The sequence below is a fragment of the Hetaerina americana genome, unplaced genomic scaffold, assembly GCF_022747635.1.
Source record: "Hetaerina americana unplaced genomic scaffold, ioHetAmer1.1.p SCAF_221, whole genome shotgun sequence".
NCBI classification, from domain to species: domain Eukaryota; kingdom Metazoa; phylum Arthropoda; class Insecta; order Odonata; family Calopterygidae; genus Hetaerina; species Hetaerina americana.
Window position 1 is genome coordinate 80,806 of NW_027286788.1, and position 72,089 is coordinate 152,894.

Sequence of the window (72,089 nt, forward strand, 5' to 3'; positions counted from 1 at the left end):
TCAAATAAACAAAATAAAACCCAGAATGAATCCTGAAAGACAATAAATGATCATAAAAGATGCTTCAGCCCAGGTGTAAATGTTACTAAAAGAGCCCAAATTTCTAAAAATATTGCGAAAAACGACAATCTTCTGTTTTAGAGTGAATGTTTTCGGTGTTTAGAAGGCATTTATTTCATTTTTAGAAAATTTAATTTTTCACATTTTTCCATGAAAAGTGCCAATACCCCCCCCTTTGGGTTCTAGGTGAAAATCTCACTCTACACAAATCAAACAAAAATGTACCAAGGTGTGTATTGTTGTTCATTTTCATCAAATAAACAAAATAAAACCCAGAATGTATCCTGAAAGACAATAAATGATCATAAAAGATGCTTCAGCCGAGGTGTTAATGTTACTAAAAGAGCCCAAATTTCTAAAAATATTGCGAAAAACCACAATCTTTCTGTTTTAGAGTAAATGTTTGAGGTGTTTAGAAGGAATTTATTTCATTTTTAGAAAATTTAATTTTTCACATTTTTCCATGAAAAGTGCCAATACCCCCCCCTTTTGGCTTCTAGGTGAAAATCTCCCTTGACACAATTCAAACAAAAATGTTTCCATGGTGTGTATTGTTGTTCATTTTTATCAAATAAACAATGTAAAACCCAGAATTAATCCTGAAAGACAAGAAATGAGCATAACAGATGCTTTAGCCCAGGTGGTAATGTTACTAAAAGAGCCCAAATTTCTAAAAATATTGCGAAAAAACACAATCTTCTGTTTTAGAGTAAATGTTTGAGGTGTTTAGAAGGCATTTATTTCATTTTTAGAATATTTAATTTTTCACATTTTTCCATGAAAAGTGCCAATACCCCCCCCTTTGGGTTCTAGGTGAAAATCTCACTTGAACCAGTTCAAACAAAAATGTTTCCATGGTGTGTATTGTTGTTCATTTTCATCAAATAAACAAAATAAAACCCAGAATTAATCCTGAAAGACAAGAAATGAGCATAAAAGGTGCTTCAGCGCAAGTTATAAAGTTACTTAAAGAGCCCAAATTTCTAAAAATATTTCGAAAAACAACAATCTTCTGTTTTAGAGTGAATGTTTGAGGTGTTTAGAAGGCATTTATTTCATTTTTAGAAAATTTAATTTTTCACATTTTTCCATGAAAGTGCCAATACCCCCCCTTTGGGTTCTAGGTGAAAATCTCACTCGACACAAATCAAACAAAAATGTTTCCATGGTGTGTATTGTTGTTCATTTTCATCAAATAAACAAAATAAAACCCTGAATTAATCCTGAAAGACAAGAAATGAGCATAAAAGATGCTTCAGCCCAGGTGTTAATGATACTAAAAGAGCCCAAATTTCTAAAAATATTGCGAAAAACAACAATCTTCTGTTTTAGAGTGAATGTTTGAGGTGTTTGGAAGGCATTTATTTCATTTTTAGAAAATTTAATTTTTCACATTTTTCCATGAAAAGTGCCAATACCCCCCCCCTTTGGGTTCTAGGTGAAAATCTCACTCGACACAAATCAAACAAAAATGTACCAAGGTGTGTATTGTTGTTCATTTTCATCAAATAAACAAAATAAAACCCAGAATGAATCCTGAAAGACAAGAAATGATCATAAAAGATGCTTCAGCCCAGGTGTTAATGTTACTAAAAGAGCCCAAATTTCTAAAAATATTGCGAAAAACAACAATCTTCTGTTTTAGAGTGAATGTTTGAGGTGTTTAGAAGGCATTTATTTCATTTTTAGAAAATTTAATTTTTCACATTTTTCCATGAAAAGTGCCAATACCCCCCCATTGGCTTCTAGGTGAAAATCTCTCTTGACACAATACAAACAAAAATGTTTCCATGGTGTGTATTGTTGTTCATTTTTATCAAATAAACAATGTAAAACCCAGAATTAATCCTGAAAGACAAGAAATTAGCATAAAAGATGCTTCAGCCCAGGTGTTAATGTTACTAAAAGAGCCCAAATTTCTAAAAATATTGCGAAAAAAACACAATCTTCTGTTTTAGAGTAAATGTTTGAGGTGTTTAGAAGGCATTTATTTCATTTTTAGAAAATTTAATTTTTCACATTTTTCCATGAAAAGTGCCAATACCCCCCCCTTTGGGATCTAGGTGAAAATCTCACTTGACACAAATCAAACAAAAATGTTTCCATGGTGTGTATTGTTGTTCATTTTCATGAAATAAACAAAATAAAACCCAGAATTAATCCTGAAAGACAAGAAATGAGCATAAAAGTTGCTTCAGCGAAAGTGTTAATGTTACTAAAAGAGCCCAAAATTTCTAAAAATATTGCGAAAAACAACCATCTTCTGTTTTAGAGTGAATGTTTGAGGTGTTTAGAAGGCATTTATTTCATTTTTAGAAAATTTAATTTTTCACATTTTTCCATGAAAAGTGCCAATACCCCCCCCCTTGGGTTCTAGGTGAAAATCTCACTCGACACAAATCAATCAAAAATGTATCCAAGGTGTGTATTGTTGTTCATTTTCATCAAATAAACAAAATAAAACCCAGAATGAATCCTGAAAGACAATAAATGATCATAAAAGATGCTTCAGCCCAGGTGTTAATGTTACTAAAAGAGCCCACATTTCTAAAATAATTGCGAAAAACAACAATCTTCTGTATTAGAGTGAATGTTAGAGGTGTTTAGAAGGCGTTTATTTTATTTTTAGAAAATATAATTTTTAACATTTTTCCATGAAAAATGCCAATACCCCCCCCTTTGGGATCTAGGTGAATATCTCACTCGACACAAATCAAACAAAAATGTTTCCTTGGTGTGTATTGTTGTTCATATTCATCAAATAAACAAAATAAAACCCAGAATTAAACCTGAAAGACAAGAAATTAGCATAAAAGATGCTTTAGTGCAAGTGTTAATGTTACTAAAAGAGCCCAAATATCTAAAAATATTGCGAAAAACAAAAATCTTCTGTTTTAGAGTGAATGTTTGAGGTGTTTAGGTGGAATTTATTTCATTTTTAAAAAATTTAGTTTTTCACATTTTTCCATGAAAAGTGCATATACCCCCACTTTGGGTTCTAGGTGAAAATCTCACTCGACACAAATCAATCAAAAATGTTTCCATGGTGTGTATTGTTGTTCATTTTCATCAAAAAAACAAAATAAAACCCAGAATGAATCCTGAAAGACAATAAATGATCATAAAAGATGCTTCAGCCCAGGTGTAAATGTTACTAAAAGAGCCCAAATTTCTAAAAATATTGCGAAAAACGACAATCTTCTGTTTTAGAGTGAATGTTTTCGGTGTTTAGAAGGCATTTATTTCATTTTTAGAATATTTTATTTTTCACATTTTTCCATGAAAAGTGCCAATACCCCCCCCTTTGGGTTCTAGGTGAAAATCTCACTCGACACAAATCAAACAAAAATGTACCAAGGTGTGTATTGTTGTTCATTTTCATCAAATAAACAAAATAAAACCCAGAATGTATCCTGAAAGACAATAAATGATCATAAAAGATGCTTCAGCCGAGGTGTTAATGTTACAAAAAGAGCCCAAATTTCTAAAAATATTGCGAAAAACCACAATCTTCTGTTTTAGAGTGAATGTTTGAGGTGTTTAGAAGGCATTTATTTCATTTTTAGAAAATTTAATTTTTCACATTTTTCCATGAAAAGTGCCAATACCCCCCCCCCTTTGGCTTCTAGGTGAAAATCTCACTCGACACAAATCAAACAAAAATGTATCCAAGGTGTGTATTGTTGTTCATTTTCATCAAATAAACAAAATAAAACCCAGAATGTATCCTGAAAGACAATAAATGATCATAAAAGATGCATCAGCCCAGGTGTTAATGTTGCTAAAAGAGCCCAAATTTCTTAAAATATTGCGAAAAACAACAATCTTCTGTATTAGAGTGAATGTTTGAGGTGTTTATAAGGCATTTATTTCATTTTAAGAAAATTTAATTTTTCACATTTTTCCATGAAAAGTGCCAATACCCCCCCTTTGGCTTCTAGGTGAAAATCTCTCTTGACACAATACAAACAAAAATGTTTCCATGGTGTGTATTGTTGTTCATTTTTATCAAATAAACAATGTAAAACCCAGAATTAATCCTGAAAGACAAGAAATTAGCATAAAAGATGCTTCAGCCCAGGTGTTAATGTTACTAAAAGAGCCCAAATTTCTAAAAATATTGCGAAAAAACACAATCTTCTGTTTTAGAGTAAATGTTTGAGGTGTTTAGAAGGCATTTATTTCATTTTTAGAAAATTTAATTTTTCACATTTTTCCATGAAAAGTGCCAATACCCCCCCCTTTGGGATCTAGGTGAAAATCTCACTTGACACAAATCAAACAAAAATGTTTCCATGGTGTGTATTGTTGTTCATTTTCATGAAATAAACAAAATAAAACCCAGAATTAATCCTGAAAGACAAGAAATGAGCATAAAAGTTGCTTCAGCGAAAGTGTTAATGTTACTAAAAGAGCCCAAAATTTCTAAAAATATTGCGAAAAACAACCATCTTCTGTTTTAGAGTGAATGTTTGAGGTGTTTAGAAGGCATTTATTTCATTTTTAGAAAATTTAATTTTTCACATTTTTCCATGAAAAGTGCCAATACCCCCCCCCCTTGGGTTCTAGGTGAAAATCTCACTCGACACAAATCAATCAAAAATGTATCCAAGGTGTGTATTGTTGTTCATTTTCATCAAATAAACAAAATAAAACCCAGAATGAATCCTGAAAGACAATAAATGATCATAAAAGATGCTTCAGCCCAGGTGTTAATGTTACTAAAAGAGCCCACATTTCTAAAATAATTGCGAAAAACAACAATCTTCTGTATTAGAGTGAATGTTAGAGGTGTTTAGAAGGCGTTTATTTTATTTTTAGAAAATATAATTTTTAACATTTTTCCATGAAAAATGCCAATACCCCCCCCTTTGGGATCTAGGTGAAAATCTCACTCGACACAAATCAAACAAAAATGTTTCCTTGGTGTGTATTGTTGTTCATATTCATCAAATAAACAAAATAAAACCCAGAATTAAACCTGAAAGACAAGAAATTAGCATAAAAGATGCTTTAGTGCAAGTGTTAATGTTACTAAAAGAGCCCAAATATCTAAAAATATTGCGAAAAACAAAAATCTTCTGTTTTAGAGTGAATGTTTGAGGTGTTTAGAAGGAATTTATTTCATTTTTAAAAAATTTAGTTTTTCACATTTTTCCATGAAAAGTGCATATACCCCCACTTTGGGTTCTAGGTGAAAATCTCACTCGACACAAATCAATCAAAAATGTTTCCATGGTGTGTATTGTTGTTCATTTTCATCAAATAAACAAAATAAAACCCAGAATGAATCCTGAAAGACAATAAATGATCATAAAAGATGCTTCAGCCCAGGTGTAAATGTTACTAAAAGAGCCCAAATTTCTAAAAATATTGCGAAAAACGACAATCTTCTGTTTTAGAGTGAATGTTTTCGGTGTTTAGAAGGCATTTATTTCATTTTTAGAAAATTTAATTTTTCACATTTTTCCATGAAAAGTGCCAATACCCCCCCCTTTGGGTTCTAGGTGAAAATCTCACTCTACACAAATCAAACAAAAATGTACCAAGGTGTGTATTGTTGTTCATTTTCATCAAATAAACAAAATAAAACCCAGAATGTATCCTGAAAGACAATAAATGATCATAAAAGATGCTTCAGCCGAGGTGTTAATGTTACTAAAAGAGCCCAAATTTCTAAAAATATTGCGAAAAACCACAATCTTCTGTTTTAGAGTAAATGTTTGAGGTGTTTAGAAGGAATTTATTTCATTTTTAGAAAATTTAATTTTTCACATTTTTCCATGAAAAGTGCCAATACCCCCCCCTTTTGGCTTCTAGGTGAAAATCTCCCTTGACACAATTCAAACAAAAATGTTTCCATGGTGTGTATTGTTGTTCATTTTTATCAAATAAACAATGTAAAACCCAGAATTAATCCTGAAAGACAAGAAATGAGCATAACAGATGCTTTAGCCCAGGTGGTAATGTTACTAAAAGAGCCCAAATTTCTAAAAATATTGCGAAAAAACACAATCTTCTGTTTTAGAGTAAATGTTTGAGGTGTTTAGAAGGCATTTATTTCATTTTTAGAATATTTAATTTTTCACATTTTTCCATGAAAAGTGCCAATACCCCCCCCTTTGGGTTCTAGGTGAAAATCTCACTTGAACCAGTTCAAACAAAAATGTTTCCATGGTGTGTATTGTTGTTCATTTTCATCAAATAAACAAAATAAAACCCAGAATTAATCCTGAAAGACAAGAAATGAGCATAAAAGGTGCTTCAGCGCAAGTTATAAAGTTACTTAAAGAGCCCAAATTTCTAAAAATATTTCGAAAAACAACAATCTTCTGTTTTAGAGTGAATGTTTGAGGTGTTTAGAAGGCATTTATTTCATTTTTAGAAAATTTAATTTTTCACATTTTTCCATGAAAAGTGCCAATACCCCCCCTTTGGGTTCTAGGTGAAAATCTCACTCGACACAAATCAAACAAAAATGTTTCCATGGTGTGTATTGTTGTTCATTTTCATCAAATAAACAAAATAAAACCCTGAATTAATCCTGAAAGACAAGAAATGAGCATAAAAGATGCTTCAGCCCAGGTGTTAATGATACTAAAAGAGCCCAAATTTCTAAAAATATTGCGAAAAACAACAATCTTCTGTTTTAGAGTGAATGTTTGAGGTGTTTGGAAGGCATTTATTTCATTTTTAGAAAATTTAATTTTTCACATTTTTCCATGAAAAGTGACAATTACCCCCCTTTGGGTTTTAGGTGAAAACTCACTCGACACAAATCAAACAAAAATGTTTTCATGGTGTGTATTGTTGTTCATTTTCATCAAATAAACAAAATAAAACCCAGAATGAATCCTGAAAGACAAGAAATGATCATAAAAGATGCTTCAGCCCAGGTGTTAATGTTACTAAAAGAGCCCAAATTTCTAAAAATATTGCGAAAAACAACAATCTTCTGTTTTAGAGTGAATGTTTGAGGTGTTTAGAAGGCATTTATTTCATTTTTAGAAAATTTAATTTTTCACATTTTTCCATGAAAAGTGCCAATACCCCCCCATTGGCTTCTAGGTGAAAATCTCTCTTGACACAATACAAACAAAAATGTTTCCATGGTGTGTATTGTTGTTCATTTTTATCAAATAAACAATGTAAAACCCAGAATTAATCCTGAAAGACAAGAAATTAGCATAAAAGATGCTTCAGCCCAGGTGTTAATGTTACTAAAAGAGCCCAAATTTCTAAAAATATTGCGAAAAAACACAATCTTCTGTTTTAGAGTAAATGTTTGAGGTGTTTAGAAGGCATTTATTTCATTTTTAGAAAATTTAATTTTTCACATTTTTCCATGAAAAGTGCCAATACCCCCCCCTTTGGGATCTAGGTGAAAATCTCACTTGACACAAATCAAACAAAAATGTTTCCATGGTGTGTATTGTTGTTCATTTTCATGAAATAAACAAAATAAAACCCAGAATTAATCCTGAAAGACAAGAAATGAGCATAAAAGTTGCTTCAGCGAAAGTGTTAATGTTACTAAAAGAGCCCAAAATTTCTAAAAATATTGCGAAAAACAACCATCTTCTGTTTTAGAGTGAATGTTTGAGGTGTTTAGAAGGCATTTATTTCATTTTTAGAAAATTTAATTTTTCACATTTTTCCATGAAAAGTGCCAATACCCCCCCCCCTTGGGTTCTAGGTGAAAATCTCACTCGACACAAATCAATCAAAAATGTATCCAAGGTGTGTATTGTTGTTCATTTTCATCAAATAAACAAAATAAAACCCAGAATGAATCCTGAAAGACAATAAATGATCATAAAAGATGCTTCAGCCCAGGTGTTAATGTTACTAAAAGAGCCCACATTTCTAAAATAATTGCGAAAAACAACAATCTTCTGTATTAGAGTGAATGTTAGAGGTGTTTAGAAGGCGTTTATTTTATTTTTAGAAAATTTAATTTTTAACATTTTTCCATGAAAAATGCCAATACCCCCCCCTTTGGGATCTAGGTGAATATCTCACTCGACACAAATCAAACAAAAATGTTTCCTTGGTGTGTATTGTTGTTCATATTCATCAAATAAACAAAATAAAACCCAGAATTAAACCTGAAAGACAAGAAATTAGCATAAAAGATGCTTTAGTGCAAGTGTTAATGTTACTAAAAGAGCCCAAATATCTAAAAATATTGCGAAAAACAAAAATCTTCTGTTTTAGAGTGAATGTTTGAGGTGTTTAGAAGGAATTTATTTCATTTTTAAAAAATTTAGTTTTTCACATTTTTCCATGAAAAGTGCATATACCCCCACTTTGGGTTCTAGGTGAAAATCTCACTCGACACAAATCAATCAAAAATGTTTCCATGGTGTGTATTGTTGTTCATTTTCATCAAAAAAACAAAATAAAACCCAGAATGAATCCTGAAAGACAATAAATGATCATAAAAGATGCTTCAGCCCAGGTGTAAATGTTACTAAAAGAGCCCAAATTTCTAAAAATATTGCGAAAAACGACAATCTTCTGTTTTAGAGTGAATGTTTTCGGTGTTTAGAAGGCGTTTATTTTATTTTTAGAAAATTTAATTTTTAACATTTTTCCATGAAAAATGCCAATACCCCCCCTTTTGGGATCTAGGTGAAAATCTCACTCGACACAAATCAAACAAAAATGTTTCCTTGGTGTGTATTGTTGTTCATATTCATCAAATAAACAAAATAAAACCCAGAATTAAACCTGAAAGACAAGAAATTAGCATAAAAGATGCTTTAGTGCAAGTGTTAATGTTACTAAAAGAGCCCAAATATCTAAAAATATTGCGAAAAACAAAAATCTTCTGTTTTAGAGTGAATGTTTGAGGTGTTTAGAAGGAATTTATTTCATTTTTAAAAAATTTAGTTTTTCACATTTTTCCATGAAAAGTGCATATACCCCCCCTTTGGGTTCTAGGTGAAAATCTCACTCGACACAAATCAATCAAAAATGTTTCCATGGTGTGTATTGTTGTTCATTTTCATCAAATAAACAAAATAAAACCCAGAATGAATCCTGAAAGACAATAAATGATCATAAAAGATGCTTCAGCCCAGGTGTTAATGTTACTAAAAGAGCCCAAATTTCTAAAAATATTGCGAAAAACGACAATCTTCTGTTTTAGAGTGAATGTTTTTGGTGTTTAGAAGGCATTTATTTCATTTTTAGAAAATTTAATTTTTCACATTTTTCCATGAAAAGTGCCAATACCCCCCCCCCCCTTTGGGTTCAAGGTGAAAATCTCACCTGACATAAATCAAACAAAAATGTACCAAGGTGTGTATTGTTGTTCATTTTCATCAAATAAACAAAATAAAACCCAGAATGTATCCTGAAAGTCAATAAATGATCATAAAAGATGCTTCAGCCGAGGTGTTAATGTTTTTAAAAGAGCCCAAATTTCTAAAAATATTGCGAAAAACAACAATCTTCTGTTTTAGAGTAAATGTTTGAGGTGTTTAGAAGGCATTTATTTCATTTTTAGAAAATTTAATTTTTCACATTTTTCCATGAAAAGTGCCAATACCCCCCCCCTTTGGGATCTAGGTGAAAATCTCACTTGACACAAATCAAACAAAAATGTTTCCATGGTGTGTATTGTTGTTCATTTTCATGAAATAAACAAAATAAAACCCAGAATTAATCCTGAAAGACAAGAAATGAGCATAAAAGTTGCTTCAGATAAAGTGTTAATGTTACTAAAAGAGCCCAAAATTTCTAAAAATATTGCGAAAAACAACCATCCTTTGTTTTAGAGTAAATGTTTGAGGTGTTTAGAAGGCATTTATTTCATTTTTAGAAAATTTAATTTTTCACATTTTTCCATGAAAAGTGCCAATACCCCCCCCCTTGGGTTCTAGGTGAAAATCTCACTTGACACAAATCAATCAAAAATGTATCCAAGGTGTGTATTGTTGTTCATTTTCATCAAATAAACAAAATAAAACCCAGAATGAATCCTGAAAGACAATAAATGATCATAAAAGATGCTTCAGCCCAGGTGTTAATGTTACTAAAAGAGCCCACATTTCTAAAATAATTGCGAAAAACAACAATCTTCTGTATTAGAGTGAATGTTTGAGGTGTTTAGAAGGCGTTTATTTTATTTTTAGAAAATTTAATTTTTAACATTTTTCCATGAAAAATGCCAATACCCCCCCTTTGGGTTCTAGGTGAAAATCTCACTCGACACAAATCAAACAAAAATGTTTCCATGGTGTGTATTGTTGTTCATTTTCATCAAATAAACAAAATAAAACCCTGAATTAATCCTGAAAGACAAGAAATGAGCATAAAAGATGCTTCAGCCCAGGTGTTAATGATACTAAAAGAGCCCAAATTTCTAAAAATATTGCGAAAAACAACAATCTTCTGTTTTAGAGTGAATGTTTGAGGTGTTTAGAAGGAATTTATTTCATTTTTAAAAAATTTAGTTTTTCACATTTTTCCATGAAAAGTGCATATACCCCCACTTTGGGTTCTAGGTGAAAATCTCACTCGACACAAATCAATCAAAAATGTTTCCATGGTGTGTATTGTTGTTCATTTTCATCAAATAAACAAAATAAAACCCAGAATGAATCCTGAAAGACAATAAATGATCATAAAAGATGCTTCAGCCCAGGTGTAAATGTTACTAAAAGAGCCCAAATTTCTAAAAATATTGCGAAAAACGACAATCTTCTGTTTTAGAGTGAATGTTTTCGGTGTTTAGAAGGCATTTATTTCATTTTTAGAAAATTTAATTTTTTACATTTTTCCATGAAAAGTGCCAATACCCCCCCACTTTGGGTTCTAGGTGAAAATCTCACTCGACACAAATCAAACAAAAATGTACCAAGGTGTGTATTGTTGTTCATTTTCATCAAATAACAAAATAAAACCCAGAATGTATCCTGAAAGACAATAAATGATCATAAAAGATGCTTCAGCCGAGGTGTTAATGTTACTAAAAGAGCCCAAATTTCTAAAAATATTGCGAAAAACCACAATCTTCTGTTTTAGAGTGAATGTTTGAGGTGTTTAGAAGGAATTTATTTCATTTTTAGAAATTTAATTTTTCACATTTTTCCATGAAAAGTGCCAATACCCCCCCCTTTTGGCTTCTAGGTGAAAATCTCCCTTGACACAATTCAAACAAAAATGTTTCCATGGTGTGTATTGTTGTTCATTTTTATCAAATAAACAATGTAAAACCCAGAATTAATCCTGAAAGACAAGAAATGAGCATAACAGATGCTTCAGCCCCAGGTGGTAATGTTACTAAAAGAGCCCAAATTTCTAAAAATATTGCGAAAAAACACAATCTTCTGTTTTAGAGTAAATGTTTGAGGTGTTTAGAAGGCATTTATTTCATTTTTAGAATATTTAATTTTTCACATTTTTCCATGAAAAGTGCAATACCCCCCCTTTGGGTTCTAGGTGAAAATCTCACTTGAACCAGTTCAAACAAAAATGTTTCCATGGTGTGTATTGTTGTTCATTTTCATCAAATAAACAAAATAAAACCCAGAATTAATCCTGAAACACAAGAAATGAGCATAAAAGGTGCTTCAGCGCAAGTTATAAAGTTACTTAAAGAGCCCAAATTTCTAAAAATATTTCGAAAAACAACAATCTTCTGTTTTAGAGTGGAATGTTTGAGGTGTTTAGAAGGCATTTATTTCATTTTTAGAAAATTTAATTTTTCACATTTTTCCATGAAAAGTGCCAATACCCCTCCTTTGGGTTCTAGGTGAAAATCTCACTCGACACAAATCAAACAAAAATGTTTCCATGGTGTGTATTGTTGTTCATTTTCATCAAATAAACAAAATAAAAACCCCTGAATTAATCCTGAAAGACAAGAAATGAGCATAAAAGATGCTTCAGCCCAGGTGTTAATGATACTAAAAGAGCCCAAATTTCTAAAAATATTGCGAAAAACAACAATCTTCTGTTTTAGAGTGAATGTTTGAGGTGTTTGGAAGGCATTTATTTCATTTTTAGAAATTTTAATTTTTCACATTTTTCCATGAAAAGTGCCAATACCCCCCCCCCCTTTGGGTTCTAGGTGAAAATCTCACTCGAAACAATTCAAACAAAAATGTACCAAGGTGTGTATTGTTGTTCATTTTTCATCAAATAAACAAAATAAAACCCAGAATGAATCCTGAAAGACAATAAATGATCATAAAAGATGCTTCAGCCCAGGTGTTAATGTACTAAAAGAGCCCAAAATTCTAAAAATATTGCGAAAAACAACAATCTTCTGTTTTAGAGTAAATGTTTGAGGTGTTTAGAAGGCATTTATTTCATTTTTAGAAATTTAATTTTTCACATTTTTCCATGAAAAGTGCCAATACCCCCCCCCTTTGGGTTCTAGGTGAAAATCTCACTCGACACAAATCAAACAAAAATGTACCAAGGTGTGTATTGTTGTTCATTTTCATCAAATAAACAAAATAAAACCCAGAATGTATCCTGAAAGACAATAAATGATCATAAAGATGCTTCAGCCGAGGTGTTAATGTTTTTAAAAGAGCCCAAATTTCTAAAAATATTGCGAAAAACAACAATCTTCTGTTTTAGAGTAAATGTTTGAGGTGTTTAGAAGGCATTTATTTCATTTTTAGAAATTTAATTTTTCACATTTTTCCATGAAAAGTGCCAATACCCCCCCCTTTGGGATCTAGGTGAAAATCTCACTTGACACAAATCAAACAAAAATGTTTCCATGGTGTGTATTGTTGTTCATTTTCATGAAATAAACAAAATGAAACCCAGAATTAATCCTGAAAGACAAGAAATGAGCATAAAAGTTGCTTCAGCGAAAGTGTTAATGTTACTAAAAGAGCCCAAAATTTCTAAAAATATTGCGAAAAACAACCATCTTCTGTTTTAGAGTGAATGTTTGAGGTGTTTAGAAGACATTTATTTCATTTTTAGAAAATTTAATTTTTCACATTTTTCATGAAAAGTGCCAATACCCCCCCCCCCTTGGGTTCTAGGTGAAAATCTCACTCGACACAAATCAATCAAAAATGTATCCAAGGTGTGTATTGTTGTTCATTTTCATCAAATAAACAAAATAAAACCCAGAATGAATCCTGAAAGACAATAAATGATCATAAAAGATGCTTCAGCCCAGGTGTTAATGTTACTAAAAGAGCCCACATTTCTAAAATAATTGCGAAAAACAACAATCTTCTGTTATTAGAGTGAATGTTTGAGGTGTTTAGAAGGCGTTTATTTTATTTTTAGAAAATTTAATTTTTAACATTTTTCCATGAAAAATGCCAATACCCCCCCCTTTTGGGATCTAGGTGAAAAATCTCACTCGACACAAATCAAACAAAAATGTTTCCTTGGTGTGTATTGTTGTTCATATTCATCAAATAAACAAAATAAAACCCAGAATTAACCTGAAAGACAAGAAATTAGCATAAAAGATGCTTTAGTGCAAGTGTTAATGTTACTAAAAGAGCCCAAATATCTAAAAATATTGCGAAAAACAAAAATCTTCTGTTTTAGAGTGAATGTTTGAGGTGTTTAGAAGGAATTTATTTCATTTTTAAATTATTTAGTTTTTCACATTTTTCCATGAAAGTGCATATACCCCCCCTTTGGGGTTCTAGGTGAAAATCTCACTCGACACAAATCAATCAAAAATGTTTCCATGGTGTGTATTGTTGTTCATTTTCATCAAATAAACAAAATAAAACCCAGAATGAATCCTGAAAGACAATAAATGATCATAAAAGATGCTTCAGCCCAGGTGTTAATGTTTACTAAAAGAGCCCAAATTTCTAAAAATATTGCGAAAAAACGACAATCTTCTGTTTTAGAGTGAATGTTTTTGGTGTTTAGAAGGCATTTATTTCATTTTTAGAAAATTTATTTTTCACATTTTTCCATGAAAAGTGCCAATACCCCCCCCCCCTTTGGGTTCAAGGTGAAAATCTCACCTGACATAAATCAAACAAAAATGTACCAAGGTGTGTATTGTTGTTCATTTTCATCAAATAAACAAAATAAAACCCAGAATGTATCCTGAAAGTCAATAAATGATCATAAAAGATGCTTCAGCCGAGGTGTTAATGTTTTTAAAAGAGCCCAAATTTCTAAAAATATTGCGAAAAACAACAATCTTCTGTTTTAGAGTAATGTTTGAGGTGTTTAGAAGGCATTTATTTCATTTTTAGAAAATTTAATTTTTCACATTTTTCCATGAAAAGTGCCAATACCCCCCCCTTTGGGATCTAGGTGAAAATCTCACTTGACACAAATCAAACAAAAATGTTTCCATGGTGTGTATTGTTGTTCATTTTCATGAAATAAACAAAATAAAACCCCAGAATTAATCCTGAAAGACAAGAAATGAGCATAAAAGTTGCTTCAGATAAAGTGTTAATGTTACTAAAAGAGCCCAAAATTTCTAAAAATATTGCGAAAAACAACCATCCTTTGTTTTAGAGTAAATGTTTGAGGTGTTTAGAAGGCATTTATTTCATTTTTAGAAAATTTAATTTTTCACATTTTTCCATGAAAAGTGCCAATACCCCCCCCCTTGGGTTCTAGGTGAAAATCTCACTTGACACAATCAATCAAAAATGTATCCAAGGTGTGTATTGTTGTTCATTTTCATCAAATAAACAAAATAAAACCCAGAATGAATCCTGAAAGACAATAAATGATCATAAAAGATGCTTCAGCCCAGGTGTTAATGTTACTAAAAGAGCCCACATTTCTAAAATAATTGCGAAAAACAACAATCTTCTGTATTAGAGTGAATGTTTGAGGTGTTTAGAAGGCGTTTATTTTATTTTTAGAAAATTTAATTTTTAACATTTTTCCATGAAAAATGCCAATACCCCCCCCTTTGGGTTCTAGGTGAAAATCTCACTCGACACAAATCAAACAAAAATGTTTCCATGGTGTGTATTGTTGTTCATTTTCATCAAATAAACAAAATAAAACCCTGAATTAATCCTGAAAGACAAGAAATGAGCATAAAAGATGCTTCAGCCCAGGTGTTAATGATACTAAAAGAGCCCAAATTTCTAAAAATATTGCGAAAAACAACAATCTTCTGTTTTAGAGTGAATGTTTGAGTGTTTAGAAGGCATTTATTTCATTTTTAGAAAATTTAATTTTCACATTTTTCCATGAAAAGTGCCAATACCCCCCCTTTGGGTTCTAGGTGAAAATCTCACTCGACACAAATCAAGCAAAAATGTATCCAAGGTGTGTATTGTTGTTCATTTTCATCAAATAAACTAAATAAAACCCAGAATGAATCCTGAAAGACAATAAATGATCATAAAAGATGCTTCAGCCCAGGTGTTAATGTTACTAAAAGAGCCCAAATTTCTAAAAATATTGCGAAAAACAACAATCTTCTGTTTTAGAGTGAATGTTTGAGTGTTTAGAAGGCATTTATTTCATTTTTAGAAAATTTAATTTTTAACATTTTTCCATGAAAAGTGCCAATACCCCCCCCCTTTGGGTTCTAGGTGAAAATCACACTCGACACAAATCAAACAAAAATGTACCAAGGTGTGTATTGTTGTTCATTTTCAATAAATAAACAAAATAAAACCCAGAATGTATCCTGAAAGACAATAAATGATCATAAAAGATGCTTCAGCCGAGGTGTTAATGTTTTTAAAAGAGCCCAAATTTCTAAAAATATTGCGAAAAACAACAATCTTCTGTTTTAGAGTGAATGTTTGAGGTGTTTATAAGGCATTTATTTCATTTTTATAAAATTTAATTTTTCACATTTTTCCATGAAAAGTGCCAATACCCCCCCCCTTTGGGTTCAAGGTGAAAATATCACTTGACATATATCAAACAAAAAATGTTTCCATGGTGTGTATTGTTGTTCATTTTCATCAAATAAACAAAATAAAACCCAGGATGAATCCTGAAAGACAATAAATGATCATAAAAGATGCTTCAGCCCAGGTGTTAATGTTACTAAAAGAGCCCACATTTCTAAAATAATTGCGAAAAACATCAATCTTCTGTTTTAGAGTGAATGTTTAGGTGTTTAGAAGGCATTTATTTCATTTTTAGAAAATTTAATTTTTTCACATTTTTCCATGAAAAGTTCCAATACCCCCCCCTTTGGGTTCTAGGTGAAAATCTCACTCGACACAAATCAAACAAAAATGTTTCCATGGTGTGTATTGTTGTTCATTTTCATCAAATAAACAAAATAAAACCCTGAATTAATCCTGAAAGACAAGAAATGAGCATAAAAGATGCTTCAGCCCAGGTGTTAATGTTACTAAAAGAGCCCAAATTTCTAAAAATATTGCGAAAAACAACAATCTTCTGTTTTTGAGTGAATGTTTGAGGTGTTTAGAAGGCATTTATTTCATTTTTAGAAAATTTAATTTTTCACATTTTTCCATGAAAAGTGCCAATACCCCCCCCTTTGGGTTCTAGGTGAAATCTCACACGACACAAATCAAACAAAAATGTATCCAAGGTGTGTATTGTTGTTCATTTTCATCAAATAAACAAAATAAAACCCAGAATGAATCCTGAAAGACAATAAATGATCATAAAAGATGCTTCAGCCCAGGTGTTAATGTTACTAAAGAGCCCAAATTTCTAAAAATATTGCGAAAAACAACAATCTTCTGTTTTAGAGTGAATGTTTGAGGTGTTTAGAAGGCATTTATTTCAATTTTTAGAAAATTAATTTTTCACATTTTTCCATGAAAAGTGCCAATACCCCCCCCCTTTGGGTTCTAGGTGAAAATCTCACTCGACACAAATCAAACAAAAATGTACCAAGGTGTGTATTGTTGTTCATTTTTCATCAAATAAACAAAATAAAACCCAGAATGATCCTGAAAGACAATAAATGATCATAAAAGATGCTTCAGCCCAGGTGTTAATGTTACTAAAAGAGCCCAAATTTCTAAAAATATTGCGAAAAACAACAATCTTCTGTTTTAGAGTGAATGTTTGAGGTGTTTAGAAGGCATTTATTTCATTTTTAGAATATTTTATTTTTCACATTTTTCCATGAAAAGTGCCAATACCCCCCCCTTTGGGTTCTAGGTGAAAATCTCACTTGAACCAGTTCAAACAAAAATGTTTCCATGGTGTGTATTGTTGTTCATTTTCATCAAATAAAAAAAATAAAACCCAGAATTAATCCTGAAAGACAAGAAATGAGCATAAAAGTTGCTTCAGCGCAAGTTATAAAGTTACTAAAAGAGCCCAAATTTCTAAAAATATTGCGAAAAACAACAATCTTCTGTTTAAGAGTGAATGTTTGAGGTGTTTAGAAGGCATTTATTTCATTTTTAGAAAATTTAATTTTTCACATTTTTCCATGAAATGTGCCAATACCCCCGCCTTTGGGTTCTAGGTGAAAATCTCAATCGACACAAATCAAACAAAAATGTATCCAAGGTGTGTATTGTTGTTCATTTTCATCAAATAAACAAAATAAAACCCAGAATGAATCCTGAAAGACAATAAATGATCATAAAAGATGCTTCAGCCCAGGTGTTAATGTTACTAAAAGAGCCCAAATTTCTAAAAATATTGCGAAAAACAACAATCTTCTGTTTTAGAAAGAATGTTTGAGGTGTTTAGACGGCATTTATTTCATTTTTAGAAAATTTAATTTTTCACATTTTTCCATGAAAAGTGCCAATACCCCCCCGTTTGGGTTCTAGGTGAAAAACTCATTCGACACAAATCAATCAAGAATGTTTCCATGGTGTGTATTGTTGTTCATTTTCATCAAATAAACAAAATAAAACCCAGAATTAATCCTGAAAGACAAGAAATGAGCATAAAAGTTGCTTCAGCGCAAGTTATAAAGTTACTAAAAGAGCCCAAATTTCTAAAAATATTTCGAAAAACAACAATCTTCTGTTTAAGAGTGAATGTTTGAGGTGTTTAGAAGGCATTTATTTCATTTTCAGAAAATTTAATTTTTCACATTTTTCCATGAAAAGTGCCAATACCCCCCCCTTTGGGTTATAGGTAAAAATCTCACTCGACACAAATCAAACAAAAATGTATCCAAGGTGTGTATTGTTGTTCATTTTCATCAAATAAACAAAATAAAACCCAGAATGAATCCTGAAAGACAATAAATGATCATAAAAGATGCTTCAGCCCAGGTGTTAATGTTACTAAAAGAGCCCAAATTTCTAAAAATAATGCGAAAAACAACAATCTTCTGTTTTAGAGTGAATGTTTGAGGTGTTTATAAGGCATTTATTTCATTTTTAGAAAATTTAATTTTTCACATTTTTCCATGAAAAGTGCCAATACCCCCCCCTTTTGCTTCTAGGTGAAAATCTCCCTTGACACAATTCAAACAAAAATGTTTCCATGGTGTGTATTGTTGTTCATTTTTATCAAATAAACAATGTAAAACCCAGAATTAATCCTGAAAGACAAGAAATGAGCATAAAAGATTCTTCAGCCCAGGTGTTAATGTTACTAAAAGAGCCCAAATTTCTAAAAATATTGCGAAAAAACACAATCTTCTGTTTTAGAGTGAATGTTTGAGGTGTTTAGAAGGCATTTATTTCATTTTTAGAATATTTAATTTTTCACATTTTTCCATAAAAGTGCCAATACCCCCCCCTTTGGGTTCTAGGTGAAAATCTCACTTGAACCAGTTCAAACAAAATTGTTTCCATGGTGTGTATTGTTGTTCATTTTCATCAAATAAACAAAATAAAACCCAGAATTAATCCTGAAAGACAAGAAATGAGCATAAAAGTTGCTTCAGCGCAAGTTATAAAGTTACTAAAAGAGCCCAAATTTCTAAAAATATTTCGAAAAACAACAATCTTCTGTTTAAGAGTGAATGTTTGAGGTGTTTAGAAGGCATTTATTTCATTTTCAGAAAATTTAATTTTTCACATTTTTCCATGAAAAGTGCCAATACCCCCCCCTTTGGGTTATAGGTGAAAATCTCACTCGACACAAATCAAACAAAAATGTATCCAAGGTGTGTATTGTTGTTCATTTTCATCAAATAAACAAAATAAAACCCAGAATGAATCCTGAAAGACAATAAATGATCATAAAAGATGCTTCAGCCCAGGTGTTAATGTTACTAAAAGAGCCCAAATTTCTAAAAATATTGCGAAAAACAACAATCTTCTGTTTTAGAGTGAATGTTTGAGGTGTTTAGAAGGCATTTATTTCATTTTTAGAAAATTTAATTTTTCACATTTTTCCATGAAAAGTGCCAATACCCCCCCCTTTGGGTTCAAGGTGAAAATCTCACTTGAACCAATTCAAACAAAAATGTTTCCATGGTGTGTATTGTTGTTCATTTTCATCAAATAAACAAAATAAAACCCAGAATTAATCCTGAAAGACAAGAAATGAGCATAAAAGTTGCTTCAGCACAAGTGTTAAAGTTGCTAAAAGAGCCCAAATTTCTAAAAATATTGCGAAAAAAAACAATCTTCTATATTAGAGTGAATGTTTGAGGTGTTTAGAAGGCATTTATTTCATTTTTAGAAAATTTGATTTTACACATTTTTCCATGAAAAGTGCCAATACCCCCCCCTTTGGGTTCTATGTGAAAATCTCACTTGAACCAATTCAAACAAAAATGTTTCCATGGTGTGTATTGTTGTTCATTTTCATCAAATAAACAAAATAAAACCCAGAATTAATCCTGAAAGCAAGAAATGAGCATAAAAGTCGCTTCAGCGCAAGTATTAAAGTTATTAAAGAGCCGAAATTTCTAAAAATATTGCGAAAAACAACAATCTTCTGTTTTTGAGTGAATGTTTGGGGTGTTTAGAAGGTATTTATTTCATTTTTAGAAAATTTAATTTTTCACATTTTTCCATGAAAAGTGCCAATACCCCCCCTTTGGGTTCTAGGTGAAAATCTCACTCGACAGAAATCAAACAAAAATGTATCCAAGGTGTGTATTGTTGTTCATTTTCATCAAATAAACTAAATAAAACCCAAAATGTATCCTGAAAGACAATAAATGATCATAAAAGATGCAGCAGCCCAGGTGTTAATGTTGCTAAAAGAGCCCAAATTTCTTAAAATATTGCGAAAAAACGACAATCTTCTCTATTAGAGTGAATGTTTGAGGTGTTTATAAGGCATTTATTTCATTTTTAGAAAATTTAATTTTTCACATTTTTCCATGAAATGTGCCAATACCCCCCCCTTTGGGTTCTAGGTGAAAATATCACTTGACATATATCAAACAAAAATGTTTCCATGGTGTGTATTGTTGTTCATTTTCATCAAATAAACAAAATAAAACCCAGAATGAATCCTGAAAGACAATAAATGATCATAAAAGATGCTTCAGCCCAGGTGTTAATGTTACTAAAAGAGCCCACATTTCTAAAATAATTGCGAAAAACAACAATCTTCTGTATTAGAGTGAATGTTTGAGGTGTTTAGAAGGCGTTTATTTTATTTTTAGAAAATTCAATTTTTAACATTTTTCCATGAAAAATGCCAATACCCCCCCTTTGGGATCTAGGTGAAAATCTCACTTGACACAAATCAAACAAAAATGTTTCCATGGTGTGTATTGTTGTTCATTTTCATGAAATAAACAAAATAAAACCCAGAATTAATCCTGAAAGACAAGAAATGAGCATAAAAGTTGCTTCAGCGAAAGTGATAATGTTACTAAAAGAGCCCAAAATTTCTAAAAATATTGCGAAAAACAACCATCTTCTGTTTTAGAGTGAATGTTTGAGGTGTTTAGAAGGCATTTATTTCATTTTTAGAAAATTTAATTTTTCACATTTTTCCATGAAAAGTGCCCCCCCCCTTGGGTTCTAGGTGAAAATCTCACTCGACACAAATCAATCAAAAATGTATCCAAGGTGTGTATTGTTGTTCATTTTCATCAAATAAACAAAATAAAACCCAGAATGAATCCTGAAAGACAATAAATGATCATAAAAGATGCTTCAGCCCAGGTGTTAATGTTACTAAAAGAGCCCACATTTCTAAAATAATTGCGAAAAACAACAATCTTCTGTATTAGAGTGAATGTTTGAGGTGTTTATAAGGCGTTTATTTTATTTTTAGAAAATTTAATTTTTAACATTTTTCCATGAAAAATGCCAATACCCCCCCCTTTGGGATGTAGGTGAAAATCTCACTCGACACAAATCATACAAAAATGTTTCCTTGGTGTGTATTGTTGTTCATATTCATCAAATAAATAAAATAAAACCCAGAATTAAACCTGAAAGACAAGAAATTAGCATAAAAGATGCTTTAGTGCAAGTGTTAATGTTACTAAAAGAGCCAAAATATCTAAAAATATTGCGAAAAACAAAAATCTTCTGTTTTAGAGTGAATGTTTGAGGTGTTTAGAAGGAATTTATTTCATTTTTAAAAAATTTAGTTTTTCACATTTTTCCATGAAAAGTGCATATACCCCCCCTTTGGGTTCTAGGTGAAAATCTCATTCGACACAAATCAATCAAAAATGTTTCCATGGTGTGTATTGTTGTTCATTTTCATCAAATAAACAAAATAAAACCCAGAATGAATCCTGAAAGACAATAAATGATCATAAAAGATGCTTCAGCCCAGGTGTTAATGTTACTAAAAGAGCCCAAATATCTAAAAATATTGCGAAAAACGACAATCTTCTGTTTTAGAGTGAATGTTTTTGGTGTTTAGAAGGCATTTATTTCATTTTTAGAAAATTTAATTTTTCACATTTTTCCATGAAAAGTGCCAATACCCCCCCCTTTGGGTTCTAGGTGAAAATCTCACTCGACATAAATCAAACAAAAATGTACCAAGGTGTGTATTGTTGTTCATTTTCATCAAATAAACAAAATAAAACCCAGAATGTATCCTGAAAGACAATAAATGATCATAAAAGATGCTTCAGCCGAGGTGTTAATGTTACTAAAAGAGCCCAAATTTCTAAAAATATTGCGAAAAACAACAATCTTCTGTTTTAGAGTGAATGTTTGAGGTGTTTATAAGGCATTTATTTCATTTTTAGAAAATTTAATTTTTCACATTTTTCCATGAAAAGTGCCGATACCCCGCCCTTTGGGTTCAAGGTGAAAATCTCACTTGACATAAATCAAACAAAAATGTTTCCATGGTGTGTATTGTTGTTCATTTTCATCAAATAAACAAAATAAAACCCAGAATTAATCCTGAAAGACAAGAAATGAGCATAAAAGTTGCTTCAGCGCAAGTTATAAAGTTACTAAAAGAGCCCAAATTTCTAAAAATATTTCGAAAAACAACAATCTTCTGTTTAAGAGTGAATGTTTGAGGTGTTTAGAAGGCATTTATTTCATTTTCAGAAAATTTAATTTTTCACATTTTTCCATGAAAAGTGCCAATACCCCCCCCTTTGGGTTATAGGTGAAAATCTCACTCGACACAAATCAAACAAAAATGTATCCAAGGTGTGTATTGTTGTTCATTTTCATCAAATAAACAAAATAAAACCCAGAATGAATCCTGAAAGACAATAAATGATCATAAAAGATGCTTCAGCCCAGGTGTTAATGTTACTAAAAGAGCCCAAATTTCTAAAAATATTGCGAAAAACAACAATCTTCTGTTTTAGAGTGAATGTTTGAGGTGTTTAGAAGGCATTTATTTCATTTTTAGAAAATTTAATTTTTCACATTTTTCCATGAAAAGTGCCAATACCCCCCCCTTTGGGTTCAAGGTGAAAATCTCACTTGAACCAATTCAAACAAAAATGTTTCCATGGTGTGTATTGTTGTTCATTTTCATCAAATAAACAAAATAAAACCCAGAATTAATCCTGAAAGACAAGAAATGAGCATAAAAGTTGCTTCAGCACAAGTGTTAAAGTTGCTAAAAGAGCCCAAATTTCTAAAAATATTGCGAAAAAAAACAATCTTCTATATTAGAGTGAATGTTTGAGGTGTTTAGAAGGCATTTATTTCATTTTTAGAAAATTTGATTTTACACATTTTTCCATGAAAAGTGCCAATACCCCCCCCTTTGGGTTCTATGTGAAAATCTCACTTGAACCAATTCAAACAAAAATGTTTCCATGGTGTGTATTGTTGTTCATTTTCATCAAATAAACAAAATAAAACCCAGAATTAATCCTGAAAGCAAGAAATGAGCATAAAAGTCGCTTCAGCGCAAGTATTAAAGTTATTAAAGAGCCGAAATTTCTAAAAATATTGCGAAAAACAACAATCTTCTGTTTTTGAGTGAATGTTTGGGGTGTTTAGAAGGTATTTATTTCATTTTTAGAAAATTTAATTTTTCACATTTTTCCATGAAAAGTGCCAATACCCCCCCTTTGGGTTCTAGGTGAAAATCTCACTCGACATAAATCAAACAAAAATGTACCAAGGTGTGTATTGTTGTTCATTTTCATCAAATAAACAAAATAAAACCCAAAATGTATCCTGAAAGACAATAAATGATCATAAAAGATGCAGCAGCCCAGGTGTTAATGTTGCTAAAAGAGCCCAAATTTCTTAAAATATTGCGAAAAACGACAATCTTCTGTATTAGAGTGAATGTTTGAGGTGTTTATAAGGCATTTATTTCATTTTTAGAAAATTTAATTTTTCACATTTTTCCATGAAATGTGCCAATACCCCCCCCTTTGGGTTCTAGGTGAAAATATCACTTGACATATATCAAACAAAAATGTTTCCAAGGTGTGTATTGTTGTTCATTTTCATCAAATAAACAAAATAAAACCCAGAATGTATCCTGAAAGTCAAGAAATGAGCATAAAAGTTGCTTCAGCGCATGTGTTAATGTTTTTAAAAGAGCCCAAATTTCTAAAAATATTGCGAAAAACAACAATCTTCTGTTTTAGAGTGAATGTTTGAGGTGTTTAGAAGGCATTTATTTCATTTTTAGAAAATTTAATTTTTCACATTTTTCCATGAAAAGTGCCAAAACCCTTTGGGTTCTAGGTGAAAATCTCACTCGACACAAATCAAACAAAAATGTATCCAAGGTGTGTATTGTTGTTCATTTTCATCAAATAAACAAAATAAAACCCAGAATGTATCCTGAAAGACAATAAATGATCATAAAAGATGCATCAGCCCAGGTGTTAATGTTGCTAAAAGAGCCCAAATTTCTTAAAATATGGCGAAAAACAACAATCTTCTGTATAAGAGTGAATGTTTGAGGTGTTTATAAGGCATTTATTTCATTTTTAGAAAATTTAATTTTTCACATTTTTCCATGAAAAGTGCCAATACCCCCCCACCCTTTGGGTTCTAGGTGAAAATCTCACTCGACACAAATCAAACAAAAATGTTTCCATGGTGTGTATTGTTGTTCATTTTCATCAAATAAACAAAATAAAACCCAGAATTAATCCTGAAAGACAAGAAATGAGCATAAAAGATGCTTCAGCCCAGGTGTTAATGTTACTAAAAGAGCCCAAATTTCTAAGAATATTGCGAAAAACAACAATATTCTGTTTTAGAGTGAATGTTTGAGGTGTTTAGAAGGCATTTATTTCATTTTTAGAAAATTTATTTTTCACATTTTTCCATGAAAAGTGCCAATACCCCCCCCTTTGGGTTCTAGGTGAAAATCTCACTCGACACAAATCAAACAAAAATGTATCCAAGGTGTGTATTGTTGTTCATTTTCATCAAATAAACAAAATAAAACCCAGAATGAATCCTGAAAGACAATAAATGATCATAAAAGATGCTTCAGCCCAGGTGTTAATGTTACTAAAAGAGCCCAAATTTCTAAAATTTTGCGAAAAACAACCATTTTCTGTTTTAGAGTGAATGTTTGAGGTGTTAAGAAGGCATTTATTTCATTTTTAGAAAATTTAATTTTTCACATTTTTCCATGAAAAGAGCCAATACCCCCCCCTTTGGGTTCTAGGTGAAAATCTCACTCGACACAAATCAAACAAAAATGTATCCAAGGTGTGTATTGTTGTTCATTTTCATCAAATAAACAAAATAAAACCCAGAATGTATCCTGAAAGACAATAAATGATCATAAAAGATGCTTCAGCCCAGGTGTTAATGTTACTAAAAGAGCCCAAATTTCTAAAAATATTGCGAAAAACAACAATCTTCTGTTTTAGAGTGAATGTTTGAGGTGTTTAGAAGGCATTTATTTCATTTTTAGAAAATTTAATTTTTCACATTTTTCCATGAAATGTGCCAATACCCCCCCCTTTGGGTTCTAGGTGAAAATCTCACTCGACACAAATCAAACAAAAATGTTTCCATGGTGTGTATTGTTGTTCATTTTTATCAAATAAACAATGTAAAACCCAGAATTAATCCTGAAAGACAAGAAATGAGCATAAAAGTTGCTTCAGCGCAAGTTATAAAGTTACTAAAAGAGCCCAAATTTCTAAAAATATTTCGAAAAACAATAATCTTCTGTTTTAGAGTGAATGTTTGAGGTGTTTAGAAGGCATTTATTTCATTTTTAGAAAATTTAATTTTTCACATTTTTCCATGAAAAGTGCCAATACCTCCCCCTTTGGGTTCTAGGTGAAAATCACACCTTACACAAATCAAACAAAAATGTATCCAAGGTGTGTATTGTTGTTCATTTTCATCAAATAAACAAAATAAAACCCAGAATGAATCCTGAAAGACAACAAATGATCATAAAAGATGCTTCAGCCGAGGTGTTAACGTTACTAAAAGAGCCCAAATTTCTAAAAATATTGCGAAAAACCACAATCTTCTGTTTTAGAGTGAATGTTTGAGGTGTTTATAAGGCATTTATTTCATTTTTAGAAAATTTAATTTTTCACATTTTTCCATGAAAAGTGCCAATACCCCCCCCTTTGGGTTCTAGGTGAAAATATCACTTGACATAAATCAAACAAAAATGTTTCCATGGTGTGTATTGTTGTTCATTTTCATCAAATAAACAAAATAAAACCCAGAATGAATCCTGAAAGACAATAAATGATCATAAAAGATGCTTCAGCCCAGGTGTTAATGTTACTAAAAGAGCCCACATTTCTAAAATAATTGCGAAAAACAACAATCTTCTGTATTAGAGTGAATGTTTGAGGTGTTTAGAAGGCGTTTATTTTATTTTTAGAAAATTCAATATTTAACATTTTTCCATGAAAAATGCCAATACCCCTAATATAATGCCCCTTTGGGATCTAGGTGAAAATCTCACTTGACACAAATCAAACAAAAATGTTTCCATGGTGTGTATTGTTGTTCATATTCATCAAATAAACAAAATAAAACCCAGAATTAAACCTGAAAGAAGGGAAATTAGCATAAAAGATGCTTTAGTGCAAGTGTTAATGTTACTAAAAGAGCCCAAATATGTAAAAGTATTGCGAAAAACAAAAATCTTCTGTTTTAGAGTGAATGTTTGAGGTGTTTAGAAGGCATTTATTTCATTTTTAGAAAATTTAATTTTTCACATTTTTCCATGAAAAGTGCCAATACCCCCCCCCTTGGGTTCTAGGTGAAAATCTCACTCGACACAAATCAATCAAAAATGTATCCAAGGTGTGTATTGTTGTTCATTTTCATCAAATAAACAAAATAAAACCCAGAATGAATCCTGAAAGACAATAAATGATCATAAAAGATGCTTCAGCCCAGGTGTTAATGTTACTAAAAGACCCCACATTTCAAAAATAATTGCGAAAAACAACAATCTTCTGTATTAGAGTGAATGTTTGAGGTGTTTAGAAGGCGTTTATTTTATTTTTAGAAAATTTAATTTTTAACATTTTTCCATGAAAAATGCCAATACCCCCCCCCCTTTGGGATCTAGGTGAAAATCTCACTCGACACAAATGAAACAAAAATGTTTCCTTGGTGTGTATTGTTGTTCATATTCATCAAATAAACAATTTAAAACCCAGAATTAAACCTGAAATACAAGAAATTAGCATAAAAGATGCTTTAGTGCAAGTGTTATTGTTACTAAAAGAGCCCAAATATCTAAAAATATTGCGAAAAACAAAAATCTTCTGTTTTAGAGTGAATGTTTGAGGTGTTTAGAAGGAATTTATTTCATTTTAAAAAAATTTAGTTTTTCACATTTTTCCATGAAAAGTGCATATACCCCCCCTTTGGGTTCTAGGTGAAAATCTCACTAGACACAAATCAATCAAAAATGTTTCCATGGTGTGTATTGTTGTTCATTTTCATCAAATAAACAAAATAAAACCCAGAATGAATCCTGAAAGACAATAAATGATCATAAAAGATGCTTCAGCCCAGGTGTTAATGTTACTAAAAGAGCCCAAATTTCTAAAAATATTGCGAAAAACGACAATCTTCTGTTTTAGAGTGAATGTTTTTGGTGTTTAGAAGGCATTTATTTCATTTTTAGAAAATTTAATTTTTTACATTTTTCCATGAAAAGTGCCAATCCCCCCCCCCCTTTGGGTTCTAGGGGAAAATCTCACTCGACACAAATCAAACAAAAATGTACCAAGGTGTGTATTGTTGTTCATTTTCATCAAAAAAACAAAATAAAACCCAGAATGTATCCTGAAAGACAATAAATGATCATAAAAGATGCTTCAGCCGAGGTGTTTATGTTACTAAAAGAGTGCAAATTTCAAAAAATATTGCGAAAAACAACAATCTTCTGTTTTAGAGTGAATGTTTGAGGTGTTTATAAGGCATTTATTTCATTTTTAGAAAATTTAATTTTTCACATTTTTCCATGAAAAGTGCCAATACCCCCCCCCTTTGGGTTCAAGGTGAAAATCTCACTTCACATATATCAAACAAAAATGTTTCCATGGTGTGTATTGTTGTTCATTTTTATCAAATAAACAAAATAAAACCCAGAATTAATCCTGAAAGACAATAAATGAGCATAAAAGTTGCTTCAGCGCATGCGTTAATGTTACTAAAAGAGCCCAAATTTCTAAAAATATTGCGAAAAACAACCATCTTCTGTTTTAGAGTGAATGTTTGAGGTGTTTAGAAGGCATTTATTTCATTTTTAGAAAATTTAATTTTTCACATTTTTCCATGAAAAGTGCATATACCCCCCCTTTGGGTTCTAGGTGAAAATCTCAATCGACACTAATCAATCAAAAATGTATCCAAGGTGTGTATTGTTGTTCATTTTCATCAAATAAACAAAATAAAACCCAGAATGAATCCTGAAAGACAATAAATGATTATAAAAGATGCTTCAGCCCAGGTGTTAATGTTACTAAAAGAGCCCACATTTCTAAAATAATTGCGAAAAACAACAATCTTCTGTATTAGAGTGAATGTTTGAGGTGTTTAGAAGGCGTTTATTTTATTTTTAGAAAATTTAATTTTTAACATTTTTCCATGAAAAATGCCAATACCCCCCCCTTTGGGATCTAGGTGAAAATCTCACTCGACACAAATCAAACAAAAATGTTTCCTTGGTGTGTATTGTTCATATTCATCAAATAAACAAAATAAACCCAGAATTAAACCTGAAAGACAAGAAATTAGCATAAAAGATGCTTTAGTGCAAGTGTTAATGTTACTAAAATAGCCCAAATATCTAAAAATATTGCGAAAAACAAAAATATTCTGTTTTAGAGTGAATGTTTGAGGTGTTTAGAAGGAATTTATTTCATTTTTAAAAAATTTAGTTTTTCACATTTTTCCATGAAAAGTGCATATACCCCCCCTTTGGGTTCTAGGTGAAAATCTCACTCGACACAAATCAATCAAAAATGTTTCCATGGTGTGTATTGTTGTTCATTTTCATCAAATAAACAAAATAAAACCCAGAATGAATCCTGAAAGACAATAAATGATCATAAAAGATGCTTCAGCCCAGGTGTTAATGTTACTAAAAGAGCCCAAATTTCTAAAAATATTGCGAAAAACGACAATCATCTGTTTTAGAGTGAATGTTTTTAGTGTTTAGAAGGCATTTATTTCATTTTTAGAAAATTTAATTTTTCACATTTTTCCATGAAAAGTGCCAATACCCCCCCCTTTGGGTTCTAGGTGAAAATCTCACTCGACACAAATAAAACAAAAATGTACCAAGGTGTGTATTGTTGTTCATTTTCATCAAATAAACAAAATAAAACCCAGAATGTATCCTGAAAGACAAAAAATGATCATAAAAGATGCTTCAGCCGAGGTGTTAATGTTACTAAAAGAGCCCAAATTTCTAAAAATATTGCGAAAAACAACAATCTTCTGTTTTAGAGTGAATGTTTGAGGTGTTTATAAGGCATTTATTTCATTTTTAGAAAATATAATTTTTCACATTTTTCCATGAAAAGTGCCAATACCCCCCCCTTTGGGTTCAAGGTGAAAATCTCACTTGACATAAATCAAACAAAAATGTTTCCATGGTGTGTATTGTTGTTCATTTTCGTCAAATAAACAAAATAAAACCTAGAATTAATCCTGAAAGACAAGAAATGAGCATAAAAGTTGCTTCAGCGCATGTGTTAATGTTACTAAAAGAGCCCAAATTTCTAAAAATATTGCGAAAAACCACAATCTTCTGTTTTAGAGTGAATGTTTGAGGTGTTTAGAAGGCATTTATTTCATTTTTTGAAAATTTAATTTTTCACATTTTTCCATGAAAAGTGCCAATACCCCCCCTTTGGGTTCTAGGTGAAAATCTCACTCGACACAAATCAAACAAAAATGTACCAAGGTGTGTATTGTTGTTCATTTTCATCAAATAAACAAAATAAAACCCAGAATGTATCCTGAAAGACAATAAATGATCATTAAAGATGCTTCAGCCGAGGTGTTAATGTTACTAAAAGAGCCAAAATTTCTAAAAATATTGCGAAAAACAACAATCTTCTGTTTTAGAGTGAATGTATGAGGTGTTTATAAGGCATTTATTTCATTTTTAGAAAGTTTAATTTTTCACATTTTTCCATGAAAAGTGCCAATACCCCCCCCTTTGGGTTCTAGGTGAAAATATCACTTGACATAAATCAAACAAAAATGTTTCCATGGTGTGTATTGTTGTTCATTTTCATCAAATAAACAAAATAAAACCCAGAATGAATCCTGAAAGACAATAAATGATCATAAAAGATGCTTCAGCCCAGGTGTTAATGTTACTAAAAGAGCCCACATTTCTAAAATAATTGCGAAAAACAGCAATCTTCTGTATTAGAGTGAATGTTTGAGGTGTTTAGAAGGCGTTTATTTTATTTTTAGAAAATTCAATTTTTAACATTTTTCCATGAAAAATGACAATACCCCCCCTTTGGGATCTAGGTGAAAATCTCACTTGACACAAATCAAACAAAAATGTTTCCATGGTGTGTATTGTTGTTCATATTCATCAAATAAACAAAATAAAACCCAGAATTAAACCTGAAAGACAAGAAATTAGCATAAAAGATGCTTAAGTGCAAGTGTTAATGTTACTCAAAGAGCCCAAATATCTAAAAATATTGCGAAAAACAAAAATCTTCTGTTTTAGAGTGAATGTTTGAGGTGTTTAGAAGGCATTCATTTCATTTTTAGAAAATTTAATTTTTCACATTTTTCCATGAAAAGTGCCAATACCCCCTTGGGTTCTTGGTGAAAATCTCTCTCGACACAAATCAATCAAAAATGTATCCAAGGTGTGTATTGTTGTTCATTTTCATCAAATAAACAAAATAAAACCCAGAATGAATCCTGAAAGACAATAAATGATCATAAAAGATGCTTCAGCCCAGGTGTTAATGTTACTAAAAGAGCCCACATTTCAAAAATAATTGCGAAAAACAACAATCTTCTGTATTAGAGTGAATGTTTGAGGTGTTTAGAAGGCGTTTATTTTATTTTTAGAAAATTTAATTTTTAACATTTTTCCATGAAAAATGCCAATACCCCCCCCTTTGGGATCTAGGTGAAAATCTCACTCGACACAAATGAAACAAAAATGTTTCCTTGGTGTGTCTTGTTGTTCATTTTCATCAAATAAACAAAATAAAACCCAGAATTAAACCTGAAAGACAAGAAATTAGCATAAAAGATGCTTTAGTGCAAGTGTTAATGTTACTAAAAGAGCCCAAATATCTAAAAATATTGCGAAAAACAAAAATCTTCTGTTTTAGAGTGAATGTTTGAGGTGTTTAGAAGGAATTTATTTCATTTTTAAAAAATTTAGTTTTTCACATTTTTCCATGAAAAGTGCATATACCCCCCCTTTGGGTTCTAGGTGAAAATCTCACTAGATACAAATCAATCAAAAATGTTTCCATGGTGTGTATTGTTGTTAATTTTCATCAAATAAACAAAATAAAACCCAGAATGTATCCTGAAGGACAAAAAATGATCATAAAAGATGCTTCAGCCCAGGTGTTAATGTTACTAAAAGAGCCTAAATTTCTTAAAATATTGCAAAAAACAACAATCTTCTGTTTTAGAGTGAATGTTTGAGGTGTTTAGAAGGCATTTATTTCATTTTTAGAAAATTTAATTTTTCACATTTTTCCATGAAAAGTGCCAATACCCCCCCCTTTGGGTTCTAGGTGAAAATCTCACTCGACACAAATCAAGCAAAAATGTATCCAAGGTGTGTATTGTTGTTCATTTTCAACAAATAAACAAAATAAAACCCAGAATGAATCCTGAAAGACAATAAATGATCATAAAAGATGCTTCAGCCCAGGTGTTAATGTTACTAAAAGAGCCCACATTTCTAAAATAATTGCGAAAAACAACAATCTTCTGTATTAAAGTGAATGTTTGAGGTGTTTAGAAGGCGTTTATTTTATTTTTAGAAAATTTAATTTTTAACATTTTTCCATGAAAAATGCCAATACCCCCCCTTTGGGTTCTAGGTGAAAATCTCACTCGACACAAATCAAACAAAAATGTTTCCATGGTGTGTATTGTTGTTCATTTTCATCAAATAAACAAAATAAAACCCTGAATTAATCCTGAAAGACAAGAAATGAGCATAAAAGATGCTTCAGCCCAGGTGTTAATGATACTAAAAGAGCCCAAATTTCTAAAAATATTGCGAAAAACAACAATCTTCTGTTTTAGAGTGAATGTTTGAGGTGTTTAGAAGGCATTTATTTCATTTTTAGAAAATTTAATTTTTCACATTTTTCCATGAAAAGTGCCAATACCCCCCCCTTTGGGTTCTAGGTGAAAATCTCACTCGACACAAATCAAGCAAAAATGTATCCAAGGTGTGTATTGTTGTTCATTTTCATCAAATAAACTAAATAAAACCCAGAATGAATCCTGAAAGACAATAAATGATCATAAAAGATGCTTCAGCCCAGGTGTTAATGTTACTAAAAGAGCCCAAATTTCTAAAAATATTGCGAAAAACAACAATCTTCTGTTTCAGAGTGAATGTTTGAGGTGTTTAGAAGGCATTTATTTCATTTTTAGAAAATTTAATTTTTCACATTTTTCCATGAAAAGTGCCAATACCCCCCCCTTTGGGTTCTAGGTGAAAATCTCACTCGACACAAATCAAACAAAAATGTACCAAGGTGTGTATTGTTGTTCATTTTCATCAAATAAACAAAATAAAACCCAGAATGTATCCTGAAAGACAATAAATGATCATAAAAGATGCTTCAGCCGAGGTGTTAATGTTTTTAAAAGAGCCCAAATTTCTAAAAATATTGCGAAAAACAACAATCTTCTGTTTTAGAGTGAATGTTCGAGGTGTTTATAAGGCATTTATTTCATTTTTATAAAATTTAATTTTTCACATTTTTCCATGAAAAGTGCCAATACCCCCCCCTTTGGGTTCTAGGTGAAAATATCACTTGACATATATCAAACAAAAATGTTTCCATGGTGTGTATTGTTGTTCATTTTCATCAAATAAACAAAATAAAACCCAGGATGAATCCTGAAAGACAATAAATGATCATAAAAGATGCTTCAGCCCAGGTGTTAATGTTACTAAAAGAGCCCACATTTCTAAAATAATTGCGAAAAACAACAATCTTCTGTTTTAGAGTGAATGTTTGAGGTGTTTAGAAGGCATTTATTTCATTTTTAGAAAATATAATTTTTCACATTTTTCCATGAAAAGTGCCAATACCCCCCCTTTGGGTTCTAGGTGAAAATCTCACTCGACACAAATCAAACAAAAATGTTTCCATGGTGTGTATTGTTGTTCATTTTCTTCAAATAAACAAAATAAAACCCTGAATTAATCCTGAAAGACAAGAAATGAGCATAAAAGATGCTTCAGCCCAGGTGTTAATGTTACTAAAAGAGCCCAAATTTCTAAAAATATTGCGAAAAACAACAATCTTCTGTTTTTGAGTGAATGTTTGAGGTGTTTAGAAGGCATTTATTTCATTTTTAGAAAATTTAATTTTTCACATTTTTCCATGAAAAGTGCCAAAACCCCCCCCTTTGGGTTCTAGGTGAAAATCTCACACGACACAAATCAAACAAAAATGTATCCAAGGTGTGTATTGTTGTTCATTTTCATCAAATAAACAAAATAAAACCCAGAATGAATCCTGAAAGACAATAAATGATCATAAAAGATGCTTCAGCCCAGGTGTTAATGTTACTAAAAGAGCCCAAATTTCTAAAAATATTGCGAAAAACAACAATCTTCTGTTTAAGAGTGAATGTTTGAGGTGTTTAGAAGGCATTTATTTCATTTTTAGAAAATGTAATTTTTCACATTTTTCCATGAAAAGTGCCAATACCCCCCCCTTTGGGTTCTAGGTGAAAATCTCACTCGACACAAATCAAACAAAAATGTACCAAGGTGTGTATTGTTGTTCATTTTTATCAAATAAACAAAATAAAACCCAGAATGTATCCTGAAAGACAATAAATTAGCATAAAAGATGCTTTAGTGCAAGTGTTAATGTTACTAAAAGAGCCCAAATTTCTAAAAATATTGCGAAAAACAACAATCTTCTGTTTTAGAGTGAATGTTTGAGGTGTTTAGAAGGCATTTATTTCATTTTTAGAATATTTTATTTTTCACATTTTTCCATGAAAAGTGCCAATACCCCCCCCTTTGGGTTCTAGGTGAAAATCTCACTTGAACCAGTTCAAACAAAAATGTTTCCATGGTGTGTATTGTTGTTCATTTTCATCAAATAAACAAAATAAAACCCAGAATTAATCCTGAAAGACAAGAAATGAGCATAAAAGTTGCTTCAGCGCAAGTTATAAAGTTACTAAAAGAGCCCAAATTTCTAAAAATATTGCGAAAAACAACAATCTTCTGTTTAAGAGTGAATGTTTGAGGTGTTTAGAAGGCATTTATTTCATTTTTAGAAAATTTAATTTTTCACATTTTTCCATGAAATGTTCCAATACCCCCGCCTTTGGGTTCTAGGTGAAAATCTCAATCGACACAAATCAAACAAAAATGTATCCAAGGTGTGTATTGTTGTTCATTTTCATCAAATAAACAAAATAAAACCCAGAATGAATCCTGAAAGACAATAAATGATCATAAAAGATGCTTCAGCCCAGGTGTTAATGTTACTAAAAGAGCCCAAATTTCTAAAAATATTGCGAAAAACAACAATCTTCTGTTTTAGAAAGAATGTTTGAGGTGTTTAGACGGCATTTATTTCATTTTTAGAAAATTTAATTTTTCACATTTTTCCATGAAAAGTGCCAATACCCCCCCGTTTGGGTTCTAGGTGAAAAACTCATTCGACACAAATCAATCAAGAATGTTTCCATGGTGTGTATTGTTGTTCATTTTCATCAAATAAACAAAATAAAACCCAGAATGTATCCTGAAAGACAATAAATGATCATAAAAGATGCTTCAGCCCAGGTGTTAATGTTACTAAAAGAGCCCAAATTTCTAAAAATATTGCGAAAAACAACAATCTTCTGTTTTAGAGTGAATGTTTGAGGAGTTTAGAAGGCATTTATTTCATTTTTAGAATATTTTATTTTTCACATTTTTCCATGAAAAGTGCCAATACCCCCCCCTTTGGGTTCTAGGTGAAAATCTCACTTGAACCAGTTCAAACAAAAATGTTTCCATGGTGTGTATTGTTGTTCATTTTCATCAAATAAACAAAATAAAACCCAGAATTAATCCTGAAAGACAAGAAATGAGCATAAAAGTTGCTTCAGCGCAAGTTATAAAGTTACTAAAAGAGCCCAAATTTCTAAAAATATTGCGAAAAACAACAATCTTCTGTTTAAGAGTGAATGTTTGAGGTGTTTAGAAGGCATTTATTTCATTTTTAGAAAATTTAATTTTTCACATTTTTCCATGAAATGTGCCAATACCCCCGCCTTTGGGTTCTAGGTGAAAATCTCAATCGACACAAATCAAACAAAAATGTATCCAAGGTGTGTATTGTTGTTCATTTTCATCAAATAAACAAAATAAAACCCAGAATGAATCCTGAAAGACAATAAATGATCATAAAAGATGCTTCAGCCCAGGTGTTAATGTTACTAAAAGAGCCCAAATTTCTAAAAATATTGCGAAAAACAACAATATTCTGTTTTAGAAAGAATGTTTGAGGTGTTTAGACGGCATTTATTTCATTTTTAGAAAATTTAATTTTTCACATTTTTCCATGAAAAGTGCCAATACCCCCCCGTTTGGGTTCTAGGTGAAAAACTCATTCGACACAAATCAATCAAGAATGTTTCCATGTTGTGTATTGTTGTTCATTTTCATCAAATAAACAAAATAAAACCCAGAATGTATCCTGAAAGACAATAAATGATCATAAAAGATGCTTCAGCCCAGGTGTTAATATTACTAAAAGAGCCCAAATTTCTAAAAATATTGCGAAAAACAACAATCTTCTGTTTTAGAGTGAATGTTTGAGGTGTTTAGAAGGCATTTATTTCATTTTTAGAATATTTTATTTTTCACATTTTTCCATGAAAAGTGCCAATACCCCCCCCTTTGGGTTCTAGGTGAAAATCTCACTTGAACCAGTTCAAACAAAAATGTTTCCATGGTGTGTATTGTTGTTCATTTTCATCAAATAAACAAAATAAAACCCAGAATTAATCCTGAAAGACAAGAAATGAGCATAAAAGTTGCTTCAGCGCAAGTTATAAAGTTACTAAAAGAGCCCAAATTTCTAAAAATATTGCGAAAAACAACAATCTTCTGTTTTAGAGTGAATGTTTGAGGTGTTTAGAAGGCATTCATTTCATTTTTAGAAAATTTAATTTTTCACATTTTTCCATGAAAAGTGCCAATACCCCCTTGGGTTCTAGGTGAAAATCTCTCTCGACACAAATCAATCAAAAATGTATCCAAGGTGTGTATTGTTGTTCATTTTCATCAAATAAACAAAATAAAACCCAGAATGAATCCTGAAAGACAATAAATGATCATAAAAGATGCTTCAGCCCAGGTGTTAATGTTACTAAAAGAGCCCACATTTCAAAAATAATTGCGAAAAACAACAATCTTCTGTATTAGAGTGAATGTTTGAGGTGTTTAGAAGGCGTTTATTTTATTTTTAGAAAATTTAATTTTTAACATTTTTCCATGAAAAATGCCAATACCCCCCCCTTTGGGATCTAGGTGAAAATCTCACTCGACACAAATGAAACAAAAATGTTTCCTTGGTGTGTCTTGTTGTTCATTTTCATCAAATAAACAAAATAAAACCCTGAATTAATCCTGAAAGACAAGAAATGAGCATAAAAGATGCTTCAGCCCAGGTGTTAATGATACTAAAAGAGCCCAAATTTCTAAAAATATTGCGAAAAACAACAATCTTCTGTTTTAGAGTGAATGTTTGAGGTGTTTAGAAGGCATTTATTTCATTTTTAGAAAATTTAATTTTTCACATTTTTCCATGAAAAGTGCCATACCCCCCCTTTGGGTTCTAGGTGAAAATCTCACTCGACACAAATCAAGCAAAAATGTATCCAAGGTGTGTATTGTTGTTCATTTTCATCAAATAAACTAAATAAAACCCAGAATGAATCCTGAAAGACAATAAATGATCATAAAAGATGCTTCAGCCCAGGTGTTAATGTTACTAAAAGAGCCCAAATTTCTAAAAATATTGCGAAAAACAACAATCTTCTGTTTCAGAGTGAATGTTTGAGGTGTTTAGAAGGCATTTATTTCATTTTTAGAAAATTTAATTTTTCACATTTTTCCATGAAAAGTGCCAATACCCCCCCCGTTTGGGTTCTAGGTGAAAAACTCATTCGACACAAATCAATCAAGAATGTTTCCATGGTGTGTATTGTTGTTCATTTTCATCAAATAAACAAAATAAAACCCAGAATGTATCCTGAAAGACAATAAATGATCATAAAAGATGCTTCAGCCGAGGTGTTAATGTTTTTAAAAGAGCCCAAATTTCTAAAAATATTGCGAAAAACAACAATCTTCTGTTTTAGAGTGAATGTTCGAGGTGTTTATAAGGCATTTATTTCATTTTTATAAAATTTAATTTTTCACATTTTTCCATGAAAAGTGCCAATACCCCCCCCTTTGGGTTCTAGGTGAAAATATCACTTGACATATATCAAACAAAAATGTTTCCATGGTGTGTATTGTTGTTCATTTTCATCAAATAAACAAAATAAAAACCCGGGATGAATCCTGAAAGACAATAAATGATCATAAAAGATGCTTCAGCCCAGGTGTTAATGTTACTAAAAGAGCCCACATTTCTAAAATAATTGCGAAAAACAACAATCTTCTGTTTTAGAGTGAATGTTTGAGGTGTTTAGAAGGCATTTATTTCATTTTTAGAAAATATAATTTTTCACATTTTTCCATGAAAAGTGCCAAAACCCCCCCCCTTTGGGTTCTAGGTGAAAATCTCACACGACACAAATCAAACAAAAATGTATCCAAGGTGTGTATTGTTGTTCATTTTCATCAAATAAACAAAATAAAACCCAGAATGAATCCTGAAAGACAATAAATGATCATAAAAGATGCTTCAGCCCAGGTGTTAATGTTACTAAAAGAGCCCAAATTTCTAAAAATATTGCGAAAAAACAACAATCTTCTGTTTTAGAGTGAATGTTTGAGGTGTTTATAAGGCATTTATTTCATTTTTAGAAAATGTAATTTTTCACATTTTTCCATGAAAAGTGCCAATACCCCCCCCCCTTTGGGTTCTAGGTGAAAATCTCACTCGACACAAATCAAACAAAAATGTACCAAGGTGTGTATTGTTGTTCATTTTCATCAAATAAACAAAATAAAACCCAGAATGTATCCTGAAAGACAATAAATTAGCATAAAAGATGCTTTAGTGCAAGTGTTAATGTTACTAAAAGAGCCCAAATTTCTAAAAATATTGCGAAAAACAACAATCTTCTGTTTTAGAGTGAATGTTTGAGGTGTTAGAAGGCATTTATTTCATTTTTAGAATATTTTATTTTTCACATTTTTCCATGAAAAGTGCCAATACCCCCCCCCTTTGGGTTCTAGGTGAAAATATCACTTGACATATATCAAACAAAAATGTTTCCATGGTGTGTATTGTTGTTCATTTTCATCAAATAAACAAAATAAAACCCAGAATTAATCCTGAAAGACAAGAAATGAGCATAAAAGTTGCTTCAGCGCAAGTTATAAAGTTACTAAAAGAGCCCAAATTTCTAAAAATATTGCGAAAAAACAACAATCTTCTGTTTAAGAGTGAATGTTTGAGGTGTTTAGAAGGCATTTATTTCATTTTTAGAAAATTTAATTTTTCACATTTTTCCATGAAATGTGCCAATACCCCCGCCTTTGGGTTCTAGGTGAAAATCTCAATCGACACAAATCAAACAAAAATGTATCCAAGGTGTGTATTGTTGTTCATTTTCATCAAATAAACAAAATAAAACCCAGAATGAATCCTGAAAGACAATAAATGATCATAAAAGATGCTTCAGCCCAGGTGTTAATGTTACTAAAAGAGCCCAAATTTCTAAAAATATTGCGAAAAACAACAATCTTCTGTTTTAGAAAGAATGTTTGAGGTGTTTAGACGGCATTTATTTCATTTTTAGAAAATTTAATTTTTCACATTTTTCCATGAAAAGTGCCAATACCCCCCCGTTTGGGTTCTAGGTGAAAAACTCATTCGACACAAATCAATCAAGAATGTTTCCATGGTGTGTATTGTTGTTCATTTTCATCAAATAAACAAAATAAAACCCAGAATGTATCCTGAAAGACAATAAATGATCATAAAAGATGCTTCAGCCCAGGTGTTAATGTTACTAAAAGAGCCCAAATTTCTAAAAATATTGCGAAAAACATCAATCTTCTGTTTTAGAGTGAATGTTTGAGGTGTTTAGAAGGCATTTATTTCATTTTTAGAATATTTTATTTTTCACATTTTTCCATGAAAAGTGCCAATACCCCCCCCTTTGGGTTCTAGGTGAAAATATCACTTGACATATATCAAACAAAAATGTTTCCATGGTGTGTATTGTTGTTCATTTTCATCAAATAAACAAAATAAAACCCAGAATTAATCCTGAAAGACAAGAAATGAGCATAAAAGTTGCTTCAGCGCAAGTTATAAAGTTACTAAAAGAGCCCAAATTTCTAAAAATATTGCGAAAAACAACAATCTTCTGTTTAAGAGTGAATGTTTGAGGTGTTTAGAAGGCATTTATTTCATTTTTAGAAAATTTAATTTTTCACATTTTTCCATGAAATGTGCCAATACCCCCGCCTTTGGGTTCTAGGTGAAAATCTCAATCGACACAAATCAAACAAAAATGTATCCAAGGTGTGTATTGTTGTTCATTTTCATCAAATAAACAAAATAAAACCCAGAATGAATACTGAAAGACAATAAATGATCATAAAAGATGCTTCAGCCCAGGTGTTAATGTTACTAAAAGAGCCCAAATTTCTAAAAATATTGCGAAAAACAACAATCTTCTGTTTTAGAAAGAATGTTTGAGGTGTTTAGACGGCATTTATTTCATTTTTAGAAAATTTAATTTTTCACATTTTTCCATGAAAAGTGCCAATACCCCCCCGTTTGGGTTCTAGGTGAAAAACTCATTCGACACAAATCAATCAAGAATGTTTCCATGGTGTGTATTGTTGTTCATTTTCATCAAATAAACAAAATAAAACCCAGAATTAATCTTGAAAGACAAGAAATGAGCATAAAAGTTGCTTCAGCCCAGGTGTTAATGATACTAAAAGAGCCCAAATTTCTAAAAATATTGCGAAAAACAACAATCTTCTGTTTTAGAGTGAATGTTTGAGGTGTTTAGAAGGCATTTATTTCATTTTTAGAAAATTTAATTTTTCACATTTTTCCATGAAAAGTGCCAATACCCCCCCCTTTGGGTTCTAGGTGAAACTCTCACTCGACACAAATCAAGCAAAAATGTATCCAAGGTGTGTATTGTTGTTCATTTTCATCAAATAAACTAAATAAAACCCAGAATGAATCCTGAAAGACAATAAATGATCATAAAAGATGCTTCAGCCCAGGTGTTAATGTTACTAAAAGAGCCCAAATTTCTAAAAATATTGCGAAAAACAACAATCTTCTGTTTTAGAGTGAATGTTTGAGGTGTTTAGAAGGCATTTATTTCATTTTTAGAAAATTTAATTTTTCACATTTTTCCATGAAAAGTGCCAATACCCCCCCCTTTGGGTTCTAGGTGAAAATCTCACTCGACACAAATCAAACAAAAATGTACCAAGGTGTGTATTGTTGTTCATTTTCATCAAATAAACAAAATAAAACCCAGAATGTATCCTAAAAGACAATAAATGATCATAAAAGATGCTTCAGCCGAGGTGTTAATGTTTTTAAAAGGGCCCAAATTTCTAAAAATATTGCGAAAAACAACAATCTTCTGTTTTAGAGTGAATGTTTGAGGTGTTTATAAGGCATTTATTTCATTTTTATAAAATTTAATTTTTCACATTTTTCCATGAAAAGTGCCAATACCCCCCCCTTTGGGTTCTAGGTGAAAATATCACTTGACATATATCAAACAAAAATGTTTCCATGGTGTGTATTGTTGTTCATTTTCATCAAATAAACAAAATAAAACCCAGGATGAATCCTGAAAGACAATAAATGATCATAAAAGATGCTTCAGCCCAGGTGTTAATGTTACTAAAAGAGCCCACATTTCTAAAATAATTGCGAAAAACAACAATCTTCTGTTTTAGAGTGAATGTTTGAGGTGTTTAGAAGGCATTTATTTCATTTTTAGAAAATATAATTTTTCACATTTTTCCATGAAAAGTGCCAATACCCCCCCCTTTGGGTTCTAGGTGAAAATCTCACTCGACACAAATCAAACAAAAATGTTTCCATGGTGTGTATTGTTGTTCATTTTCATCAAATAAACAAAATAAAACCCAGAATGAATCCTGAAAGACAATAAATGATCATAAAAGATGCTTCAGCCCAGGTGTTAATGTTACTAAAAGAGCCCAAATTTCTAAAAATATTGCGAAAAACAACAATCTTCTGTTTTAGAAAGAATGTTTGAGGTGTTTAGACGGCATTTATTTCATTTTTAGAAAATTTAATTTTTCACATTTTTCCATGAAAAGTGCCAATACCCCCCCCGTTTGGGTTCTAGGTGAAAAACTCATTCGACACAAATCAATCAAGAATGTTTCCATGGTGTGTATTGTTGTTCATTTTCATCAAATAAACAAAATAAAACCCAGAATGTATCCTGAAAGACAATAAATGATCATAAAAGATGCTTCAGCCCAGGTGTTAATGTTACTAAAAGAGCCCAAATTTCTAAAAATATTGCGAAAAACAACAATCTTCTGTTTTAGAGTGAATGTTTGAGGTGTTTAGAAGGCATTTATTTCATTTTTAGAATATTTTATTTTTCACATTTTTCCATGAAAAGTGCCAATACCCCCCCCCTTTGGGTTCTAGGTGAAAATCTCACTTGAACCAGTTCAAACAAAAATGTTTCCATGGTGTGTATTGTTGTTCATTTTCATCAAATAAACAAAATAAAACCCAGAATTAATCCTGAAAAGACAAGAAATGAGCATAAAAGTTGCTTCAGCGCAAGTTATAAAGTTACTAAAAGAGCCCAAATTTCTAAAAATATTGCGAAAAACAACAATCTTCTGTTTAAGAGTGAATGTTTGAGGTGTTTAGAAGGCATTTATTTCATTTTTAGAAAATTTAATTTTTCACATTTTTCCATGAAATGTGCCAATACCCCCCGCCTTTGGGTTCTAGGTGAAAATCTCAATCGACACAAATCAAACAAAAATGTATCCAAGGTGTGTATTGTTGTTCATTTTCATCAAATAAACAAAATAAAACCCAGAATGAATACTGAAAGACAATAAATGATCATAAAAGATGCTTCAGCCCAGGTGTTAATGTTACTAAAAAGAGCCCAAATTTCTAAAAATATTGCGAAAAACAACAATCTTCTGTTTTAGAAAGAATGTTTGAGGTGTTTAGACGGCATTTATTTCATTTTTAGAAAATTTAATTTTTCACATTTTTCCATGAAAAGTGCCAATACCCCCCCGTTTGGGTTCTAGGTGAAAAACTCATTCGACACAAATCAATCAAGAATGTTTCCATGGTGTGTATTGTTGTTCATTTTCATCAAATAAACAAAATAAAACCCAGAATTAATCTTGAAAGACAAGAAATGAGCATAAAAGTTGCTTCAGCCCAGGTGTAAATGATACTAAAAGAGCCCAAATTTCTAAAAATATTGCGAAAAACAACAATCTTCTGTTTTAGAGTGAATGTTTGAGGTGTTTAGAAGGCATTTATTTCATTTTTAGAAAATTTAATTTTTCACATTTTTCCATGAAAAAGTGCCAATACCCCCCCCTTTGGGTTCTAGGTGAAAATCTCACTCGACACAAATCAAGCAAAAATGTATCCAAGGTGTGTATTGTTGTTCATTTTCATCAAATAAACTAAATAAAACCCAGAATGAATCCTGAAAGACAATAAATGATCATAAAAGATGCTTCAGCCCAGGTGTTAATGTTACTAAAAGAGCCCAAATTTCTAAAAATATTGCGAAAAACAACAATCTTCTGTTTTAGAGTGAATGTTTGAGGTGTTTAGAAGGCATTTATTTCATTTTTAGAAAATTTAATTTTTCACATTTTTCCATGAAAAGTGCCAATACCCCCCCCTTTGGGTTCTAGGTGAAAATCTCACTCGACACAAATCAAACAAAAATGTACCAAGGTGTGTATTGTTGTTCATTTTCATCAAATAAACAAAATAAAACCCAGAATGTATCCTGAAAGACAATAAATGATCATAAAAGATGCTTCAGCCGAGGTGTTAATGTTTTTAAAAGGGCCCAAATTTCTAAAAATATTGCGAAAAACAACAATCTTCTGTTTTAGAGTGAATGTTTGAGGTGTTTATAAGGCATTTATTTCATTTTTATAAAATTTAATTTTTCACATTTTTCCATGAAATGTGCCAATACCCCCGCCTTTGGGTTCTAGGTGAAAATCTCAATCGACACAAATCAAACAAAAATGTATCCAAGGTGTGTATTGTTGTTCATTTTCATCAAATAAACAAAATAAAACCCAGAATGAATACTGAAAGACAATAAATGATCATAAAAGATGCTTCAGCCCAGGTGTTAATGTTACTAAAAGAGCCCAAATTTCTAAAAATATTGCGAAAAACAACAATCTTCTGTTTTAGAAAGAATGTTTGAGGTGTTTAGACGGCATTTATTTCATTTTTAGAAAATTTAATTTTTCACATTTTTCCATGAAAAGTGCCAATACCCCCCCGTTTGGGTTCTAGGTGAAAAACTCATTTGACACAAATCAATCAAGAATGTTTCCATGGTGTGTATTGTTGTTCATTTTCATCAAATAAACAAAATAAAACCCAGAATTAATCTTGAAAGACAAGAAATGAGCATAAAAGTTGCTTCAGCCCAGGTGTTAATGATACTAAAAGAGCCCAAATTTCTAAAAATATTGCGAAAAAACAACAATCTTCTGTTTTAGAGTGAATGTTTGAGGTGTTTAGAAGGCATTTATTTCATTTTTAGAAAATTTAATTTTTCACATTTTTCCATGAAAAGTGCCAATACCCCCCCCTTTGGGTTCTAGGTGAAAATCTCACTCGACACAAATCAAGCAAAAATGTATCCAAGGTGTGTATTGTTGTTCATTTTCATCAAATAAACTAAATAAAACCCAGAATGAATCCTGAAAGACAATAAATGATCATAAAAGATGCTTCAGCCCAGGTGTTAATGTTACTAAAAGAGCCCAAATTTCTAAAAATATTGCGAAAAACAACAATCTTCTGTTTTAGAGTGAATGTTTGAGGTGTTTAGAAGGCATTTATTTCATTTTTAGAAAATTTAATTTTTCACATTTTTCCATGAAAAGTGCCAATACCCCCCCCTTTGGGTTCTAGGTGAAAATCTCACTCGACACAAATCAAACAAAAATGTACCAAGGTGTGTATTGTTGTTCATTTTCATCAAATAAACAAAATAAAACCCAGAATGTATCCTGAAAGACAATAAATGATCATTAAAGATGCTTCAGCCGAGGTGTTAATGTTTTTAAAAGGGTCCAAATTTCTAAAAATATTGCGAAAAACAACAATCTTCTGTTTTAGAGTGAATGTTTGAGGTGTTTATAAGGCATTTATTTCATTTTTATAAAATTTAATTTTTCACATTTTTCCATGAAAAGTGCCAATACCCCCCCCTTTGGGTTCTAGGTGAAAATATCACTTGACATATATCAAACAAAAATGTTTCCATGGTGTGTATTGTTGTTCATTTTCATCAAATAAACAAAATAAAACCCAGGATGAATCCTGAAAGACAATAAATGATCATAAAAGATGCTTCAGCCCAGGTGTTAATGTTACTAAAAGAGCCCACATTTCTAAAATAATTGCGAAAAACAACAATCTTCTGTTTTAGAGTGAATGTTTGAGGTGTTTAGAAGGCATTTATTTCATTTTTAGAAAATTTAATTTTTCACATTTTTCCATGAAAAGTGCCAATACCCCCCCTTTGGGTTCTAGGTGAAAATCTCACTCGACACAAATCAAACAAAAATGTTTCCATGGTGTGTATTGTTGTTCATTTTCATCAAATAAACAAAATAAAACCCTGAATTAATCCTGAAAGACAAGAAATGAGCATAAAAGATGCTTCAGCCCAGGTGTTAATGTTACTAAAAGAGCCCAAATTTCTAAAAATATTGCGAAAAACAACAATCTTCTGTTTTTGAGTGAATGTTTGAGGTGTTTAGAAGGCATTTATTTCATTTTTAGAAAATTTAATTTTTCACATTTTTCCATGAAAAGTGCCAATACCCCCCCCTTTGGGTTCTAGGTGAAAATCTCACACGACACAAATCAAAAAAAATGTATCCAAGGTGTGTATTGTTGTTCATTTTCATCAAATAAACAAAATAAAACCCAGAATGAATCCTGAAAGACAATAAATGATCATAAAAGATGCTTCAGCCCAGGTGTTAATGTTACTAAAAGAGCCCAAATTTCTAAAAATATTGCGAAAAACAACAATCTTCTGTTTTAGAGTGAATGTTTGAGGTGTTTAGAAGGCATTTATTTCATTTTTAGAAAATGTAATTTTTCACATTTTTCCATGAAAAGTGCCAATACCCCCCCCCTTTGGGTTCTAGGTGAAAATCTCACTCGACACAAATCAAACAAAAATGTACCAAGGTGTGTATTGTTGTTCATTTTCATCAAATAAACAAAATAAAACCCAGAATGTATCCTGAAAGACAATAAATGATCATAAAAGATGCTTCAGCCCAGGTGTTAATGTTACTAAAAGAGCCCAAATTTCTAAAAATATTGCGAAAAACAACAATCTTCTGTTTTAGAGTGAATGTTTAAAGTGTTTAGAAGGCATTTATTTCATTTTTAGAATATTTTATTTTTCACATTTTTCCATGAAAAGTGCCAATACCCCCCCCTTTGGGTTCTAGGTGAAAATCTCACTTGAACCAGTTCAAACAAAAATGTTTCCATGGTGTGTATTGTTGTTCATTTTCATCAAATAAACAAAATAAAACCCAGAATTAATCCTGAAAGACAAGAAATGAGCATAAAAGTTGCTTCAGCGCAAGTTATAAAGTTACTAAAAGAGCCCAAATTTCTAAAAATATTGCGAAAAACAACAATCTTCTGTTTAAGAGTGAATGTTTGAGGTGTTTAGAAGGCATTTATTTCATTTTTAGAAAATTTAATTTTTCACATTTTTCCATGAAATGTGCCAATACCCCCGCCTTTGGGTTCTAGGTGAAAATCTCAATCGACACAAATCAAACAAAAATGTATCCAAGGTGTGTATTGTTGTTCATTTTCATCAAATAAACAAAATAAAACCCAGAATGAATCCTGAAAGACAATAAATGATCATAAAAGATGCTTCAGCCCAGGTGTTAATGTTACTAAAAGAGCCCAAATTTCTAAAAATATTGCGAAAAACAACAATCTTCTGTTTTAGAAAGAATGTTTGAGGTGTTTAGACGGCATTTATTTCATTTTTAGAAAATTTAATTTTTCACATTTTTCCATGAAAAGTGCCAATACCCCCCCGTTTGGGTTCTAGGTGAAAAACTCATTCGACACAAATCAATCAAGAATGTTTCCATGGTGTGTATTGTTGTTCATTTTCATCAAATAAACAAAATAAAACCCAGAATGTATCCTGAAAGACAATAAATGATCATTAAAGATGCTTCAGCCCAGGTGTTAATGTTACTAAAAGAGCCCAAATTTCTAAAAATATTGCGAAAAACAACAATCTTCTGTTTTAGAGTGAATGTTTGAGGTGTTTAGAAGGCATTTATTTCATTTTTAGAATATTTTATTTTTCACATTTTTCCATGAAAAGTGCCAATACCCCCCCCTTTGGGTATCAAATAGAACCCTTTGGGTTCTAGGTGAAAATCTCACTTGAACCAGTTCAAACAAAAATGTTTCCATGGTGTGTATTGTTGTTCATTTTCATCAAATAAACAAAATAAAACCCAGAATTAATCCTGAAAGACAAGAAATGAGCATAAAAGTTGCTTCAGCGCAAGTTATAAAGTTACTAAAAGAGCCCAAATTTCTAAAAATATTGCGAAAAACAACAATCTTCTGTTTAAGAGTGAATGTTTGAGGTGTTTAGAAGGCATTTATTTCATTTTTAGAAAATTTAATTTTTCACATTTTTCCATGAAATGTGCCAATACCCCCGCCTTTGGGTTCTAGGTGAAAATCTCAATCGACACAAATCAAACAAAAATGTATCCAAGGTGTGTATTGTTGTTCATTTTCATCAAATAAACAAAATAAAACCCAGAATGAATCCTGAAAGACAATAAATGATCATAAAAGATGCTTCAGCCCAGGTGTTAATGTTACTAAAAGAGCCCAAATTTCTAAAAATATTGCGAAAAACAACAATCTTCTGTTTTAGAAAGAATGTTTGAGGTGTTTAGACGGCATTTATTTCATTTTTAGAAAATTTAATTTTTCACATTTTTCCATGAAAAGTGCCAATACCCCCCCGTCTGGGTTCTAGGTGAAAAACTCATTCGACACAAATCAATCAAGAATGTTTCCATGGTGTGTATTGTTGTTCATTTTCATCAAATAAACAAAATAAAACCCAGAATTAATCTTGAAAGACAAGAAATGAGCATAAAAGTTGCTTCAGCGAGAGTATTAATGTTACTAAAAGAGCCCAAATTTCTAAAAATATGGCGAAATACAACAATCTTATGTTTTAGAGTGAAAGTTTGAGGTGTTTAGACGGCATTTATTTCATTTTTAGAAAATTTAATATTTCACATTTTTCCATGAAAAGTGCCAATACCCCCCCCTTTGGGTTAAGGTGAAAATCTCACTTGACATAAATCAAACAAAAATGTTTCCATGGTGTGTATTGTTGTTCATTTTCATCAAATAAACAAAATAAAACCCTGAATTAATCCTGAAAGACAATAAATGATCATAAAAGATGCTTCAGCGCATGTGTTAATGTTACTAAAAGAGCCCAAATTTCTAAAAATATTGCTAAAAACAACAATCTTCTGTTTTAGAGTGAATGTTTGAGGTGTTTAGAAGGCATTTATTTCATTTTTAGAAAATTTAATTTTTCACATTTTTCCATGAAAAGTGCCAATACCCCCCCCTTTTGCTTCTAGGTGAAAATCTCACTCGACACAAATCAAACAAAAATGTTTCCATGGTGTGTATTGTTGTTAATTTTCATCAAATAAACAAAATAAAACCAATAATTAATCCCGAAAGACAAGAAATGAGCATAAAAGATACTTCAGCGCAAGTGTAAATGTTATTAAGAATGCCCAAATTTCGAAAAATATTTCGAAAAACAACAATCTTCTGTTATAGAGTGAATGTTTGAGGTGTTTAGAAGGCATTTATTTCATTTTTAGAAAATTTAATTTTTCACATTTTTCCATGAAAAGTGCCAATACCCCCCCCTTTGGGTTCTAGGTGAAAATCTCACTCGACACAAATCAAACAAAAATGTTTCCATGGTGTGTATTGTTGTTCATTTTCATCAAATAAAAAAAATAAAACCCAGAATTAATCCTGAAAGACAAGAAATGAGCATAAAAGTTGCTTCAGCGCAAGTTATAAAGTTACTAAAAGAGCCCAAATTTCTTAAAATATTTCGAAAAACAACAATCTTCTGTTTAAGAGTGAATGTTTGAGGTGTTTAGAAGGCATTTATTTCATTTTCAGAAAATTTAATTTTTCACATTTTTCCATGAAAAGTGCCAATACCCCCCCCTTTGGGTTATAGGTAAAAATCTCACTCGACACAAATCAAACAAAAATGTATCCAAGGTGTGTATTGTTGTTCATTTTCATCAAATAAACAAAATAAAACCCAGAATGAATCCTGAAAGACAATAAATGATCATAAAAGATGCTTCAGCCCAGGTGTTAATGTTACTAAAAGAGCCCAAATTTCTAAAAATAATGCGAAAAACAACAATCTTCTGTTTTAGAGTGAATGTTTGAGGTGTTTATAAGGCATTTATTTCATTTTTAGAAAATTTAATTTTTCACATTTTTCCATGAAAAGTGCCAATACCCCCCCCTTTTGCTTCTAGGTGAAAATCTCCCTTGAAACAATTCAAACAAAAATGTTTCCATGGTGTGTATTGTTGTTCATTTTTATCAAATAAACAATGTAAAACCCAGAATTAATCCTGAAAGACAAGAAATGAGCATAAAAGATTCTTCAGCCCAGGTGTTAATGATACTAAAAGAGCCCAAATTTCTAAAAATATTGCGAAAAAATACAATCTTCTGTTTTAGAGTGAATGTTTGAGGTGTTTAGAAGGCATTTATTTCATTTTTAGAATATTTAATTTTTCACATTTTTCCATAAAAGTGCCAATACCCCCCCCTTTGGGTTCTAGGTGAAAATCTCACTTGAACCAGTTCAAACAAAATTGTTTCCATGGTGTGTATTGTTGTTCATTTTCATCAAATAAACAAAATAAAACCCAGAATTAATCCTGAAAGACAAGAAATGAGCATAAAAGTTGCTTCAGCGCAAGTTATAAAGTTACTAAAAGAGCCCAAATTTCTAAAAATATTTCGAAAAACAACAATCTTCTGTTTAAGAGTGAATGTTTGAGGTGTTTAGAAGGCATTTATTTCATTTTCAGAAAATTTAATTTTTCACATTTTTCCATGAAAAGTGCCAATACCCCCCCCTTTTGGTTATAGGTGAAAATCTCACTCGACACAAATCAAACAAAAATGTATCCAAGGTGTGTATTGTTGTTCATTTTCATCAAATAAACAAAATAAAACCCAGAATGAATCCTGAAAGACAATAAATGATCATAAAAGATGCTTCAGCCCAGGTGTTAATGTTACTAAAAGAGCCCAAATTTCTAAAAATATTGCGAAAAACAACAATCTTCTGTTTTAGAGTGAATGTTTGAGGTGTTTAGAAGGCATTTATTTCATTTTTAGAAAATTTAATTTTTCACATTTTTCCATGAAAAGTGCCAATACCCCCCCCTTTGGATTCAAGGTGAAAATCTCACTTGAACCAATTCAAACAAAAATGTTTCCATGGTGTGTATTGTTGTTCATTTTCATCAAATAAACAAAATAAAACCCAGAATTATTCCTGAAAGACAAGAAATGAGCATAAAAGTTGCTTCAGCACAAGTGTTAAAGTTGCTAAAAGAGCCCAAATTTCTAAAAATATTGCGAAAAAAAACAATCTTCTATTTTAGAGTGAATGTTTGAGGTGTTTAGAAGGCATTTATTTCATTTTTAGAAAATTTAATTTTACACATTTTTCCATGAAAAGTGCCAATACCCCCCCCTTTGGGTTCTATGTGAAAATCTCACTTGAACCAATTCAAACAAAAATGTTTCCATGGTGTGTATTGTTGTTCATTTTCATCAAATAAACAAAATAAAACCCAGAATTAATCCTGAAAGCAAGAAATGAGCATAAAAGTCGCTTCAGCGCAAGTATTAAAGTTATTAAAGAGCCGAAATTTCTAAAAATATTGCGAAAAACAACAATCTTCTGTTTTTGAGTGAATGTTTGGGGTGTTTAGAAGGTATTTATTTCATTTTTAGAAAATTTAATTTTTCACATTTTTCCATGAAAAGTGCCAATACCCCCCCTTTGGGTTCTAGGTGAAAATCTCACTCGACAGAAATCAAACAAAAATGTATCCAAGGTGTGTATTGTTGTTCATTTTCATCAAATAAACAAAATAAAACCCAGAATGTATCCTGAAAGACAATAAATGATCATAAAAGATGCAGCAGCCCAGGTGTTAATGTTGCTAAAAGAGCCCAAATTTCTTAAAATATTGCGAAAAACGACAATCTTCTCTATTAGAGTGAATGTTTGAGGTGTTTATAAGGCATTTATTTCATTTTTAGAAAATTTAATTTTTCACATTTTTCCATGAAATGTGCCAATACCCCCCCCTTTGGGTTCTAGGTGAAAATATCACTTGACATATATCAAACAAAAATGTTTCCATGGTGTGTATTGTTGTTCATTTTCATCAAATAAACAAAATAAAACCCAGAATGAATCCTGCAAGACAATAAATGATCATAAAAGATGCTTCAGCCCAGGTGTTAATGTTACTAAAAGAGCCCACATTTCTAAAATAATTGCGAAAAACAACAATCTTCTGTATTAGAGTGAATGTTTGAGGTGTTTAGAAGGCGTTTATTTTATTTTTAGAAAATTCAATTTTTAACATTTTTCCATGAAAAATGCCAATACCCCCCCTTTGGGATCTAGGTGAAAATCTCACTTGACACAAATCAAACAAAAATGTTTCCATGGTGTGTATTGTTGTTCATTTTCATGAAATAAACAAAATAAAACCCAGAATTAATCCTGAAAGACAAGAAATGAGCATAAAAGTTGCTTCAGCGAAAGTGATGATGTTACTAAAAGAGCCCAAAATTTCTAAAAATATTGCGAAAAACAACCATCTTCTGTTTTAGAGTGAATGTTTGAGGTGTTTAGAAGGCATTTATTTCAATTTTAGAAAATTTAATATTTCACATTTTTCCATGAAAAGTGCCAATACCCCCCCCTTTGGGTTAAGGTGAAAATCTCACTTGACATAAATCAAACAAAAATGTTTCCATGGTGTGTATTGTTGTTCATTTTCATCAAATAAACAAAATAAAACCCTGAATTAATCCTGAAAGACAATAAATGATCATAAAAGATGCTTCAGCGCATGTGTTAATGTTACTAAAAGAGCCCAAATTTCTAAAAATATTGCTAAAAACAACAATCTTCTGTTTTAGAGTGAATGTTTGAGGTGTTTAGAAGGCATTTATTTCATTTTTAGAAAATTTAATTTTTCACATTTTTCCATGAAAAGTGCCAATACCCCCCTTTTGCTTCTAGGTGAAAATCTCACTCGACACAAATCAAACAAAAATGTTTCCATGGTGTGTATTGTTGTTAATTTTCATCAAATAAACAAAATAAAACCAATAATTAATCCCGAAAGACAAGAAATGAGCATAAAAGATACTTCAGCGCAAGTGTAAATGTTATTAAGAATGCCCAAATTTCGAAAAATATTTCGAAAAACAACAATCTTCTGTTATAGAGTGAATGTTTGAGGTGTTTAGAAGGCATTTATTTCATTTTTAGAAAATTTAATTTTTCACATTTTTCCATGAAAAGTGCCAATACCCCCCCCTTTGGGTTCTAGGTGAAAATCTCACTCGACACAAATCAAACAAAAATGTTTCCATGGTGTGTATTGTTGTTCATTTTCATCAAATAAAAAAAATAAAACCCAGAATTAATCCTGAAAGACAAGAAATGAGCATAAAAGTTGCTTCAGCGCAAGTTATAAAGTTACTAAAAGAGCCCAAATTTCTTAAAATATTTCGAAAAACAACAATCTTCTGTTTAAGAGTGAATGTTTGAGGTGTTTAGAAGGCATTTATTTCATTTTCAGAAAATTTAATTTTTCACATTTTTCCATGAAAAGTGCCAATACCCCCCCCTTTGGGTTATAGGTAAAAATCTCACTCGACACAAATCAAACAAAAATGTATCCAAGGTGTGTATTGTTGTTCATTTTCATCAAATAAACAAAATAAAACCCAGAATGAATCCTGAAAGACAATAAATGATCATAAAAGATGCTTCAGCCCAGGTGTTAATGTTACTAAAAGAGCCCAAATTTCTAAAAATAATGCGAAAAACAACAATCTTCTGTTTTAGAGTGAATGTTTGAGGTGTTTATAAGGCATTTATTTCATTTTTAGAAAATTTAATTTTTCACATTTTTCCATGAAAAGTGCCAATACCCCCCCCTTTTGCTTCTAGGTGAAAATCTCCCTTGAAACAATTCAAACAAAAATGTTTCCATGGTGTGTATTGTTGTTCATTTTTATCAAATAAACAATGTAAAACCCAGAATTAATCCTGAAAGACAAGAAATGAGCATAAAAGATTCTTCAGCCCAGGTGTTAATGATACTAAAAGAGCCCAAATTTCTAAAAATATTGCGAAAAAATACAATCTTCTGTTTTAGAGTGAATGTTTGAGGTGTTTAGAAGGCATTTATTTCATTTTTAGAATATTTAATTTTTCACATTTTTCCATAAAAGTGCCAATACCCCCCCCTTTGGGTTCTAGGTGAAAATCTCACTTGAACCAGTTCAAACAAAATTGTTTCCATGGTGTGTATTGTTGTTCATTTTCATCAAATAAACAAAATAAAACCCAGAATTAATCCTGAAAGACAAGAAATGAGCATAAAAGTTGCTTCAGCGCAAGTTATAAAGTTACTAAAAGAGCCCAAATTTCTAAAAATATTTCGAAAAACAACAATCTTCTGTTTAAGAGTGAATGTTTGAGGTGTTTAGAAGGCATTTATTTCATTTTCAGAAAATTTAATTTTTCACATTTTTCCATGAAAAGTGCCAATACCCCCCCCTTTTGGTTATAGGTGAAAATCTCACTCGACACAAATCAAACAAAAATGTATCCAAGGTGTGTATTGTTGTTCATTTTCATCAAATAAACAAAATAAAACCCAGAATGAATCCTGAAAGACAATAAATGATCATAAAAGATGCTTCAGCCCAGGTGTTAATGTTACTAAAAGAGCCCAAATTTCTAAAAATATTGCGAAAAACAACAATCTTCTGTTTTAGAGTGAATGTTTGAGGTGTTTAGAAGGCATTTATTTCATTTTTAGAAAATTTAATTTTTCACATTTTTCCATGAAAAGTGCCAATACCCCCCCCTTTGGATTCAAGGTGAAAATCTCACTTGAACCAATTCAAACAAAAATGTTTCCATGGTGTGTATTGTTGTTCATTTTCATCAAATAAACAAAATAAAACCCAGAATTATTCCTGAAAGACAAGAAATGAGCATAAAAGTTGCTTCAGCACAAGTGTTAAAGTTGCTAAAAGAGCCCAAATTTCTAAAAATATTGCGAAAAAAAACAATCTTCTATTTTAGAGTGAATGTTTGAGGTGTTTAGAAGGCATTTATTTCATTTTTAGAAAATTTAATTTTAAACATTTTTCCATGAAAAGTGCCAATACCCCCCCCTTTGGGTTCTATGTGAAAATCTCACTTGAACCAATTCAAACAAAAATGTTTCCATGGTGTGTATTGTTGTTCATTTTCATCAAATAAACAAAATAAAACCCAGAATTAATCCTGAAAGCAAGAAATGAGCATAAAAGTCGCTTCAGCGCAAGTATTAAAGTTATTAAAGAGCCGAAATTTCTAAAAATATTGCGAAAAACAACAATCTTCTGTTTTTGAGTGAATGTTTGGGGTGTTTAGAAGGTATTTATTTCATTTTTAGAAAATTTAATTTTTCACATTTTTCCATGAAAAGTGCCAATACCCCCCCTTTGGGTTCTAGGTGAAAATCTCACTCGACAGAAATCAAACAAAAATGTATCCAAGGTGTGTATTGTTGTTCATTTTCATCAAATAAACAAAATAAAACCCAGAATGTATCCTGAAAGACAATAAATGATCATAAAAGATGCAGCAGCCCAGGTGTTAATGTTGCTAAAAGAGCCCAAATTTCTTAAAATATTGCGAAAAACGACAATCTTCTCTATTAGAGTGAATGTTTGAGGTGTTTATAAGGCATTTATTTCATTTTTAGAAAATTTAATTTTTCACATTTTTCCATGAAATGTGCCAATACCCCCCCCTTTGGGTTCTAGGTGAAAATATCACTTGACATATATCAAACAAAAATGTTTCCATGGTGTGTATTGTTGTTCATTTTCATCAAATAAACAAAATAAAACCCAGAATGAATCCTGCAAGACAATAAATGATCATAAAAGATGCTTCAGCCCAGGTGTTAATGTTACTAAAAGAGCCCACATTTCTAAAATAATTGCGAAAAACAACAATCTTCTGTATTAGAGTGAATGTTTGAGGTGTTTAGAAGGCGTTTATTTTATTTTTAGAAAATTCAATTTTTAACATTTTTCCATGAAAAATGCCAATACCCCCCCTTTGGGATCTAGGTGAAAATCTCACTTGACACAAATCAAACAAAAATGTTTCCATGGTGTGTATTGTTGTTCATTTTCATGAAATAAACAAAATAAAACCCAGAATTAATCCTGAAAGACAAGAAATGAGCATAAAAGTTGCTTCAGCGAAAGTGATAATGTTACTAAAAGAGCCCAAAATTTCTAAAAATATTGCGAAAAACAACCATCTTCTGTTTTAGAGTGAATGTTTGAGGTGTTTAGAAGGCATTTATTTCATTTTTAGAAAATTTAATTTTTCACATTTTTCCATGAAAAGCGCCCCCCCCCTTGGGTTCTAGGTGAAAATCTCACTCGACACAAATCAATCAAAAATGTATCCAAGGTGTGTATTGTTGTTCATTTTCATCAAATAAACAAAATAAAACCCAGAATGAATCCTGAAAGACAATAAATGATCATAAAAGATGCTTCAGCCCAGGTGTTAATGTTACTAAAAGAGCCCACATTTCTAAAATAATTGCGAAAAACAACAATCTTCTGTATTAGAGTGAATGTTTGAGGTGTTTATAAGGCGTTTATTTTATTTTTAGAAAATTTAATTTTTAACATTTTTCCATGAAAAATGCCAATACCCCCCCCTTTGGGATGTAGGTGAAAATCTCACTCGACACAAATCATACAAAAATGTTTCCTTGGTGTGTATTGTTGTTCATATTCATCAAATAAATAAAATAAAACCCAGAATTAAACCTGAAAGACAAGAAATTAGCATAAAAGATGCTTTAGTGCAAGTGTTAATGTTACTAAAAGAGCCAAAATATCTAAAAATATTGCGAAAAACAAAAATCTTCTGTTTTAGAGTGAATGTTTGAGGTGTTTAGAAGGAATTTATTTCATTTTTAAAAAATTTAGTTTTTCACATTTTTCCATGAAAAGTGCATATACCCCCCCTTTGGGTTCTAGGTGAAAATCTCACTCGACACAAATCAATCAAAAATGTTTCCATGGTGTGTATTGTTGTTCATTTTCATCAAATAAACAAAATAAAACCCAGAATGAATCCTGAAAGACAATAAATGATCATAAAAGATGCTTCAGCCCAGGTGTTAATGTTACTAAAAGAGCCCAAATATCTAAAAATATTGCGAAAAACGACAATCTTCTGTTTTAGAGTGAATGTTTTTGGTGTTTAGAAGGCATTTATTTCATTTTTAGAAAATTTAATTTTTCACATTTTTCCATGAAAAGTGCCAATACCCCCCCCTTTGGGTTCTAGGTGAAAATCTCACTCGACATAAATCAAACAAAAATGTACCAAGGTGTGTATTGTTGTTCATTTTCATCAAATAAACAAAATAAAACCCAGAATTAATCCTGAAAGACAAGAAATGAGCATAAAAGTTGCTTCAGCGCAAGTTATAAAGTTACTAAAAGAGCCCAAATTTCTAAAAATATTGCGAAAAACAACAATCTTCTGTTTTAGAGTGAATGTTTGAGGTGTTTATAAGGCATTTATTTCATTTTTAGAAAATTTAATTTTTCACATTTTTCCATGAAAAGTGCCAATACCCCGCCCTTTGGGTTCAAGGTGAAAATCTCACTTGACATAAATCAAACAAAAATGTTTCCATGGTGTGTATTGTTGTTCATTTTCATCAAATAAACAAAATAAAACCCAGAATTAATCCTGAAAGACAAGAAATGAGCATAAAAGTTGCTTCAGCGCATGTGTGAATGTTACTAAAAGAGCCCAAATTTCTAAAAATATTGCGAAAAACAACAATCTTCTGTTTTAGAGTGAATGTTTGAGGTGTTTAGAAGGCATTTATTTCATTTTTAGAAAATTTAATTTTTCACATTTTTCCATGAAAAGTGCCAATACCCTTTGGGTTCTAGGTGAAAATCTCACTCGACACAAATCAAACAAAAATGTATCCAAGGTGTGTATTGTTGTTCATTTTCATCAAATAAACAAAATAAAACCAAGAATGTATCCTGAAAGACAATAAATGATCATAAAAGATGCATCAGCCCAGGTGTTAATGTTGCTAAAAGAGCCCAAATTTCTTAAAATATGGCGAAAAACAACAATCTTCTGTATTAGAGTGAATGTTTGAGGTGTTTATAAGGCATTTATTTCATTTTTAGAAAATTTAATTTTTCACATTTTTCCATGAAAAGTGCCAATACCCCCCCCTTTGGCTTCTAGGTGAAAATCTCACTTGACACAATTCAAACAAAAATGTTTCCATGGTGTGTATTGTTGTTCATTTTTATCAAATAAACAATGTAAAACCCAGAATTAATCCTGAAAGACAAGAAATGAGCATAAAAGTTGCTTCAGCGCAATTAATAAAGTTACTAAAAGAGCCCAAATTTCTAAAAATATTTCGAAAAACAACAATCTTCTGTTTTAGAGTGAATGTTTGAGGTGTTTAGAAGGCATTTATTTCATTTTTAGAAAATTTAATTTTTCACATTTTTCCATGAAAAGTGCCAATACCCCCCCCCTTTGGGTTCTAGGTGAAAATGTCAATCGACACAAATCAAACAAAAATGTTTCCATGGTGTGTATTGTTGTTCATTTTCATCAAATAAACAAAATAAAACCCAGAATAAATCCTGAAAGACAAGAAATGAGCATAAAAGATGCTTCAGCCCAGGTGTTAATGTTACTAAAAGAGCCCAAATTTCTAAAAATATTTCGAAAAACAACAATCTTCTGTTATAGAGTGAATGTTTGAGGTGTTTAGAAGGCATTTATTTCATTTTTAGAAAATTTAATTTTTCCCATTTTTCCATGAAAAGTGGCAAAACCCCCCCCTTTGGGTTCTAGGTGAAAATCTTACTCGACACAAATCAAACAAAAATGTTTCCATGGTGTGTATTGTTGTTCATTTTCATCAAATAACAAAAATAAAACCCAGAATTAATCCTGAAAGACAAGAAATGAGCATAAAAGATGCTTCAGCCCAGGTGTTAATGTTACTAAAAGAGCCCAAATTTCTAAAAATATTGCGAAAAACAATAATCTTCTGTTTTAGAGTGAATGTTTGAGGTGTTTAGAAGGCATTTATTTCATTTTTAGAAAATTTAATTTTTCACATTTTTCCATTAAAAGTGCCAATACCCCCCCCTTTGGGTTCTAGGTGAAAATCTCACTCGACACAAACCAAACAAAAATGTATCCAAGGTGTGTATTGTTGTTCATTTTCATCAAATAAACAAAATAAAACCCAGAATGAATCCTGAAAGACAATAAATGATCATAAAAGATGCTTCAGCCCAGGTGTTAATGTTACTAAAAGAGCCCAAATTTCTAAAAATATTGCGAAAAACAACAATCTTCTGTTTTAGAGTGAATGTTTGAGGTGTTTAGAAGGCATTTATTTCATTTTTAGAAAATTTAATTTTTCACATTTTTCCATGAAAAGTGCCAATACCCCCCCTTTGGGATCTAGGTGAAAATCTCACTCGACACAAATCAAACAAAAATGTACCAAGGTGTGTATTGTTGTTCATTTTCATCAAATAAACAAAATAAAACCCAGAATGTATCCTGAAAGTCAAGAAATGAGCATAAAAGTTGCTTCAGCGCATGTGTTAATGTTACAAAAAGAGCCCAAATTTCTAAAAATATTGCGAAAAACAACAATCTTCTGTTTTAGAGTGAATGTTTGAGGTGTTTAGAAGGCATTTATTTCATTTTTAGAAAATTTAATTTTTCACATTTTTCCATGAAAAGTGCCAATACCCTTTGGGTTCTAGGTGAAAATCTCACTCGACACAAATCAAACAAAAATGTATCCAAGGTGTGTATTGTTGTTCATTTTCATCAAATAAACAAAATAAAACCCAGAATGTATCCTGAAAGACAATAAATGATCATAAAAGATGCATCAGCCCAGGTGTTAATGTTGCTAAAAGAGCCCAAATTTCTTAAAATATGGCGAAAAACAACAATCTTCTGTATAAGAGTGAATGTTTGAGGTGTTTATAAGGCATTTATTTCATTTTTAGAAAATTTAATTTTTCACATTTTTCCATGAAAAGTGCCAATACCCCCCCACCCTTTGGGTTCTAGGTGAAAATCTCACTCGACTCAAATCAAACAAAAATGTTTCCATGGTGTGTATTGTTGTTCATTTTCATCAAATAAACAAAATAAAACCCAGAATTAATCCTGAAAGACAAGAAATGAGCAAAAAAGATGCTTCAGCCCAGGTGTTAATGTTACTAAAAGAGCCCAAATTTCTAAGAATATTGCGAAAAACAACAATCTTCTGTTTTAGAGTGAATGTTTGAGGTGTTTAGAAGGCATTTATTTCATTTTTAGAAAATTTAATTTTTCACATTTTTCCATGAAAAGTGCCAATACCCCCCCCCTTTGGGTTCTAGGTGAAAATCTCACTCGACACAAATCAAACAAAAATGTATCCAAGGTGTGTATTGTTGTTCATTTTCATCAAATAAACAAAATAAAACCCAGAATGAATCCTGAAAGACAATAAATGATCATAAAAGATGCTTCAGCCCAGGTGTTAATGTTACTAAAAGAGCCCAAATTTCTAAAAATATTGCGAAAAACAACCATCTTCTGTTTTAGAGTGAATGTTTGAGGTGTTAAGAAGGCATTTATTTCATTTTTAGAAAATTTAATTTTTCACATTTTTCCATGAAAAGAGCCAATACCCCCCCCTTTGGGTTCTAGGTGAAAATCTCACTCGACACAAATCAAACAAAAATATATCCAAGGTGTGTATTGTTGTTCATTTTCATCAAATAAACAAAATAAAACCCAGAATGTATCCTGAAAGACAATAAATGATCATAAAAGATGCTTCAGCCCAGGTGTTAATGTTACTAAAAGAGCCCAAATTTCTAAAAATATTGCGAAAAACAACAATCTTCTGTTTTAGAGTGAATGTTTGAGGTGTTTAGAAGGCATTTATTTCATTTTTAGAAAATTTAATTTTTCACATTTTTCCATGAAATGTGCCAATACCCCCCCCTTTGGGTTCTAGGTGAAAATCTCACTCAACACAAATCAAACAAAAATGTTTCCATGGTGTGTATTGTTGTTCATTTTTATCAAATAAACAATGTAAAACCCAGAATTAATCCTGAAAGACAAGAAATGAGCATAAAAGTTGCTTCAGCGCAAGTTATAAAGTTACTAAAAGAGCCCAAATTTCTAAAAATATTTCGAAAAACAATAATCTTCTGTTTTAGAGTGAATGTTTGAGGTGTTTAGAAGGCATTTATTTCATTTTTAGAAAATTTAATTTTTCACATTTTTCCATGAAAAGTGCCAATACCCCCCCCTTTAGGTTCTAGGTGAAAATCACACTCGACACAAATCAAACAAAAATGTATCCAAGGTGTGTATTGTTGTTCATTTTCATCAAATAAACAAAATAAAACCCAGAATGAATCCTGAAAGACAATAAATGATCATAAAAGATGCTTCAGCCGAGGTGTTAACGTTACTAAAAGAGCCCAAATTTCTAAAAATATTGCGAAAAACCACAATCTTCTGTTTTAGAGTGAATGTTTGAGGTGTTTATAAGGCATTTATTTCATTTTTAGAAAATTTAATTTTTCACATTTTTCCATGAAAAGTGCCAATACCCCCCCCTTTGGGTTCTAGGTGAAAATATCACTTGACATAAATCAAACAAAAATGTTTCCATGGTGTGTATTGTTGTTCATTTTCATCAAATAAACAAAATAAAACCCAGAATGAATCCTGAAAGACAATAAATGATCATAAAAGATGCTTCAGCCCAGGTGTTAATGTTACTAAAAGAGCCCACATTTCTAAAATAATTGCGAAAAACAATAATCTTCTGTATTAGAGTGAATGTTTGAGGTGTTTAGAAGGCGTTTATTTTATTTTTAGAAAATTCAATTTTTAACATTTTTCCATGAAAAATGCCAATACCCCTAATATAATGCCCCTTTGGGATCTAGGTGAAAATCTCACTTGACACAAATCAAACAAAAATGTTTCCATGGTGTGTATTGTTGTTCATATTCATCAAATAAACAAAATAAAACCCAGAATTAAATCTGAAAGACAAGAAATTAGCATAAAAGATGCTTTAGTGCAAGTGTTAATGTTACTAAAAGAGCCCAAATATGTAAAAGTATTGCGAAAAACAAAAATCTTCTGTTTTAGAGTGAATGTTTGAGGTGTTTAGAAGGCATTTATTTCATTTTTAGAAAATTTAATTTTTCACATTTTTCCATGAAAAGTGCCAATACCCCCCTTGGGTTCTAGGTGAAAATCTCACTCGACACAAATCAATCAAAAATGTATCCAAGGTGTGTATTGTTGTTCATTTTCATCAAATAAACAAAATAAAACCCAGAATGAATCCTGAAAGACAATAAATGATCATAAAAGATGCTTCAGCCCAGGTGTTAATGTTACTAAAAGACCCCACATTTCAAAAATAATTGCGAAAAACAACAATCTTCTGTATTAGAGTGAATGTTTGAGGTGTTTATAAGGCATTTATTTCATTTTTAGAAAATTTAATTTTTCACATTTTTCCATGAAAAGTGCCAATACCCCCCCCTTTGGGTTCAAGGTGAAAATCTCCCTTGACACAATTCAAACAAAAATGTTTCCATGGTGTGTATTGTTGTTCATTTTTATCAAATAAACAATGTAAAACCCAGAATTAATCCTGAAAGACAAGAAATGAGCATAAAAGATGCTTCAGCCCAGGTGTTAATGTTACTAAAAGAGCCCAAATTTCTAAAAATATTGCGAAAAAACACAATCTTCTGTTTTAGAGTGAATGTTTGAGGTGTTTAGAAGGCATTTACTTCATTTTTAGAATATTTAATTTTTCACATTTTTCCATGAAAAGTGCCAATACCCCCCCTTTGGGTTCTAGGTGAAAATCTCACTCGACACAAATCAAACAAAAATGTATTCAAGGTGTGTATTGTTGTTCATTTTCATCAAACAAAGAAAATAAAACCCAGGATGTATCCTGAAAGACAATAAATGATCATAAAAGATGCATCAGCCCAGGTGTTAATGTTGCTAAAAGAGCCCAAATTTCTTAAAATATTGCGAAAAACAACAATCTTCTGTATTAGAGTGAATGTTTGAGGTGTTTATAAGGCATTTATTTCATTTTTAGAAAATTTAATTTTTCACATTTTTCCATGAAAAGTGCCAATACCCCCCCCTTTGGGTTATAGGTGAAAATCTCACTCGACACAAATCAAACAAAAATGTTTCCATGGTGTGTATTGTTGTTCATTTTCATCAAATAAACAAAATAAAACCCAGAATTAATCCTGAAAGACAAGAAATGAGCATAAAAGTTGCTTCAGCGCAAGTTATAAAGTTACTAAAAGAGCCCAAATTTCTAAAAATATTTCGAAAAACAACAATCTTCTGTTTTAGAGTGAATGTTTGAGGTGTTTATAAGGCATTTATTTCATTTTTAGAAAATTTAATTTTTCACATTTTTCCATGAAAAGTGCCAATACCCCCCCCTTTGGGTTCAAGGTGAAAATCTCACTTCACATATATCAAACAAAAATGTTTCCATGGTGTGTATTGTTGTTCATTTTTATCAAATAAACAAAATAAAACCCAGAATTAATCCTGAAAGACAATAAATGAGCATAAAAGTTGCTTCAGCGCATGCGTTAATGTTACTAAAAGAGCCCAAATTTCTAAAAATATTGCGAAAAACAGCAATCTTCTGTTTTAGAGTGAATGTTTGAGGTGTTTAGAAGGCATTTATTTCATTTTTAGAAAATTTAATTTTTCACATTTTTCCATGAAAAGTGCCAATTCCCCCCCCTTTGGGATCTAGGTGAAAATCTCACTTGACACAAATCAAACAAAAATGTTTCCATGGTGTGTATTGTTGTTCATTTTCATGAAATAAACAAAATAAAATCCAGAATTAATCCTGAAAGACAAGAAATGATCATAAAAGTTGCTTCAGCGAAAGTGTTAATGTTACTAAAAGAGCCCAAAATTTCTAAAAATATTGCGAAAAACAACCATCTTCTGTTTTAGAGTAAATGTTTGAGGTGTTTAGAAGGCATTTATTTCATTTTTAGAAAATTTAATTTTTCACATTTTTCCATGAAAAGTGCATATACCCCCCCTTTGGGTTATAGGTGAAAATCTCAATCGACACTAATCAATCAAAAATGTATCCAAGGTGTGTATTGTTGTTCATTTTCATCAAATAAACAAAATAAAACCCAGAATGAATCCTGAAAGACAATAAATGATTATAAAAGAAGCTTCAGCCCAGGTGTTAATGTTACTAAAAGAGCCCACATTTCTAAAATAATTGCGAAAAACAACAATCTTCTGTATTAGAGTGAATGTTTGAGGTGTTTAGAAGGCGTTTATTTTATTTTTAGAAAATTTAATTTTTAACATTTTTCCATGAAAAATGCCAATACCCCCCCTTTGGGATCTAGGTGAAAATCTCACTCGACACAAATCAAACAAAAATGTTTCCTTGGTGTGTATTGTTGTTCATATTCATCAAATAAACAAAATAAAACCCAGAATTAAACCTGAAAGACAAGAAATTAGCATAAAAGATGCTTTAGTGCAAGTGTTAATGTTACTAAAAGAGCCCAAATATCTAAAAATATTGCGAAAAACAAAAATATTCTGTTTTAGAGTGAATGTTTGAGGTGTTTAGAAGGAATTTATTTCATTTTTAAAAAATTTAGTTTTTCACATTTTTCCATGAAAAGTGCATATACCCCCCCTTTGGGTTCTAGGTAAAAATCTCACTCGACACAAATCAATCAAAAATGTTTCCATGGTGTGTATTGTTGTTCATTTTCATCAAATAAACAAAATAAAACCCAGAATGAATCCTGAAAGACAATAAATGATCATAAAAGATGCTTCAGCCCAGGTGTTAATGTTACTAAAAGAGCCCAAATTTCTAAAAATATTGCGAAAAACGACAATCATCTGTTTTAGAGTGAATGTTTTTAGTGTTTAGAAGGCATTTATTTCATTTTTAGAAAATTTAATTTTTCACATTTTTCCATGAAAAGTGCCAATACCCCCCACTTTGGGTTCTAGGTGAAAATCTCACTCGACACAAATAAAACAAAAATGTACCAAGGTGTGTATTGTTGTTCATTTTCATCAAATAAACAAAATAAAACCCAGAATGTATCCTGAAAGACAAAAAATGATCATAAAAGATGCTTCAGCCGAGGTGTTAATGTTACTAAAAGAGCCCAAATTTCTAAAAATATTGCGAAAAACAACAATCTTCTGTTTTAGAGTGAATGTTTGAGGTGTTTATAAGGCATTTATTTCATTTTTAGAAAATATAATTTTTCACATTTTTCCATGAAAAGTGCCAATACCCCCCCCCTTTGGGTTCAAGGTGAAAATCTCACTTGACATAAATCAAACAAAAATGTTTCCATGGTGTGTATTGTTGTTCATTTTCGTCAAATAAACAAAATAAAACCCAGAATTAATCCTGAAAGACAAGAAATGAGCATAAAAGTTGCTTCAGCGCATGTGTTAATGTTACTAAAAGAGCCCAAATTTCTAAAAATATTGCGAAAAACCACAATCTTCTGTTTTAGAGTGAATGTTTGAGGTGTTTAGAAGGCATTTATTTCATTTTTTGAAAATTTAATTTTTCACATTTTTCCATGAAAAGTGCCAATACCCCCCCTTTGGGTTCTAGGTGAAAATCTCACTCGACACAAATCAAACAAAAATGTACCAAGGTGTGTATTGTTGTTCATTTTCATCAAATAAACAAAATAAAACCCAGAATGTATCCTGAAAGACAATAAATGATCATAAAAGATGCTTCAGCCGAGGTGTTAATGTTACTAAAAGAGCCCAAATTTCTAAAAATATTGCGAAAAACAACAATCTTCTGTTTTAGAGTGAATGTTTGAGGTGTTTATAAGGCATTTATTTCATTTTTAGAAAGTTTAATTTTTCACATTTTTCCATGAAAAGTGCCAATACAGTGCCCTTTGGGTTCTAGGTGAAAATATCACTTGACATAAATCAAACAAAAATGTTTCCATGGTGTGTATTGTTGTTCATTTTCATCAAATAAACAAAATAAAACCCAGAATGAATCCTGAAAGACAATAAATGATCATAAAAGATGCTTCAGCCCAGGTGTTAATGTTACTAAAAGAGCCCACATTTCTAAAATAATTGCGAAAAACAACAATCTTCTGTATTAGAGTGAATGTTTGAGGTGTTTAGAAGGCGTTTATTTTATTTTTAGAAAATTCAATTTTTAACATTTTTCCATGAAAAATGACAATACCCCCCCCTTTGGGATCTAGGTGAAAATCTCACTTGACACAAATCAAACAAAAATGTTTCCATGGTGTGTATTGTTGTTCATATTCATCAAATAAACAAAATAAAACCCAGAATTAAACCTGAAAGACAAGAAATTAGCATAAAAGATGCTTAAGTGCAAGTGTTAATGTTACTCAAAGAGCCCAAATATCTAAAAATATTGCGAAAAACAAAAATCTTCTGTTTTAGAGTGAATGTTTGAGGTGTTTAGAAGGCATTCATTTCATTTTTAGAAAATTTAATTTTTCACATTTTTCCATGAAAAGTGCCAATACCCCCTTGGGTTCTAGGTGAAAATCTCTCTCGACACAAATCAATCAAAAATGTATCCAAGGTGTGTATTGTTGTTCATTTTCATCAAATAAACAAAATAAAACCCAGAATGAATCCTGAAAGACAATAAATGATCATAAAAGATGCTTCAGCCCAGGTGTTAATGTTACTAAAAGAGCCCACATTTCAAAAATAATTGCGAAAAACAACAATCTTCTGTATTAGAGTGAATGTTTGAGGTGTTTAGAAGGCGTTTATTTTATTTTTAGAAAATTTAATTTTTAACATTTTTCCATGAAAAATGCCAATAACCCCCCTTTGGGATCTAGGTGAAAATCTCACTCGACACAAATGAAACAAAAATGTTTCCTTGGTGTGTCTTGTTGTTCATTTTCATCAAATAAACAAAATAAAACCCAGAATTATACCTGAGAGACAAGAAATTAGCATAAAAGATGCTTTAGTGCAAGTGTTAATGTTACTAAAAGAGCCCAAATATCTAAAAATATTGCGAAAAACAAAAATCTTCTGTTTTAGAGTGAATGTTTGAGGTGTTTAGAGGGAATTTATTTCATTTTTAAAAAATTTAGTTTTTCACATTTTTCCATGAAAAGTGCATATACCCCCCCTTTGGGTTCTAGGTGAAAATCTCACTAGATACAAATCAATCAAAAATGTTTCCATGGTGTGTATTGTTGTTCATTTTCATCAAATAAACAAAATAAAACCCAGAATGTATCCTGAAGGACAAAAAATGATCATAAAAGATGCTTCAGCCCAGGTGTTAATGTTACTAAAAGAGCCTAAATTTCTTAAAATATTGCAAAAAACAACAATCTTCTGTTTTAGAGTGAATGTTTGAGGTGTTTAGAAGGAATTTATTTCATTTTTAGAAAATTTAATTTTTCACATTTTTCCATGAAAAGTGCCAATACCCCCCCCTTTGGGTTCAAGGTGAAAATCTCACTTGACATATATCAAACAAAAATGTTTCCATGGTGTGTATTGTTGTTCATTTTTATCAAATAAACAAAATAAAACCCAGAATTAATCCTGAAAGACAATAAATGAGCATAAAAGTTGCTTCAGCGCATGTGTTAATGTTACTAAAAGAGCCCAAATTTCTAAAAATATTGCGAAAAACAACAATCTTCTGTTTTAGAGTGAATGTTTGAGGTGTTTAGAAGGCATTTATTTCATTTTTAGAAAATTTAATTTTTCACATTTTTCCATGAAAAGTGCCAATACCCCCCCCTTTGGGATCTAGGTGAAAATCCAACTTGACACAAATCAAACAAAAATGTTTCCATGGTGTGTATTGTTGTTCATTTTCATGAAATAAACAAAATAAAACCCAGAATTAATCCTGAAAGACAAGAAATGATCATAAAAGTTGCTTCAGCGAAAGTGTTTATGTTACTAAAAGAGCCCAAAATTACTAAAAATATTGCGAAAAACAACCATCTTCTGTTTTAGAGTGAATGTTTGAGGTGTTTAGAAGGCATTTATTTCATTTTTAGAAAATTTAATTTTTCACATTTTTCCATGAAAAGTGCCAATACCCCCCCCTTGGGTTCTAGGTGAAAATCTCAATCGACACTAATCAATCAAAAATGTATCCAAGGTGTGTATTGTTGTTCATTTTCATCAAATAAACAATAAAACCCAGAATGAATCCTGAAAGACAATAAATGATCATAAAAGATGCTTCAGCCCAGGTGTTAATGTTACTAAAAGAGCCCACATTTCTAAAATAATTGCGAAAAACAACAATCTTCTGTATTAGAGTGAATGTTTGAGGTGTTTAGAAGGCGTTTATTTTATTTTTAGAAAATTTAATTTTTAACATTTTTCCATAAAAAATGCCAATACCCCCCCTTTGGGATCTAGGTGAAAATCTCACTCGACACAAATCAAACAAAAATGTTTCCTTGGTGTGTATTGTTGTTCATATTCATCAAATAAACAAAATAAAACCCAAAATTAAACCTGAAAGACAAGAAATTAGCATAAAAGATGCTTTAGTGCAAGTGTTAATGTTACTAAAAGAGCCCAAAATATCTAAAAATATTGCGAAAAACAAAAATCTTCTGTTTAAGAGTGAATGTTTGAGGTGTTTAGAAGGAATTTATTTCATTTTTAAAAAATTTAGTTTTTCACATTTTTCCATGAAAAGTGCATATACCACCCTTTGGGTTCTAGGTGAAAATCTCACTCGACACAAATCAATCAAAAATGTTTCCATGGTGTGTATTGTTGTTCATTTTCATCAAATAAACAAAATAAAACCCAGAATGTATCCTGAAAGACAATAAATGATCATAAAAGATGCTTCAGCCGAGGTGTAAATGTTACTAAAAGAGCCCAAATTTCTAAAAATATTGCGAAAAACAACAATCTTCTGTTTTAGAGTGAATGTTTGAGGTGTTTATAAGGCATTTATTTCATTTTTAGAAAATTTAATTTTTCACATTTTTCCATGAAAAGTGCCAATACCCCCCCCTTTGGGTTCAAGGTGAAAATCTCACTTGACATAAATCAAACAAAAATGTTTCCATGGTGTGTATTGTTGTTCATTTTCATCAAATAAACAAAATAAAACCCAGAATTAATCCTGAAAGACAAGAAATGATCATAAAGATGCTTCAGCCCAGGTGTTAATGTTACTAAAAGAGCCCAAATTTCTAAAAATATTGCGAAAAACGACAATCTTCTGTTTTAGAGTGAATGTTTGAGGTGTTTAGAAGGCATTTATTTCATTTTTAGAAAATTTAATTTTTCACATTTTTCCATGAAAAGTGCCAATACCCCCCCTTTGGGTTCTAGGTGAAAATCTCACTCGACTCAAATCAAACAAAAATGTATCCAAGGTGTGTATTGTTGTTCATTTTCATCAAATAAACAAAATAAAACCCAGAATGTATCCTGAAAGACAATAAATGATCATAAAAGATGCATCAGCCCAGGTGTTAATGTTGCTAAAAGAGCCCAAATTTCTTAAAATATTGCGAAAAACAACAATCTTCTGTATTAGAGTGAATGTTTGAGGTGTTTATAAGGCATTTATTTCATTTTTAGAAAATTTAATTTTTCACATTTTTCCATGAAAAGTGCCAATACCCCCCCCCCTTTGGCTTCTAGGTGAAAATCTCCCTTGACACAATTCAAACAAAAATGTTTCCATGGTGTGTATTGTTGTTCATTTTTATCAAATAAACAATGTAAAACCCAGAATTAATCCTGAAAGACAAGAAATGAGCATAAAAGATGCTTCAGCCCAGGTGTTAATGTTACTAAAAGAGCCCAAATTTCTAAAAATATTGCGAAAAAACACAATCTTCTGTTTTAGAGTAAATGTTTGAGGTGTTTAGAAGGCATTTATTTCATTTTTAGAAAATTAAATTTTTCACATTTTTCCATGAAAAGTGCCAATACCCCCCCCTTTGGGATCTAGGTGAAAATCTCACTTGACACAAATCAAACAAAAATGTTTCCATGGTGTGTATTGTTGTTCATTTTCATGAAATAAACAAAATAAAACCCAGAATTAATCCTGAAAGACAAGAAATGAGCATAAAAGTTGCTTCAGCGAAAGTGTTAATGTTACTAAAAGAGCCCAAAATTTCTAAAAATATTGCGAAAAACAACCATCTTCTGTTTTAGAGTGAATGTTTGAGGTGTTTAGAAGGCATTTATTTCATTTTTAGAAAATTTAATTTTTCACATTTTTCCATGAAAAGTGCCAATACCCCCCCCTTGGGTTCTAGGTGAAAATCTCACTCGACACAAATCAATCAAAAATGTATCCAAGGTGTGTATTGTTGTTCATTTTCATCAAATAAACAAAATAAAACCCAGAATGAATCCTGAAAGACAAGAAATTAGCATAAAAGATGCTTCAGCCCAGGTGTTAATGTTACTAAAAGAGCCCACATTTCTAAAATAATTGCGAAACACAACAATCTTCTGTATAAGAGTGAATGTTTGAGGTGTTTAGAAGGCGTTTATTTTATTTTTAGAGAATTTAATTTTTAACATTTTTCCATGAAAAATGCCAATACCCCCCCCTTTGGGATCTAGGTGAAAATCTCACTCGACACAAATCAAACAAAAATGTTTCCTTGGTGTGTATTGTTGTTCATATTCATCAAATAAACAAAATAAAACCCAGAATTAAACCTGAAAGACAAGAAATTAGCATAAAAGATGCTTTAGTGCAAGTGTTAATGTTACTAAAAGAGCCCAAATATCTAAAAATATTGCGAAAAACAAAAATCTTCTGTTTTAGAGTGAATGTTTGAGGTGTTTAGAAGGAATTTATTTCTTTTTTAAAAAATTTAGTTTTTCACATTTTTCCATGAAAAGTGCATATACCCCCCCTTTGGGTTCTAGGTGAAAATCTCACTCGACACAAATCAATCAAAAATGTTTCCATGGTGTGTATTGTTGTTCATTTTCATCAAATAAACAAAATAAAACCTAGAATGAATCCTGAAAGACAATATATGATCATAAAAGATGCTTCAGCCCAGGTGTGAATGTTACTAAAAGAGCCCAAATTTCTAAAAATATTGCGAAAAACGACAATCTTCTGTTTTAGAGTGAATGTTTTTGGTGTTTAGAAGGCATTTATTTCATTTTTAGAAAATTTAATTTTTCACATTTTTCCATGAAAAGTGCCAATACCCCCCCCTTTGGGTTCTAGGTGAAAATCTCACTCGACACAAATCAAACAAAAATGTACCAAGGTGTGTATTGTTGTTCATTTTCATCAAATACACAAAATAAAACCCAGAATGTATCCTGAAAGACAATAAATGATCATAAAAGATGCTTCAGCCGAGGTGTTAATGTTACTAAAAGAGCCCAAATTTCTAAAAATATTGCGAAAAACAACAATCTTCTGTTTTAGAGTGAATGTTTGAGGTGTTCATAAGGCATTTATTTCATTTTTAGAAAATTTAATTTTTTACATTTTTCCATGAAAAGTGCCAATACCCCCCCCTTTGGGATCTAGGTGAAAATCTCACTTGACACAAATCAAACAAAAATGTTTCCATGGTGTGTATTGTTGTTCATTTTCATGAAATAAACAAAATAAAACCCAGAATTAATCCTGAAAGACAAGAAATGAGCATAAAAGTTGCTTCAGCGAAAGTGTTAATGTTACTAAAAGAGCCCAAAATTTCTAAAAATATTGCGAAAAACAACCATCTTCTGTTTTAGAGTGAATGTTTGAGGTGTTTAGAAGGCATTTATTTCATTTTTAGAAAATTTAATTTTTCACATTTTTTAATGAAAAGTGCCAATACCCCCCCCCCCTTGGGTTCTAGGTGAAAATCTCACTCGACACAAATCAATCAAAAATGTATCCAAGGTGTGTATTGTTGTTCATTTTCATCAAATAAACAAAATAATACCCAGAATGAATCCTGAAAGACAAGAAATTAGCATAAAAGATGCTTCAGCCCAGGTGTTAATGTTACTAAAAGAGCCCACATTTCTAAAATAATTGCGAAAAACAACAATCTTCTGTATAAGAGTGAATGTTTGAGGTGTTTAGAAGGCGTTTATTTTATTTTTAGAAAATTTAATTTTTAACATTTTTCCATGAAAAATGCCAATACCCCCCCCTTTGGGATCTATGTGAAAATCTCACTCGACACAAATCAAACAAAAATGTTTCCTTGGTGTGTATTGTTGTTCATATTCATCAAATAAACAAAATAAAACCCAGAATTAAACCTGAAAGACAAGAAATTAGCATAAAAGATGCTTTAGTGCAAGTGTTAATGTTACTAAAAGAGCCCAAATATCTAAAAATATTGCGAAAAACAAAAATCTTCTGTTTTAGAGTGAATGTTTGAGGTGTTTAGAAGGAATTTATTTCTTTTTTAAAAAATTTAGTTTTTCACATTTTTCCATGAAAAGTGCATATACCCCCCCTTTGGGTTCTAGGTGAAAATCTCACTCGACACAAATCAATCAAAAATGTTTCCATGGTGTGTATTGTTGTTCATTTTCATCAAATAAACAAAATAAAACCTAGAATGAATCCTGAAAGACAATATATGATCATAAAAGATGCTTCAGCCCAGGTGTTAATGTTACTAAAACAGCCCAAATTTCTAAAAATATTGCGAAAAACGACAATCTTCTGTTTTAGAGTGAATGTTTTTGGTGTTTAGAAGGCATTTATTTCATTTTTAGAAAATTTAATTTTTCACATTTTTCCATGAAAAGTGCCAATACCCCCCCCTTTGGGTTCTAGGTGAAAATCTCACTCGACACAAATCAAACAAAAATGTACCAAGGTGTGTATTGTTGTTCATTTTCATCAAATAAACAAAATAAAACCCAGAATGTATCCTGAAAGACAATAAATGATCATAAAAGATGCTTCAGCCGAGGTGTTAATGTTACAAAAAGAGCCCAAATTTCTAAAAATATTGCGAAAAACAACAATCTTCTGTT